Source organism: Passer domesticus, unplaced genomic scaffold (genome assembly GCF_036417665.1).
Source record: "Passer domesticus isolate bPasDom1 unplaced genomic scaffold, bPasDom1.hap1 HAP1_SCAFFOLD_89, whole genome shotgun sequence".
NCBI lineage: Eukaryota > Metazoa > Chordata > Aves > Passeriformes > Passeridae > Passer > Passer domesticus.
Window position 1 is genome coordinate 11,785 of NW_026990186.1, and position 70,070 is coordinate 81,854.

The 70,070-nt window shown below is 49.5% G+C and overlaps 1 protein-coding gene across 2 annotated transcripts; it reads right to left on the minus strand.

Moving 5' to 3' along the window:
- Positions 1-6,984: 6,984 nt before the first annotated feature.
- On the minus strand, positions 6,985-17,694 carry LOC135293228 (RNA polymerase II elongation factor ELL2-like). Of its 2 annotated transcripts, XM_064407228.1 has the most exons (7): positions 16,037-17,694; positions 15,034-15,287; positions 14,353-14,477; positions 13,850-13,940; positions 12,199-12,549; positions 10,783-10,982; positions 6,985-7,070 (listed from the first exon to the last, which is right to left on the minus strand). In XM_064407228.1, exons 1-5 carry the CDS (start codon positions 16,269-16,271, stop codon positions 12,484-12,486), a joined length of 771 nt encoding a protein of 256 aa, XP_064263298.1. In that variant the 5' UTR covers positions 16,272-17,694; the 3' UTR covers positions 6,985-7,070; positions 10,783-10,982; positions 12,199-12,483. The 2 variants fall into 2 exon arrangements, with proteins under 2 accessions (XP_064263298.1, XP_064263297.1); XM_064407227.1 differs by lacking the exon at positions 6,985-7,070 and having other exon boundaries at positions 10,676-10,982.
- Between the last annotated feature and the right edge of the window lie 52,376 nt (positions 17,695-70,070).

Genomic DNA, 70,070 nt, shown 5'->3' on the forward strand with positions numbered 1-70,070 from the left:
ATGTGACTGCAGGACTTGGACTGATACCATTATTCCCATTTAAGAAATAGTTTAAGAGTTTAAGAAATAGTAGTAGTAAAAAAAAAAAAAAAGGGATAAGAAGATGAAGAAGAAGTAGTAGTAGTAGATAAGAGGAAGACAAAGGAGCAGGATAAAAATAATAAGTTTAATAAGAAGAATGAGAATAGGAATAAGAAGATGAAGATGAAAAAATAGTAATTAATATAAGAATATTAAAACATAAGAATTATAGTAAGCATAAGAAGTGAATAAGATTCATTAGAATGAGAATAAGAAGAATATTATAAAGAAGATGAAGAAGAAGAAAGAAGAGTAGCATTTAAGAAGAAGGGGAAGAAGAAAGAAGGGAAAGAAGAAGGAATAGTAATAAGAATATGAAATAAAAATATACATCCGCACATCTTCTAGAATCTCAGAAGGCAGGAGAGGACTTCAAAAAGTATCTACTTCCAACTGATCATCTTCTCAGCTCTCGCTCTCCAAGACCTCTTTCCTATTTCTAGCTCCCTAACTCCCATTTCTTGTTCAATAAAATCCATGTCAAATAAAATCTGGTTTTGTTCTCCTATGGTCTCATTTGTGCCTTCACTGGGGGACAGACACCTCTCCCTCATGGCATCTTAACCCTGGATAGAACCACGGGCAGGGTCCCTTCCAGCCACAAGCCTTCCAGAATTCAGGGACTCCCTTCCCTTCTTCCCTCTGCTTCCAGCTGGAGAATGTGCAGCAAAGCCACCTTTCCTTTGCTGTCTGCTCTGGGAGCCCCCTGCTGCTGGAGCTTGACTCTGCCAAAATGCACAGACCCACCTGGGGATGCTGCTGTCAGCCCCTATGCTCTGCAGAACCTCTTCTACCCATTTCAGGCTTCAGTATTAAACACTAAGCAAAAGCAAATGTGTCAGATACTGCAAAGGCCATCTCTTGCAATTTCTCCTTGGCTGACGTTTGTGCAGATGCTTCATCCTGGTGGAGGGGAGGCTGTTGCTGAGTATTCTTCCTCCTGAGCCCCTCAAGTGACAGGAATTTCAGTCGGGTTCACAGCTGTTCACAGCTACCAAATCGGCTGTCACAGATCTGACAAAGTATTGGGGCAGGACACAGCAAGTTTCACACAAAAGACATTACAATCTCACAACATAAGAAACCACATATGGACAAAAAAAAAAAAAATCAAATTTAAACACTGTAATGAGCTTTAAAATAACAAAGTTGCAACAGCTGCTCATTTAATGAAAGAGCAGCAATCTTGCACATTTTCAAGTGTCTATTTAATCATAACACAGGTTCATCCTCACCACCATCCACTAGATTTCCACAGACATATTGCAGCTTCCTGCAAACGTCATCTAATCACTTCCTCCTCAATTCCAATTAATTTGCCATAGCCAAGCACGAGGAAGCTGTGGCTGCTGCTTTGTTTGCTGAAGTTCAAGTGTATCCAACTCTGCCCATGGTTACAGGTGTTGTTTGTCACTGAATTACAGAACCAGGGACTGGGTTAGGGGGACCTTAAAGCCCATCCCGTGCCACCCCTGTCATGGAAGGGACACCTTCCACTGTCCCAGGTTGCTCCAAGCCCCATCCAAACTGGCCTTGGACACTGCCAGGGATCCAGGGGTAGCCACAGCTTCTCTGGACAAAGCATAAGGAAAGTGGTTGTGCTTCTCCACAGATGTAAGTCAACCACAGTGGCAATAAAACCCTGGGCATAAGGATGTACTTAAAAACATCAGAGATGGTCCTTGTGCTTTTATAGGTAAAAGAAATCAAATGTTATATGAAAACAGTTGAAGGAGTGTAGGGGGATGCCCCCAATGAGAGAGGGACAAACTAGCCTTTGTCCCCCAAAAAAGGAAGGAAGCCCAGAAGTTTCTCCCAACGATCAGGTGAAAAGACACCTTATAGGACCCCAGAGACTTCACTAAAACCTTGGGGTCACCTAATTGGATGGAAGCCAAAAGGTCCTGCCTGGGCCATAAGGTAGAAAAGGAGAGGACAAAGAAACCACGAGGCTTTTGTGAAGGTGTTTTTACCAGGGGCAAACCACTGTACCTGGATTGGGTTTTCTGTTTATTGTTTTTCCTTTTATTAAACCTTTTTGTTTCTAACACTGCAGCAGAAGCCATCCTGCTCATTATTTGCCTCCAAAGGTAATAGCTAAGCTATCCTTGGGTGTATTAAGTTCCCTTTTAAGGGCTCATAAAACCCTGGCCCGATAAAACAGAACTTAATAAACAGTCAGGACTTTAATGCGTTCAGAAAGGCCTTTCATGAATGTTAGGCAAGAGGACAGGAATTAGAAAATACCTTCAGCCAAGTAAAACTGGCTCCATTCACTGAAACGATAGTAACCATTGGCTTTTTGTTGCCTCTGTGCTCTTACAATACTGTCCAGAATGACCATGTTCAGAGAAAGTGAACACAGAGCGGGGGGGGGAAAAAAGAATTATTGACAGCAGTTCTACAACCCTCCTTTTACTTTGATGCTCTATTTAAATATTCTGACTGTTTCAAGGGCTTGGTAAAACTGGCTTTTGTAGACTGAACACAAAAAACAAACAGGAGAAAAATGCAGCATTTTCCCTCCTCAGCCAGAATACAGTCAAAGCACAGTGGTTAAGCAAAAGCAGAGTAAGCTAATTACCAAGTATACAGCTGCTGCTACCTGGCAGAAAGCAAAGGAAAAAAAAAATCCTATCAGTCATCAAATGCAGTTCCTAAATCTGGAAAAGCCTTACAAAAATAAACTTCCACGAAGAAGGGACCAGCTTCAGAGGAAAAAAGAATGATGCAGATAATAAAGATCATTATTTCCGAACAAAAAACTATTTCCAGTTTGAAAGGAAAAACAATTGTTGGCAAGGCAACTACTAAATATGTCATCTAGTTAAAAACAGCTTCTCTTCTTGTGGTTTGTTGGGGCAGAATGAGCAAAGAGATCTTCTACCAGATTCTTTTTTGATATCAAACACTGAAAGGGGGTGGGAAGGAGTCATTTCTAACCCCAATTTAGAACAACTTTATTCCTCTGCATGATCATCAGCACTTCTTATATCCACTGTCAACACATACAGAGGTCCAGATATTGACTAAGAACTCAGGGTAAGTTTTATGTCCTGCTTGAAACAGGCATGATAATCCTGACTCCCCAGTTTTGCAGACACACAGGGATATAAATACACAACTGTTGATGCTTTGGCAGAACTTCCATTTTGCAAAGCCCTTACTTGTGTAGTTTCTCATATATTTTAGAAAACAGCAAATGAGTCTCTAAATTACTAGTAGCAAAACAAGAGAATTTGTAGTAAGCATTGCTTGAAATTTTTATTTTTCAGTTTTGTGGCTAACTTTAAAGTTTCCCTGAGTTCTTTTGGGAGTTCTTTCTTGCACTCATGCATGGCTACTGCTGAAATTTTATTACATTGGCCAATACATTTCAAGATATTTAATTTTAAAATTAAATTTAAAAAGAGAGGAGCTGTAAACTTCAAATCAGTGAGCTGTTGGGGGAGAAGGGTGTTGTGAGCTTTCTGTGTGTTGGGTGCCAGAGGAAGCAAGTTCTGACCCACCTGTACTCACACGCTAAATGAGCACTGATTGACACAAGAGACACTGCTGCCCACACATTCCCCCACCAAACTCAGGAAGCCAAAACTGCATTTCCTTCAGTTCTCCAAATAGATTTTTTGATTCAAAATTCAAACAGCTTAATTAAAATTATTTTTGAGAAATGCATCAGCTTCACAATCTGATCCCATGAGCTGTTCCATTAGAAGCTGCAAAATATCCTGATCTCAGAAGTCTTTTTCAGCCTAAATTGTTGAGATCGGAAGAAGAAATGCGGCACTCAATATGAGTGATCAGCAAATCTTGGAACTTTATTGATAGGCACACACATTTATATTGGTGTAAATGAGGCTAATACATATTGCAAAAGACAAGCTCAATATTGGTTAGTTACTTATCAGCTAACTACGCCTACCTTAGCATTCTTGTGGCTACTATGTTGCAGCTGTTCTCATCTTTTCTTCATATTTCTAACTAACGATCCTCTCCCCCATCCTGATGTTGCACCAAGGGCACAGTGCCCTTGCCTGACTTAGACACTGACTGCTGGCTCCTATACCTGTCTCCTTCTTGCTTAACTAACGCTATTATGTCAGTGTGACCTTTGTCAGCTAGCTAACTGTCCACAAAATCCTCCACACTTCCCCTGTTTTTCTGTTGCACAAGCATGGTCTGATTAGATGTAGCAAATATCATCCTGAACATGGATGCCAGGGAGAAGAAAGAAGAAGGACCGGGCATGCCCAAATCCTTCCATCTTGGAACCCCTGACCCCCACATACAGAATTCCAAACCCCCTGTACAAGAATCAAAACCCCCCTGTACACTGCTCCAAAATTTTTCCCTTCACCCTGTGATTGCTACTTAAATTTTGTGACCTGTAATTCTTCATATAAGGTTGGCAATTTGCTCCATCAATTAAGACTGAATTTCCACGGGTCTTTGCATTCCTGCCAGGGTCTCTGAGCTCCTGTAAGGGCTTTGAGACATCCAGGGCATCCAGAGAGATGTCCTGGGTTCCGACAGCACGGGAGGCTGGCTCTGTCCAAGGGCCCATTCCACATTTCCTGCACTGCAGAACCACAAGGACTCCTGCCGCTGCCTCTCCTCTGGCTCTGAGAGGAGCTAGAGCTTGCAAATCGTTCCATGCAGAACCAAGTGCAAAGCTTTCTCTCCAAGTGGCGGCATTCATCCTGCCCCCTTTCTCGATTGTCTGGTGCCCAATAATGTCACTTGATGTTTCCCCTCCTTTGGCCTGCTGAGCTGGTCTCTCACCTCAACACTCCTTCCCTGAAACTTGGAGAAACGGGATGTTTCTCAGGGCAGCTGATGGGGACACACACACTGGGGCAGCCCACCAGCATTGCTGTAGTCAACACGTCATGCAGAATTTCTAGGTCTCTCTTTCTGCTGCCTTGAAGAAGGGAGAATGTTCATCTCTACTACTCTGGCATTCCTCTAAGGAAGGAACACCAAGAGAATTTCTTTTCCACACTAATGGCCTTCAGCTTGGTTTCAATACTTAGGTGCCAGATATGGCAAAACCCAGCCACTTGTACTGCTTTCCTGCCTAAGGTTTAAGCAAAAGCAAATCTTGCTTCCTTCCCAGCCTGCATGTTACACCCACGCCAGCCACCTGCTGGGAAAACATCTGGAACGAGGCCCACTGCAAGGCAGATACTTTGTAGGCTCCAGATCCCACCTGCACTGGCTCCAGCAGGCAAGGGCAAGCTTTGGTCACTTCCCAGAAGCAGCCTGGCCATTCCCCCCTGCCTCGCCCCCTCGCCATCCTCCACAGGCCCTGCTGCCAAAGCCTTGCTAGGCAGTGCCATTTGCTGGGCTCGGTAAAAGAGTGACTTGGATTCTTCTTTGGTGCAAATACCAAAGCTGTGAGAAGTGAGAGGATCAGGTTCACAGCTGCTCTGCTTTAGCTAAGGACATTACTGGAGGCTCAGAGCCTGGTCCTTTAAAGCGAAACTGAATCTGAACTCCTGGTGTCTTTGTGGTGCATGTGGATATTTCTTTTCTAGAATCAGAGAGGTTAGAAAAGTCCTCCAGGGTGCTCAAGTCCATCTGTCCCCCAAAATGAAACAAAGTTATGTTGCTGGGCAACAAAAAGGCCTCAACCCACTACTTTTATCCCAGCAAGTACAGTGAGACAAGAGCACTCCTTTAGATCCAATGCATTGAATTCAGCAAAGCCTCCCCAGCCACTCCCAGCTGAGATGTTCAGGAATCAAAGGAGGAAGCTCCACCATGATTTCATTGGCAGTAATGGGGACACGCCTCTGGAAGTGCTGCCAGCTGAGCCAGGGGCTGGGCCTGGGGGGGACTCCTGTGCCCCCATTGCTCTCTCAGGGCAAATGCCGTGCATGCAACACCAAGGAAATGTAACGAGCACTGCCTCAGGGATTTCATACAGACAAAAAGGCAAAATGGAACAAACTTTGGTTTAATGATACAGACAGATCATATCTCAACAAAGACAAAATGAGAAAAGATGGAGCATAGTGAACATGTAACCTCTTACATGTCATGATAAATAACACACTATTAATCTACTAGTAATCTAACATAACTAATCATCTCATACTACTAATACATCTTGAATATTACTAATGTATCTTAACTAATAAATTGAGAAATTCCTATCACGTAAACTTAATGGACAAATAAAGAATCCTAAAAATCTTAAAAAGCTATCTTATTTCTATCTAATCATCTTGAGGCCTAACTCTTGCTAGTCCTGGACAATTGCAGGGCTAATTTGGCCTTTTCTTCTTGGGGAGAGGCTGTGCATCCTTGCGTGGGCGATGTCTTCTCCTGTGCTTGTTCCTCTCCTTGATGGTTTCAAACTCTCTGGAAGACAGGAAACAAACCATGCATTGTTAACTTCATACACACCATTAAGCCAAGTGCCAAGATCTCCCTTTTTTGATGAATTTTTGTCTTTTCAGGCTGACACATTTGTAAACTGGAGAGCACCGTGAGTCTGATCTTGCTGGTTTCAATTCTTTAAAATGTCTTCCTCCTTTTGCTTCATCCTAGGTTTAATTGGTTCAGCAGCATGAAAGCAAGCTTTGATGCATGTGTTCCTGCTTGTATGAACTGTGTCTTGTTGGGGCATGGCAAGGTTTCACTGGGAATGCTGGGTTTGAAGGAAGCTGTTTGGGTGTCAAGTGGGCTGTAAGCTTGAGCAGGGCTGCCAGGGGCGATCCTGCAAGTGGCCTCAGCTTGCCCTGTGGTGCCTTTGGAAAGGGTCAGCGTGCTTTAGGCCAAAGGGGCAGCTGGGAGCAGAAGGAGGAGGAGCTTGTGCACCGTTGGCACTGCCCGCACGGAAAGGGGCCTCCCGCCGGCTGGGGCGGCTGGCGCGGTTGGCAGCAGGGACACTCCGCGCTGCCAGCCCGCTTGCGGCTTCTCTTCCCGGTCTCCCCAGTCTCCTTCCTGGGAGGCCTGTTGCTCCTCTTCCGTTTGCCCGCAGTCTGGAAAATGAAAGAATGCTTATCAGCGCTTCTTTCCTCTCAGAAAGCTGGAATTCACAGCGTCCACCCCAAAAATCTATTGGCCTAAGCAATTTCTTCCAAACGCCGAAGAGCTGAGAAAAGGGCTGGATATGGCAGGGGGCTGCGGCAGGCTGCCAACCCAGCACTTGCAGGAAAATACTCCTCTTTACCACAGCTCTAATAGATGGGATAAATACGTGGCTATCTCTAGTTCTACATGTCTGATTTCTACCTCTCTGCCTAACATCTGTTTATCTCTGGTTTTCCTCCCCACATGTCTAGGGCATGGGTTTAACATTCAGTCACACTAGTGAAGACACATGATTACCCATTTTCTGCTACCCAAAATAATCTCTCTCTTTTTTTATCTTCCACTTGGAATTTTTGAAGCATTGCTTTTTCTTTCCCCTTGATCAGTGCTAAAATGAAAGTTTCTCTTCCTAGCTTCAGTTTCTTCAGTGATCCTGTCAAGAATTTTCTCAGAAGCTTTTTTCATGCAATTGAGTGTTAATTTCAGCAATTTTGGTGATTTTCTGTGTGATTTCTGCAAGTCTCCTGTTTATTAGGGCACCGCTTGGGAAGGCAGAAAGAGAAAAAGGATGTTTCTGTATGTCAGTTCACTAGTGGAATATTCTTGGATAGAGAGAGTGATTAGCTGCATTTTACATGTATAGCTAACCTGAAAGTGCAACAGGTAACTTGGGGAGAAATCAAAGCCAGATCTCTCCTTCTACCAGCCTGTATTCAAATGTAAAGTAAATAGAGCAGGGTGAGAATGTTAGTGCTCCATTAGTGCATCCATAGATTCCTGCTATGCCTGGGAACCTGATGCTCGGAGTCTTCCATGTTAAGGGGAACTGCATTTCAGCGAACTGCATTTCAGCAAAGAGAGTCCCTGTGCACAGGCACCAAAGGGAAGAGGGTCCCACGGAGAGTCGGCCAAGGAACGACACTCACAGCCCATGTGGCTACATGCTGCTCTCCTTTGTTAAGCAACTTTGGCACATTTATCCTTCTCTAGACACTGTCTCACGCCACTAATGCTTAATGCTCCTTGGTTCAGTAGCTGCATTCACACATGCATGTTAATTACTGATTGGCTGTCACACCATAAGCATCTTTAGCTAAGGTGTGCCAAATTAGCAGCTCCCACTTGTGTGTGCTTGGCATTTGGTTTCATCTGGGCACAATGCTCCTTCTTCCTTGATGTATCTGTTGAAGGACAGTACATGGTCTGTCTTGTTCTGGGGACAGTACATGGTCTTCAGAGTAACTGTAAACTGCAGACCAGATTTTCCAATTCTCACAGGAGAATATCATGGCCTTGTTCAGTCAGGAATCCTTCTACAGTTTGTGGACCCACTTTCTGTATGGCCAGAGGCTTTTTCTTGTCACAAAAAAAAAAAAAAAAACAACAGAAAAACAACAACAACAACAAGAAAAACCCACAAACTTTCAAATAGGAAACCAAACCAAAACAAAGCAAAAACAAACAAACAAACAAACAAAGACCCAAAACAAAACAAAACAAAACCACCACCCAAAATCAACAATAGCAACAATAGCAAAAAACCCAAACAAACAAACAAACAAACAAACAAAAACCCAAAAAAAATCAAAACCAAACCAAAAAAGTAAAAAAAAAAATCAAAAAACCAAAAAACAAACCAACTCAAAGAATTACCTCAAGTAATAATAAAAGAAAAACTACTAAGATTAAGATTCATTGATTCCTTTTGGAATGTCATCCATAGAGATTCTCATTTCAGAGCTGAAACTGTACAAAAGTTATGTAAAACACTGCCAGTTAAATGGGACCTACTCAGCCCATGGAGGTCATTTCCAGCAGCAAGGCTGAGAGAACAAATCAGAGTCTAAAACCAGAAATGAATAAAAGTGGCCAGGAAAACTCACTGAAGTGGCCACCAATGTTTCCTCTTGCTCTCTTGAGGTTCAGAATTCCAGTGGCTTCTAAAGAAAAAAGTGAGCCCATAGGAAATGCTCTATGGAAGGCACTGTAAAGTTCCAATGCTTTCTAGAGAAAATCATATGATAGGAAATGATAATTTCAGTCCATTATCATCTTCTTGGAAAGTGATCTCATCTTTCCACAAGCCTCTGCTGTGACCAACCCTGGTGACTTTGGATACTCAGATACATCCTCATCAACCTGGGGACTGTGTCTTATGTCAGAAAGCAGAGCAACAAGCCACCTAAAGAAAAGTGGCAAGGGCCATTTGAAGTGTTCCTAAGCACTCGTGCAGCAATAAAAGGGGATGGGATCAGTACATTGATACACCTGCCCCCAAGGGAAGACAGCCCCAACACATAACGGACTGGAGGGGAAAATATAAATGAGAATTTGAAGCCTCAATTTGTTAAAGCATGGAAATAAAACTTTCTAATGCAGTGTAGAGTGAGTTAGAAGAAATCCCATCAAGGGAAAGATATGTCATGAAGGGCTAACCATGAAAAATCCTCAGTCACAGCCCACCCTGGCCAGCAGCACTCTGGCACGCTCTGTCAAGCAGCAGCAGCCAGCAGGCCCAGGGGAGGCAGCCCAGCACAATTCACCCCATGCCCCCCACGGCAGCATCCCTGGGGCTGCTGCACTGCAGAGCTGGAGGAGCACCCCCTGAGCCAGGCAAAAATGGACCCAAGTCTCAGGGTTTAGGAGGTGACATTTTCTTCAACTTGGCTTGAAGGAGAGCAGAAGGGCAACAACGTCTCAGGTGTTCAATCACAAAACACCCCAAGGGCTCTCAGGTACAGGGACTCAACATCGTTGGCTTGGAGACAATGGAGGAATTTGTAGAATGCTCTGCAAGGAAGAAAGGGGCATTCCCAGCCACCTTTGAGTGTTCCCAAATATTATCCTCCCTCAGACAATTTCATATCCTTTCCCAAGAGATGATTATGGTCTTGTTGCTAACATGTCCTCTTTTTCAGCTGAATAAATAAATGGCAAGAAATTTAGGAAAAGAACTAGACATCAAAGTCCCCATTGGTCTGTGCAGGAATCAAGATCTGTGTCTCTCTAGAAAGACAGGTTGTGACTGACTAGTTTGGAGAAATCTACAAAACTGGTAGCGATCCTGAAGGGACACTGGAACGGAATTTCTCTTTTTAAACCTATTGTAGTACCTTGCCTCCAACACTTCTCCATGTCTTTTACAAAATCCTTACAGAGATCTGGATCTTCCCTGGCTCATGACAAGGTGAGGCCATGATCTCCAAGCAGTCCTGAGAGCTGCTTCAGCTGACAGCTTAGAGCAGCCCATGTGCACTTCTCTGCAACCCTCCACAACAAGGTCATTTGGGGTGGAAGTTGTCCTCTATGCCTTCCACCCCTTAAGGCAAAGATCTTAAATTAACAAGAAAATCAGAAAACAGGCTTATTCTTATCATAAAGAAATCCCATTTGCTACAATATTTTCTTAATAGGTGCACAATATCATAATAGAAGTACTGGGCTCCCATTCTCTACTGATAAGTTTCATTCAGTGGACAGAGCTAAGTCTTGAAGAGAAGAATTGACCAGAAGAAAGACTCTCCAAAGATGATAAAACTGACAATAAGAGGAGTTAACAATAATGCAACTTCTTTATTGCTAAAGATCAAGACTAAATTCTCTAATCTTAGACTAACTAATCCTACATTTTTAACAAATAATCATCTCCTTATTACTAACTTGAAGAAACCTAAAAAGCTAATCTTCTTTCAAAATAAAACAGCTGGAGCTCATAGATGTTCCTTTGCTGAAGCAGAAGACTGGTGCCAGGACTCCAGGACTTGCTGCTTGCCAAATTCAGATATTCATTGCTGAATGTGGGACAGCTTTTTGTGGAGCTGCTGGCACCTGCTCTTCATCTCAGAGTAGCTGGGGCTATCCTATGAAGGAGAAATCAAAAGAAAATTAGTGCATGCCAACATTTCTGCGGAGTTTAGAATTTTATGACCTTTCCTACAAAACAGCCTTGAGGCACACTCAGCTAGTCCAGTCTGGCTTTATTCATGTAGAACAGTAAAAATACACTCAGTTTATCTTTTGAGCTATTTTTCTCTGTGAGCCACCACCCTTGAGGGAACTTGGCAAACTGAGGCTGTTATAATGCAGACCGAAAAATAAACTCTAGACAAGTCAGAAACGACAACAACAAAAACCCAAAGCACATCAGCTCCTCAGGAGGCCAAAACTCATTAATGCTCAAAGCCACCGATGGGAGTCAAACCTTCTCCATTCCCTTCTCCCTCAAATCAGCACGTGTGAGGTTTATCAAGCTCATGATCAAATCCAAGATGAAGTGGCAATGAGAATAATAGATGCCACTTCCCAGCACTCTCACAGCAATGCTTCTGCTCCTATGGGTCTTAAGGTCTGGTTTTTATTGGATGACAAATCTCCCTCCACATGGAAATGAACATTTCAAATCACCCTGAAATGAATATTTACAAGCCACACATCTTTAACAAGTAGAAATTCAGTAGCAGGACAGACAACAACTTGTGCATCCCAGGCCAGCTACACCTGACTGGTGTGTTGGACAGGTTTGAAAAGAAAACTACAGATGCCTTTCCACATTTTGAGAGGCACCAGAGAAGCAGTAGCCTGCACTACTGGCTTCTGCCCAGTGACATTTGCTGGCAAGAACCCTGGCACGGGCCTCACTGCACTGCTGCCCTGCAGGGCCAGACCTGCCCTCAGCCTGGCACGGAGCACCCCTGGCTGTATCCAGTGTGAGCGGGGGCCCTGCCGCGCCTGCTCCAAAGGCCGCAGCTGCCCCAGAGCCCCAGAGCTGCAGGAGGCCTGGCTGCCCCTGCCAACATCACTGCCCTGACACAAGCTGCCAGCAATTTCCAGGGCTTTAGACCACACACACACTTCTCCCTCCTCTCCTGGAAATGCCATGAGGGGATGCAGCAGCACTGCTGCAGCTGAGCCTGTGCAGCTGCACTGCAGGAAGGGAGGGCCCCAAATAACATCTGTAGTATTAACTCTGAAATATGGTCTTGCTTGCACCAAAATTTGGGCAGAGGCTTCTCTTAATAATCAAATTTTACTCCATCATTGTCCACACTGGAGTTAGGAAAAGCAGCACATTAATACCTTCATTGAAATCCAAGGGACACTACTGCTTCAGCCTCCCCAGCTCTCTTCACATCTTTTTGGATATGGCAGTCCTCCACACAAGTGTTGGCATTCTAGAACTCCAGTATTTGTCTTTTTTTTAACCTAAAGGGTGCAGGGAAATGGAGCCCAGACTTGGAGGCAGGGTGCTGGTTTTGACATCCCATTCCATGGGGATGGCTCTGACATCCCTGTAGAATAGGATGTTAAAGCCAGCACCCAGGAAGAAGAGCGGCCACCAGCTGCTGCCTGGAGGTAACTGGGCTACTGCTCAGTTCTCTGCTTCTTGCTCCTCACAGGACTGATAAAGCCAGAAGCCCGAGGCCGTTTCTGCAACAAAAACAAAATAATTCATTCTTCTATGATCACAATCAGGTTTTGCTCTCCATTCTAAAAAAGAAGCATCTGTGAATTGGCAAAGTTTTAAAATGCACCATTTGAAATTAAAAATAACTGTCAAACCTGGAAGACCTGCAGGTAAATATCTGCTCTGCTGCATTCCTACTTTCTCGTCTTAGCACTTAGCAAGTCCTTCTCCAAGTCTACTGCTAAAAGGCTTTGGGAAGTAGACACTCCCTTCAGCAGCTCCAGCAAAGCCTCCCCAGAATGGGGATGCCAGGTAAGTTTTGACTAGGTCCCAATTACTGCTTGCACACACCAGGAAAAGACTCAGCTTTTGCTATCAAACACCCACATAATTTATTACAGAGGAACCTGGCTGTTTTAGAGTTTTATGCATTAAAAACAAGATTAATGCTTCACTATTACAACCCCTGAGTACAGGATGTTATGGTTGGTTGTGAATTCTCATCAGGATGAACACGGACACCAGTCACATGTCCAGAAACTCTTGTGCATTTAGCTACAGCTGTCTTAAATCCAGCAGGCTTACCCACTCCGCAGACTCAAAAGCTGTTGGCTAACAAGTCTTTAAACTTGTACAAGAGAGTTTCACAAGTGGTTACCAACGAGCCCTTGCTGTTGCTCAGGGCCCTTCAGTCATCTCTCAGCTCCTCCCAAGGAGCTTCTCAAAGGTGCTGCCTCACGAGCCACAACAGACGGCCACAAGCTCCCCACAGGCACAGCAAACCTCAGGGCCAGGGATGGAGTAGAACAGGACAGCCGTGCTGTGCCCAGGCAGAGGGAGGGAGGAGAGAAATTAAGGCAGAGGAGAGAGTGAGGGAATAGCACCATTCCGTAGGTGCTGTGTTTTGTCCAGCCATGTGGATAGTGCAGAGCTGGGGTCAACAATGAGAGTGACAGAGAGACAGAGGGAGAAGAGAGCAAGAGGGCCCCATCTGCCCCAGCCTGGTGCAGCCTCTTATGCACAGGAGATTTTTCATGCAATTCTGTCACACAAGCAGAGCCAGAACTTTGAGCCCTTGTCCAGGGAATGAGTTGAGGGTGGGGACTGAGCTCAAGTCTCCAGGCAGAGTAGAAAGTTGGATCAGGACAATGCTGCTCCACCCCTGCTGGATCCTCTCTTCTTATCACAAGCTTGAGGTCACAGCAGTGTGTGGCAAAACATGCCCAGGCCTGGTCCTGCACATTCCCATCACAGCTTTTACATCACCAGCAAGTCTGCTAAAATGTAATACACAGTGCAGAATGTTAAAAATGCACAAAATACCTGAGCAGGTCTTGCTGGAGCATCTGTCTCAGAAGGCCTTGGAGATGTTGCTTGGCTGCTGCTGGTGGGGTTCTGAGATGGAGCTGATTTTCTGTATGGATGGTCCAAGAGTTCATGTTAAAAAGCCTAAATATCAACTGTCATAGTTCTTTCCTTGCAGGGAAAACAGACCTTCAGTGTCAGGACTCAAGGGAAAAACATGAAGCAGAGTTGAGGGAGCTTTAGACAGGACATCAGGAAAACATTCATGGCCCAGAGGGTGCTTGAGCACTGCAACAGGCTCCCCAGGCCAGTGGTCACTGCAGCAAAGGCTCAAGAACAGTTTGGACAACTCTCTTGGGCACAGGGTGTGATTCTCGTGGTGTCTGTGCAGGGCCAGGAGTTGGATTCCATGACCCTGATGGGCCTCTGCTGGTGCAGCATATTCTAAGAATCTAGGCTTCATTTCCCAGGGCTTTTTTTTCTGAAAAGGCTCTTTTCCTTCCCCAAGAGACTGAACTTACCTAGAAAGTATTAACTTCAAACTCTTTCTTTCGATTTTACTGTAGCCAGGCCAATCAGTCTGAAGGGTTTGAAATAGATGTTCCTTCAGACTGAAGGAATTCTCCTTTGCATTCAGGTTGGCTACCTACAGGCAAACGTTTTGGAAAACAAATCTTCATTACACCTACATGCAAACTACAGAAATCTAAAGGAGCTACTTCAGCTGGGATGGCAGAACATGGTTCTCATTATGTTGTGATTGTCTGCAGGGTGAAAAAGCCCTGCCACTGCCCTGGGCAAACACAGCAACAAACTTTGCAGGTTCAGGGAATGAGTTCCTAGAAGTCACCCTGCGATCAACTAAAACTGTATCCACGTTGAATTTGAGTCCTTTGCCTAGGCTCCAAAACTCTTTTTCTTAGCTAAAGAGGAAATAATCCTATTTAATATAATAATGCTTGCATAATTCAGCAACAGCACCATTCAGGTGCATGGGGAATATTTAAAAAGGAAAGAAGGAGCTACGGCATCTTTCCATGGGTGTGCCTCTGACGAAAGCCTATCAGAAAGAAATACCAGTGGAACTTATCTTGAAGGAGTATTGGAAAAGTCTCTAATCTGAACAGGTGAGGAAGTAGTAAAATTATGAACAGCAGAACAGCATGATGGAAGAATTGCTGGCACAAGCTCCATGATCTCACCTGCTGAAGGATCTTTCCAAGGGAATCCTTGTCCTTTGGCCTGACTCCATCTCTCTGCAGCCGAGCAAGTAACTCTGGCTCCTTGTAATCCCTCAGAGCAAGCAGATGAATCACCCTGTCCCTGTAGGGTCGGCCGTAAACAGCAGCGCAGCCGCTCCAGTCGATGTCTGCAAGTCTCATAGGCACCATCCTCTTCTTCTCAGGCACAGGACCTGGATTGTTCTGTTGGGCTCCTCTGACCTCTGCTTCTTCTCCTAAAGTGAGGGAAAACCAGAAACAGAGAGTTCAAATTGCAGGTTTGCAGAAGGCAAGGTAGTTGATTCCAAAGGATGCACCAAGAATGTTGAACCTCTATTGGTTGGGCATTTACAAATCTAAAAGAATCCAAATAGTAAAGCATTAAAAAGAAACAGTTAGTAAAATGCCTGGTAAAGGAGTGATACTGGATGGGAGGTTTTCATGAAAAATTCTTTTTATGCATGGTGCTTTTATATGATTTCCCCAGTTTGTAAGCTCAAGCATTGGCTTTGTCAAGAATGGCATGGACAGTGGGAATATGTGCACTCTCAGCAAGTTTGCCAGCACCAGAGGCATGGGATGCCATCCACAGGGACTGGGACAAGCTTGGGAACTGGGGCCCTGGGAACCTCATGGGATTCAACAAGGCCAAGTGCCAAGTGCTGCATCTCTGGGGTTGGGACATGCCCGAGGCAATATGCACCGAGGCATACCTGGGGATGAAGGTGGGGAGGACTTGGAGGTGCTGGTGGATGAAAGGCTGGATATGAGCAAGAAACCATATAGATATCCAGTAAAAAAATGAAATGGAAGCATATCTGAAAGGGGTACATCAGTTTAATACCCTTTGAACTTGGATTGTGTGACTCCTTTTCTGCCTGGGTCCTGAGCTCTCTGCTCTTCTCTTTGGCTTTGATCATGGCAAGCATTTCACAAAAATCCAAAGGATGGGATTTTTTTACCCTGTCTTGTTCTGTTTACTCACCCTTGGACTTGAGAGTCTTCCCCTGCACCCTGGCAGACAATGGCAATCCAGAATGTGTCTGAACCTTATTTTTCTGTTGTTCTTCAGGGGTGGAAGTGGAAATGGATCTGACATTTGTAGACATGTTCAAAATTGAACAGGATGTGGAAGGCAGGTCCAAGAAAGAAGGAGAGTGGCCACCAGCTGCTGGCTGGACATCACTGGGCTCTTGGTCAATCCTCTGCTTCTTGCCCATCACAGGATTGAGAAAGTCAGAAGCCAGAGGCCGTTTCTGCAAAGATGATCCCGATTAGTTTTGCTCCCATTCTGGAAAAGCAGCATTTCTGAACTGGCAATGGTTCTGTAAAAGAACTGCGTGCCTTTTTGGGAATGACTGGTTTGTGTTGATTATGGAGCCCCAGTTAGGGACTGTTGGAAAAGCCTTTGTATGAACCATGAAAGGAATCCATGGAGGTTGTTACACTGGACTCTGGAATGTCCAACAGCCTTTCCATATCTTTTAAAGGTTATTGATGACAACCCCTACTCTGGAGATACCAGATTTGATGGAACCCTTTGCACTGTTCATCCATGAGTGCCTTTGCCCTGCACAGTAGCCCCATATTTAGCTCAAAGAATGGGAACGAAGGAAGGAACCCTGTGGTATTTTGAGTGTATTTCTCAAAAAATAACTAAAAAATGTACTCGAGGCATGGTCAATGCACCTCAGGGCAGGAACCACCATGGTCCTGATTGATAGAATATACTTGAAAATAAATGGGAAAGAAAAGTGTCAGTTTACGTGCCCAACATGGTTATGTCTGGTTCAGCACAAAAAGGAGGTCACTGGTTATCCCTGAACAGAACCTGAAAGTAACAGGTGGTGCTCCTGGAACAAAAGACGTGGTGCTAAAGGCAGCTACTGCCTTGAACCCTGAGTAAAGGTTACAAGTTGCTGGATTTGTTACAAGAATGCTGATTGATTTGATATCCAGCAATCTGGCATATCATCAATCAGAAAAAGGAATGTAAGAATGGGAGAAGACTAGAAGTCCCCACTCTAGGTGGGACTGGCTTTCCTCATGGCTACCAGACCTTTAAAGGCTTACAGAACTATTTCTAACCAGTGCTGGAATTGTTGCTGTTTGCATTTTTTTGTGTGTGATAATTCATTGTATGTCAGCTTTCATGAGATGTTTTGTAAATATTTATAATAACAAATATTATTGTCCTAGAAAAGAAAATTAGTTTTAGAAGTGAGACTTCCAAGACAAATCTCAAAAGGATCTGTGTGAGGGATTGTTGCAAATAGCTTAGCAGGAAGGAGTGGGTAGTGGAACTCTGAAAGTTCTGAAACCCTCTATGTCCCAAGCCAAGCCAGAGCAAGACAGTTTCCTCAAGAACACATTCTGCAGCTCAGATAACCAAGATGAAAATGACTACTATATGGAAGACCACAATGAAAGGTCAACAAAAGTCCAAAAGCTCAGTGAACACCCAGGGTCTCTAAAGATCCCCAGCAGACCCTCAGAAACTAACTCTGCAGACTCGAGCAATTTATACATATTTAATGATTTCTGAGAAATAGAATGCCTGTGTACTGCATACTCCAGTAAAGCACAGCAAGCTCACCCCAAAGTGTGCGTGTCCCCGCGGTGCCTGTGCCCCAGCAGCAGGTGCCACTTGGGGTCTGCCCGGTGTCTGCGTCTCTCTGCTCCCCCAGGGTCTCCCTGGCTCAGGAGATCCCCCGTTCTCCACGCTTGACTGCTCCACTCTGGGCTGTGCCTCTCAGAAACAGGGCTCCTATTGCATGAGTGAATGCCTTGAGAGCCAGCCCCTCAAACACTTTCTTTGTCCTTGCTGCACATGTGCCTAGAGCGACATGCGGGTCACCTTCCTGCCACTTCAGGATGTGCAGAACTGTACTTAAGTGCTACTTCTGTTCAAAGATTTCTGGAGGCAAAAAGGGAGCTGGGGCAGGGGCAGAGGGGCTGATGTCAGTAAGTGAGAGGTTGTCCTCAAGTCCCTTTTGCCGGGGCAGATGCCGTGGGGGTCTGTCACCCAGAGCAAGAGCCAGGACCCGCAGGAAGGATCCTGTGTCCTGGATCCAGCCAGGAGGGTGATCTTTGCAGCAGCTCGGAGGAGCACGGCCAGGACCTTGGGGTAACTGGATACTACCTGCCACGTGGCAGGGGCAAATGGAAGGGTTTGTTCTTCCTCCACCTGTGTGCTGTAAGTCACGGGCTGTGCCAAGTTCTGTGTGGAGAACGATCACGTGTGACTCGTTCGCCTCTGGTACACTCTCCTTTTAGTGTTGTTATTACCGTCTGTGTTCTTTTTCCATTGCTGTTTCCAGTAAGTTGTTCTTATCTCAACCCGTGATCTTTACCCATTTGTGCCCTTCTCTCTATCCTGCCACAGGGAATGTGGTGGGGAAGTCAGTGAGGGGCACGTGCTCTGAGGGGTATCAGCGTGAGCACTCAACTAGGGAATACCATTCCTACACTGAAACAATGTGGAAAACTCAGTTTCCTAAGGTACTTTCCTTGGCTAGTCCTACAGGAAAATCAGCCTGCTGAAAAGCAACTGCTGTCATTGAACAGAAAGCCTGCTAGGTGACACCTGTTTTAAAGCACAGATTTAATAAAGTTACACAGGAAGCAAAAATTAAATACTGCCAAATCGTCTTTATAATAATATTTTAAATTATTTTGAAATCCAAGATGGGAGAAACTCCTGTGAATTTTTCCAATGCCACAGTGGCAAATAATACAAAGAATGTAAAGCAAATTACAACTGAATATTTTCAGCCCCTAAAAAAAAGTTAAGCAAAATAGCAGAAAGAGCTACATTTCAGCTGCATTTCCAAAGCAGATGGTTGACTTTAATGCTTAAGGCTACAGAAGGGGAAATGAGAGAATCTGTGTGTTGAAAAAAAAACCAAACAAACCATAATGGAACTGTGTAAATGCATTCTGCTCCTCCCTGAAACGGAAATTGTCATATTCAAAATATCACTGAAAGTTGAGGCCAAAATTTCAAGCGACTTGATGTCAATCAGCTGTGTTAAATCTTTGAAGAGAGCATTGCTGGTCTGGCTTCACAGGCGCCTGAATGAATGATGAACAGAAAATCTGTACATTCCAAATTATACTGTCTTGGATAAGTCAGATTTTCCAAAGATTCAGAAAACAGGTTTGGGTTTGGTTTATTTTCTCCCTCTAAAAAGACCTAAAAGAGTTCATGCACTCGCTTAGTCAGGTCAAGGTTCTGAAGGGTCACTCGGCCAGTATTGAGGTCACAGACAGCAGATTCCAGAAAGATGTCCTTGATTTTCAGACTTTTCACTTGAAAGAGATCAAGAGATTTTCACTTTCCACCTGAAAGAGATCAAAACAACGCTCCAGATGAAACTCATTCTGCCAAGATGTGTCGGTAGCCTTGCTTCTCATCCTCACCACTGAAAACCCCAAGCTCCTCTGTCCCAGCTCTTCTCCATTAGGTGTCATTTGCTGTGTTTTTCTCTTGGAATGTCTGAGGCAGGTCCCTCTAGCAGTCTGCAGCTTCCTGAAGAAGGAAAGCTGAAGGGCAGGCACTAGAGTGCCTTGAGTCTTGGGGTCAGTGAGAAGAGCCAAGAGAATGGCATGGAAGATGCACTACTGCAGGCTTGGGTTGGATGGAAGGAAAAGGTTCTTCAGCCAGAGGGGGCTTGGGCACTGGAACTGCCTCCCCAGGGAAGGGCTCCCAGCACCAAGGCTGAGAGAGCTCCAAAAGTCTTTGGACACTGCTCTTGGGCACAGGCTGGGATTCTTAAGGCTGTCCTGAGCAGGCCCAGGTGCTGGGCTCCACGATCTTTGGGAGTCCCTTCCAGCCCAGAAAATGCTGTGATACTGTGATTGTGTTCCTGAGAAGCACCACTCAAGAGGGCATCTCACAGCTGCCTCTGACCGTGAGGCAGAGCCAGCCCTACACACATTGAACAACACAGACAAATCTAGAGCAATATCTCTCTGGAAAAGAGATGTAAGGCAGGTGGAAAAAAATCAAAAAAGCTATGAAAATAGAATATTGTTCCAGTGTCTGGAAGTGATGTAAGTATGTGAGTACAAAAGAATTGCTGCAACCAGATCATTTTGGAGGATGAAAGCCAGTATTGCAGGACAAGCCCAGCAAACTCCTTGCATGCTCTGATGGGCAGGCATCCCAGAGGAGAAGTCCCATCCTTCTGGTTTTTGAAGCTTTGCAGCAGGTGTGACCAGAGTGAGGGCGTAACAGGATTTGTGGACACTGAACCCCTGAATTCCTTCGGAATGACCAGTTGGTTTTGGGGTCACCACAACGTAGTTTTAGGACTTAAATGGGTGCCAAGAACTTCTAATCAGGCGATCAGTAAAGGAGAATCTACAAGTGCACCGTGACAGCTCCCTACGTCCTCTATGGAAAGGTCTGTATTTCCCCTGGAGGCAGCATTATTCCTGGAGAAGTTGCAGCCTGCTTTCATGTGCAACCTCGTCTGGGGAAAGTGACCATACGCCGTGTCTGTGGTGGTTGGTGGCAGAGCCAGCTGGAGCCTCCTGCCGTTCTGTGAGTGCTTTGGGGGCCCACGGGAATTTTCTTACCTTGCACAGTGCCAAAGTGCTGTGGGGATGCCTGGCGGCAGACGAGGAGATGAGGATGTGGCTGCAGAAGCCAGCTGTGGTGCTGAGTGCAGAAGGTGGCTGCTGAGGGACAGCCCAGGAGCAGATGCTGCAGCTGCTGCTCCAGCTGCTCCACCAGTGTTCCACCAACGGCCGCAGGAGCAGCAGACAAGGGCAGTTGCTATGGGCACAGCCCAACATTCCATGCAGAACCCCAGGGGAACCATGGGACAGAAACAGGGACAGGCCACCTTTGCCCCTTCTACTTCTTCTGCTGCAAGTTTGCTCTGAGGAGCTCCCCATTGGGGCTTTTCCCCTCAGTCCTCTGGACATGGAAAAGCAGAGCCAGGACAGCTCTGGCTCTCCTCTGTGCTTCTCTGTAAGGTGCCTGCAGCTGAACAGGCACAGGAGCTGGCTCTGTCCAAGGGTCCATTCCACATTTCCTGCACTGCAGAACCAGGAGGACTCCTGCCGCTGCCTCTCCTCTGGCTCTGAGAGGAGCTAGAGCTTGCAAATTGTTCCGTGCAGAACCAAGTGCAAAGCTTTCTCTCCAAGTGGCGGCATTCATCCTGCCCCCTTTCTCAATTGTCTGGTGCCCAATAATGTCACTTGATGTTTTCCCTCCTTTGGCCAGCTGAGCTGGTCTCTCACCTCAACACTCCTTCCCTGAAACTTGGAGAAACGGGATGTTTCTCAGGGGAGCTGATGGGGACACACACACTGGGGCAGCCCACCAGCATTGCTGTAGTCAACAGGTCATGCAGAATTTCTAGGTCTCTCTTCCAGCTCCCTTGAAGAAGGGGGAATGTTCATCTCTACTACTCTGGCATTCCTCTAAGGAAGGAACACCAAGAGAATTTCTTTTCCACACTAATGGCCTTCACCTTTGTTTGAATACTTAGGTGCCAGATATGGCAAAACCCAGCCACTTGTACTGCTTTCCTGCCTAAGGTTTAAGCAAAATCAAATCTTGCTTCCTTCCCAGCCTGCATGTTACACCCACGCCAGCCACCTGCTGGGAAAACATCTGGAACAAGGCCCACTGCAAGGCAGATACTTTGTAGGCTCCAGATCCCACCTGCACTGGCTCCAGCATGCAAGGGCAAGCTTTGGTCGGCTTCCCAGAAGCAGCCTGGCCATTCCCCCCTGCCTCGCCCCCTCGCCATCCTCCACAGCCCCTGCTGCCAAAGCCTTGCTAGGCAGAGCCATTTGCTGGGCTCGGTAAAAGAGTGACTTGGATTCTTCTTTGGCGCAAATACCAAAGCTGTGAGAAGTGAGAGGATCAGGTTCACAGCTGCTCTGCTTTAGCTAAGGACATTACTGGAGGCTCAGAGCCTGGTCCTTTAAAGAGAAACTGAATCTGAACTCCTGGTGTCTTTGTGGTGCATGTGGATATTTCTTTTCTAGAATCAGAGAGGTTAGAAAAGTCCTCCAAGGTGCTCAAGTCCATCTGTCCCCCAAAATGAAACAAAGTTATGTTGCTGGGCAACAAAAAGGCCTCAACCCACTACTTTTATCCCAGCAAGTACAGTGAGACAAGAGCACTCCTTTAGATCCTGTGCACTGAATTCAGCAAAGCCTCCCCAGCCACTCCCAGCTGAGATGTTCAGGAATCAAAGCAGGTAGCTCCACCATGATTTCATTGGCAGTAATGGGGACACGCCTCTGGAAGTGCTGCCAGCTGAGCCAGGGGCTGGGCCTGGGGGGGACTCATGTGCCCCCATTGCTCTCTCAGGGCAAATGCCGTGTGTGCAACACCAAGGAAATGTAATGAACACTGCCTCAGGGATTTCATACAGACAAGAAGGCAAAATGGAACAAACTTTGGTTTAATGATATAGACAGATCATGCCTCAACAAAGACAAAAAGGGGAAAGTTGAAGCATAACAAACACCTAACCTTTTACATTTATTGCTAAATCTAACACTACTAATACATCTTTAAAATACTAATGTATCTTAACTAATAAACAGAGAGATTCCTAACAGGTAAACTAAAAGAAGAATAAAGAATCCTAAAAACTTGAAAAACAATCTTATTTCTATCTAGTCCCCTTGACGCCTAACTCTTGCTAGCCTGGGGCAAATGCAGGGCTAATTTGGCCTTTTCTTCTTGGGGAGAGGCTGTGCATCCTTGCGTGGGCGATGTCTTCTCCTGTGCTTGTTCCTTTCCTTGATGGTTTCAAACTCCCTGGAAGACAGGAAACAAACCATGCATTGTTAACTTCATACACACCATTAAGCCAAGCGCCGAGATCTCCCTTTTTGGATGAATTTCCATCTTTTCAGGCTGTTACGTATTTATTAAATTGATCAGCACCATGAGTCTGATCTTTCTGGTTTCAATTCTTTGAAATGTCTTCCTCCTTTTGCTTGATCCTAGGTTTAATTGGATCAGCAGCATCAAAGCAAGCTTTGATGCATGTGTTCCTGCTTGTACGAACTGTGTCTTGTTGGGGCATGGCAAGGTTTCACTGGGAATGCTGGGTTTGAAGGAAGCTGTTTGGGTGTCAAGTGGGCTGTAAGCTTGAGCAGGGCTGCCAGGGGCGATCCTGCAAGTGGCCTCAGCTTGCCCTGTGGTGCCTTTGGAAAGGGTCAGCGTGCTTTAGGCCAAAGGGGCAGCTGGGAGCAGAAGGAGGAGGAGCTCGCGCACCGTTGGCACTGCCCGCACGGAAAGGGGCCTCCCGCCGGCTGGGGCGGCTGGCGCGGTTGGCAGCAGGGACACTCCGCGCTGCCAGCCCGCTTGCGGCTTCTCTTCCCGGTCTCCCCTGTCTCCTTCCTGGGAGGGCTTTTCCTCCTCTTCCGTTTGCCCGCAGTCTGGAAATCAAAGAATCCTTATCAGTGCTTCCTTCCTCTCAGAAAGCTGAGACGCTCACAGCGTCCACCCCAAAAATCTATCGGCCTAAGCAATTTCTTCCAAACCCCGAAGAGCTGAGAAAAGGGCTGGATATGGCAGTGGGCTGCGGCAGGCTGCCAACCCAGCACTTGGAGGAAAATACTCCCCTTTCCTACAGCTCTAAGGGGGTGGGATAAATACGTGGCTATCTCTAGTTCTGCATGTCTTATTTCTACCTCTCTGCCTAACATCTATTTATCTCTGGTTTTCCACCCCACATGTCTAGGGCATGGATTTTACATTCAATCACACTAGTGAAGACACATGATTACCCATTTTCTGCTAGCCAAAATAATCTCTCTCTCTCCCTCTCTCTGTCTCTCTCTGTGAAGCAAATTGCTGTTTGCTGGTAAGGAAAGTATTAAAGGTGCCATAGCACCAGCAGCTCCTTCTTGAGGATATGCTGGGGTGCTACAAAAGATCTCTAAAATTTGGCAGCATCTCCATGAAGGCGGCCCATATGGCTGATGTTAGCAAGCAGTGGGGAATGAAGGGTCTGATAGGAATCTGAGGGTGCCAGCCCTTGAGAAATCGATTTGTAGAGAGTCAAAGCCCATTTTGGTGGCGGTGCTGCTTCGTTTGGTCAAGGTTATGCTCCACAATTCTGTATTTCAGGGCAGCAGCACGAGAAAGCCCCGGGCAGCACCTGCTGCGCCTCTCCTGCTGCGTGGGACCAAGGGAGCCAGGCAAAGCGGTGTCTGGCATGGCTTGCAGCAGGGTTTGTGCCCTTCTGCCAGTTTCTTGACCCTGCTGGCATGTCTGGATTTTCTTCCCACTCACCTGAGCAAGAGTGCTGCTGGCAAGTTTCTGCTCTTTTTTCCAGCAGTAGTAGTACTCCACACACTGTGCCACGGTCTTACTCGGGATCTGTTGTGAAAAGCAAAAGAAGGAATCTGAGATGGCCATCCTGTAGGGTGCATTGGAGAACAATGAGAATACAGAGTAAAGTAGGAATTAAAGTCATGGAGAAAATTGAGGAGGGTGTAAAATGAAATCAATATGCAGGAGTCAGAGAGGCATTATGCAATGTAATAAACCGAGTCTTGTGCTACGTGGTAACACATGTAATGCACAGATCAACACCAAGTCCCTCTAGCAGAGTTCTTCTTTGCCCTGTTCACTGCAGTTATCCCAGCACAAGGTGTTGTGGAAGCAACAGCACACCTGGGAGACAAGTCTGACAGAACAGAGCTTTGTCTTCCAAAACAGCCTGGAGAGAAGGGCTGCAGAGGCAGGATCATCATTTTCACGCAGGCCTTCCATGTCCTGTTCTGTGACTACTTTAACAGTTTTGGTACTTGAGAAGAGAGGGACATAGGTGCAGTATTTGGTACCAGCAATAATTAACATGTCCCTTCTGATGATCTGCCAAGGTGAGGAATGTCATGTGGCTTTACCTGCTTCTGGACGAGATGGAAATCCTTGCCGTAGGTGTGGAAAGCCTTTTGGAAGGCCTCCTTCTCCTCAGCTGTCCATCTATCAGAGCCTGGCAAGAAAAAGCAGCAGCTGAATTGATCCCTCTAGCCACTTGAAGCAGATCCCACTGGCTGCTGAAAGCAAGCTGGCACCAGCCGTCATTCACGTGTGTGCATGTCTGCTCCCTCAGAAGGTGATGAAGACGAGAGCAGGCATTCCCCAGGGAAAAAAGCATGGAAAACGAGTCAAGCTGAAGGAGTAGATGCTGGTGCTTTCCCCATCCCCAGAGAAGGCGAGATCTTGTGCTAGTTTAAAGCACAACTAATTGAAGCAGAAATGCTTGACACGGCCATTAAGGGCACGGCAGCATGTGTCAGTGAAGTAAGAAGCTGGGCTTTGGTTACCTGCGTAATGATAATCAGCCAAGGGATGGCCTTGAGCTGTTGGAGGCCCCCCCGAGAGCAACATCTCCAGAGCCTCCTGCAAGATGCAAGGGAAAAAGGCTTGAGCTGCCCCACAACACAAAAAAGGAGCCAAACCCCACCCATGCTGCCCTTCAGCCGCTTTGCCTCTTCAGCTGAGGATTCAGGCCACTGGCTCTCATATGGGTCAAAGACTGTGCTTTGCTCCCAGTCCCTCGTTTTTGCTGCCCAGCCCTTGGCTCCTGCTCCCCAAGGGTAGCATTTTCCTCTCCAACTCCATGATTTTGCTCCTCCTGCACCCCAAATTGCCTCAGCTGACTGCGGCTTCTGGGAATTGCCCCTCAAAATGTCTTCGAGAACACAGATCTCCAGGAGGTTTTCAAGGCAGCAGGCTGCAGGACCCTGCGGCGCTGCCTCCAGGAGAGATCTTGTCCCTGCTGGAGCCATTTGGGCTCAGCCCTGCCGCAGCTGGACGAGACACAGCAGGCAGCGAGTGCTCTGCTGCTTGTGAACTCCCTTCTTCAAGGAGCAGGCAGGAAAGGCTGTCCCGCTGCCCGGGCCTTATCAATTCCCTGCCCACTCTTGCCCGCGCCCAAACAGCCGCTTCCTACCGGAACGCTGCCGCCAGCCTGGTGCAGGCAGTGCAGGGCGAGCTCCAGCTGAGCTGCTGCCCCGGGAAGGCCACGGGAGCTGGCCATGTCCAACAGTTCTCTGACTGCAAGCACAACAAAAACCCACCCAAAGTCAGCCTTGAGCCAACAAAGGGGAAGGCTTTCCATACAAGGCAGAAGGAAAGCACAAGAGCTAAAGCCTGCAGCTTGGAGAGCACGAAAGGGAGAGCAAAGCAAGGGGCAGCTGAAGCAAGGGCCCACCTAGTGCTGCCTCTCCCTTCCAAGCAGCTTTTGTCATAAGGAGTGGGGGCCAATCTCCCCTCTTCCAGTGGCACATGCCTCTGACCCATTTGGAGAGCAGCACAGCTGCTCTTTTTCCTGCTCTGCTGCAGAAGCAGAGCATTGTCCTTACGCCTACCACTTCCACAAGGGAAGATGGGCATGACAAGGAGAGAAGCAGAGCCTGCCAAAAGCTGCCTTTTTACCCAAAAACCAGCATTTTACATGCCTGACTATCTCAGGAGTGGAAGGAAAGCTAGACAGCTACCTCTGTCCGGTTTTTCCATGTCAGGGTCGTCTTCCTCCAAGGGCTTCCAGACCAGGGTTGCAGGCTCTTCATCCTCACTTGGCGGCCCGGTCTGCAGCTCGGGGAGCTCGGCCTGAAAGTCACTGCCAACATTGATGTGTCTAGAGGAAGAAGGAGATGGACGTAAGAAAGGCAAGTGGTCAAGAGACACCTGGTGTGCAGCCACAGCCTTGGACCAATCCCACCCTGACTCTGAAAGAGCAGTTGTCCTGCTCGCCATTCCTCAAGTTTGCTGTCCTTTAACCCTAGGCCAAAACTCACGGCTTAGTGAGGACTCTTGCTTTCCTTTTCATTGTGCCTCTCCTTTCCACCTGAAAGAGATCAAAACAACGCTCCAGATGAAACTCATTCTGCCAAGATGTGTCGGTAGCCTTGCTTCTCATCCTCACCACTGAAAACCCCAAGCTCCTCTGTCCCAGCTCTTCTCCATTAGGTGTCATTGCTGTGTTTTTCTCTTGGAATGTCTGAGGCAGGTCCCTCTAGCAGTCTGCAGCTTCCTGAAGAAGGAAAGCTGAAGGGCAGGCACTAGAGTGCCTTGAGTCTTGGGGTCAGTGAGAAGAGCCAAGAGAATGGCATGGAAGATGCACTACTGCAGGCTTGGGTTGGATGGAAGGAAAAGGTTCTTCAGCCAGAGGGGGCTTGGGCACTGGAACTGCCTCCCCAGGGAAGGGCTCCCAGCACCAAGGCTGAGAGAGCTCCAAAAGTCTTTGGACACTGCTCTTGGGCACAGGCTGGGATTCTTAAGGCTGTCCTGAGCAGGCCCAGGTGCTGGGCTCCATGATCTTTGGGAGTCCCTTCCAGCCCAGAAAATGCTGTGATACTGTGATTGTGTTCCTGAGAAGCACCACTCAAGAGGGCATCTCACAGCTGCCTCTGACCGTGAGGCAGAGCCAGCCCTACACACATTGAACAACACAGACAAATCTAGAGCAATATCTCTCTGGAAAAGAGATGTAAGGCAGGTGGAAAAAAATCAAAAAAGCTATGAAAATAGAATATTGTTCCAGTGTCTGGAAGTGATGTAAGTATGTGAGTACAAAAGAATTGCTGCAACCAGATCATTTTGGAGGATGAAAGCCAGTATTGCAGGACAAGCCCAGCAAACTCCTTGCATGCTCTGATGGGCAGGCATCCCAGAGGAGAAGTCCCATCCTTCTGGTTTTTGAAGCTTTGCAGCAGGTGTGACCAGAGTGAGGGCGTAACAGGATTTGTGGACACTGAACCCCTGAATTCCTTCGGAATGACCAGTTGGTTTTGGGGTCACCACAACGTAGTTTTAGGACTTAAATGGGTGCCAAGAACTTCTAATCAGGCGATCAGTAAAGGAGAATCTACAAGTGCACCGTGACAGCTCCCTACGTCCTCTATGGAAAGGTCTGTATTTCCCCTGGAGGCAGCATTATTCCTGGAGAAGTTGCAGCCTGCTTTCATGTGCAACCTCGTCTGGGGAAAGTGAACACACGCCGTGTCTGTGGTGGTTGGTGGCAGAGCCAGCTGGAGCCTCCTGCCGTTCTGTGAGTGCTTTGGGGGCCCACAGGGATTTTCTTACCTTGCACAGTGCCAAAGTGCTGTGGGGATGCCTGGCGGCAGACGAGGAGATGAGGATGTGGCTGCAGAAGCCAGCTGTGGCGCTGAGTGCAGAAGGTGGCTGCTGAGGGACAGCCCAGGAGCAGATGCTGCAGCTGCTGCTCCAGCGCTGCTCCACCAGTGTTCCACCAACGGCCGCAGGAGCAGCAGACAAGGGCAGTTGCTATGGGCACAGCCCAACATTCCATGCAGAACCCCAGGGGAACCATGGGACAGAAACAGGGACAGGCCACCTTTGCCCCTTCTACTTCTTCTGCTGCAAGTTTGCTCTGAGGAGCTCCCCATTGGGGCTTTTCCCCTCAGTCCTCTGGACATGGAAAAGCAGAGCCAGGACAGCTCTGGCTCTCCTCTGTGCTTCTCTGTAAGGTGCCTGCAGCTGAACAGGCACAGGAGCTGGCTCTGTCCAAGAGTCCATTCCACATTTCCTGCACTACAGAACCAGGAGGACTCCTGCCGCTGCCTCTCCTCTGGCTCTGAGAGGAGCTAGAGCTTGCAAATTGTTCCGTGCAGAACCAAGTGCAAAGCTTTCTCTCCAAGTGGCGGCATTCATCCTGCCCCCTTTCTCAATTGTCTGGTGCCCAATAATGTCACTTGATGTTTTCCCTCCTTTGGCCAGCTGAGCTGGTCTCTCACCTCAACACTCCTTCCCTGAAACTTGGAGAAACGGGATGTTTCTCAGGGGAGCTGATGGGGACACACACACTGGGGCAGTGCACCAGCATTGCTGTAGTCAACAGGTCATGCAGAATTTCTAGGTCTCTCTTCCAGCTCCCTTGAAGAAGGGGGAATGTTCATCTCTACTACTCTGGCATTCCTCTAAGGAAGGAACACCAAGAGAATTTCTTTTCCACACTAATGGCCTTCACCTTTGTTTGAATACTTAGGTGCCAGATATGGCAAAACCCAGCCACTTGTACTGCTTTCCTGCCTAAGGTTTAAGCAAAAGCAAATCTTGCTTCCTTCCCAGCCTGCATGTTACACCCACGCCAGCCACCTGCTGGGAAAACATCTGGAACAAGGCCCACTGCAAGGCAGATACTTTGTAGGCTCCAGATCCCACCTGCACTGGCTCCAGCATGCAAGGGCAAGCTTTGGTCGGCTTCCCAGAAGCAGCCTGGCCATTCCCCCCTGCCTCGCCCCCTCGCCATCCTCCACAGCCCCTGCTGCCAAAGCCTTGCTAGGCAGAGCCATTTGCTGGGCTCGGTAAAAGAGTGACTTGGATTCTTCTTTGGCGCAAATACCAAAGCTGTGAGAAGTGAGAGGATCAGGTTCACAGCCGCTCTGCTTTATCTAAGGACATTACTGGAGGCTCTGAGCCTGGTCCTTTAAAGAGAAATTGAATCTGAACTCCTGGTGTCTTTGTGGTGCATGTGGATATTTCTTTTCTAGAATCAGAGAGGTTAGAAAAGTCCTCCAAGGTGCTCAAGTCCATCTGTCCCCCAAAATGAAACAAAGTTATGTTGCTGGGCAACAAAAAGGCCTCAACCCACTACTTTTATCCCAGCAAGTACAGTGAGACAAGGGCACTCCTTTAGATCCTGTGCACTGAATTCAGCAAAGCCTCCCCAGCCACTCCCAGCTGAGATGTTCAGGACTCAAAGCAGGAAGCTCCACCATGATTTCATTGGCAGTAATGGGGACACGCCTCTGGAAGTGCTGCCAGCTGAGCCAGGGGCTGGGCCTGGGGGGGACTCATGTGCCCCCATTGCTCTCTCAGGGCAAATGCCGTGTGTGCAACACCAAGGAAATGTAATGAACACTGCCTCAGGGATTTCATACAGACAAGAAGGCAAAATGGAACAAACTTTGGTTTAATGATATAGACAGATCATGCCTCAACAAAGACAAAAAGGGGAAAGTTGAAGCATAACAAACACCAAACCTTTTACATTTATTGCTAAATCTAACACTACTAATACATCTTTAAAATACTAATGTATCTTAACTAATAAACAGAGAGATTCCTAACAGGTAAACTAAAAGAAGAATAAAGAATCCTAAAAACTTGAAAAACAATCTTATTTCTATCTAGTCCCCTTGACGCCTAACTCTTGCTAGCCTGGGGCAAATGCAGGGCTAATTTGGCCTTTTCTTCTTGGGGAGAGGCTGTGCATCCTTGCGTGGGCGATGTCTTCTCCTGTGCTTGTTCCTCTCCTTGATGGTTTCAAACTCCCTGGAAGACAGGAAACAAACCATCCATTGTTAACTTCATACACACCATTAAGCCAAGCGCCGAGATCTCCCTTTTTGGATGAATTTCCATCTTTTCAGGCTGTTACGTATTTATTAAATTGATCAGCACCATGAGTCTGATCTTGCTGGTTACAATTCTTTGAAATGTCTTCCTCCTTTTGCTTCATCCTAGGTTTAATTGGATCAGCAGCAGCAAAGCAAGCTTTGATGCATGTGTTCCTGCTTGTATGAACTGTGTCTTGTTGGGGCATGGCAAGGTTTCACTGGGAATGCTGGGTTTGAACGAAGCTGTTTGGGTTTCAAGTGGGCTGTAAGCTTGAGCACGGCTGCCAGGGGCGATCCTGCAAGTGGCCTCAGCTTGCCCTGTGGTGCCTTTGGAAAGGGTCAGCGTGCTTTAGGCCAAAGGGGCAGCTGGGAGCAGAAGGAGGAGGAGGAGCTTGCGCACCGTTGGCACTGCCCGCACGGAAAGGGGCCTCCCGCCGGCTGGGGCGGCTGGCGCGGTTGGCAGCAGGGACACTCCGCGCTGCCAGCCCGCTTGCGGCTTCTCTTCCCGGTCTCCCCTGTCTCCTTCCTGGGAGGGCTTTTCCTCCTCTTCCGTTTGCCCGCAGTCTGGAAATCAAAGAATCCTTATCAGTGCTTCCTTCCTCTCAGAAAGCTGGAATTCACAGCATCCACCCCAAAAATCTATTGGCCTAAGCAAATTCTTCCAAACCCCGAAGAGCTGAGAAAAGGGCTGGATATGGCAGTGGGCTGCGGCAGGCTGCCAACCCAGCACTTGGAGGAAAAGTGTAGAACTATGGATAGCCACGTATTTATCCCACTCCCCTTTCCTACAGCTCTAAGGGGGTGGGATAAATACGTGGCTATCCATAGTTCTACATGTCTGATTTCTACCTCTCTGCCTAACATCTATTTATCTCTGGTTTTCCTCCCCACATGTCTAGGGCATGGATTTTACATTCAATCACACTAGTGAAGACACATGATTACCCATTTTCTGCTACCCAAAATAATCTCTCTCTCTCCCTCTCTCTGTCTCTCTCTGTGAAGCAAATTGCTGTTTGCTGGTAAGGAAAGTATTAAAGGTGCCATAGCACCAGCAGCTCCTTCTTGAGGATACGCTGGGGTGCTACAAAAGATCTCTAAAATTTGGCAGCATCTCCATGAAGGCAGCCCATATGGCTGATGTTAGCAAGCAGTGGGGAATGAAGGGTCTGATTGGAATCTGAGGGTGCCAGCCCTTGAGAAACCGATTTGTAGAGAGTCAAAGCCCATTTTGGTGGCGGTGCTGCTTCGTTTGGTCAAGGTTATGCTCCACAATTCTGTATTTCAGGGCAGCAGCACAAGAAAGCCCCGGGCAGCACCTGCTGCGCCTCTCCTGCTGCGTGGGACCAAGGGAGCCAGGCAAAGCGGTGTCTGGCATGGCTTGCAGCAGGGTTTGTGCCCTTCTGCCAGTTTCTTGACCCTGCTGGCATGTCTGGATTTTCTTCCCACTCACCTGAGCAAGAGTGCTGCTGGCAAGTTTCTGCTCTTTTTTCCAGCAGTAGTAGTACTCCACACACTGTGCCACGGTCTTACTCGGGATCTGTTGTGAAAAGCAAAAGAAGGAATCTGAAATGGCCATCCTGTAGGGTGCATTGGAGAACAATGAGAATACAGAGTAAAGTAGGAATTAAAGTCATGGAGAAAATTGAGGAGGGTGTAAAATGAAATCAATATGCAGGAGTCAGAGAGGCATTATGCAATGTAATAAACTGAGTCTTATGCTACCTGGTAACACATATAATGCACAGATCAACACCAAGTCCCCCTAGCAGAGTTCTTCTTTGCCCTGTTCACTGCAGTTATCCCAGCACAAGGTGTTGTGGAAGCAACAGCACACCTGGGAGACAAGTCTGACAGAACAGAGCTTTGTCTTCCAAAACAGCCTGGAGAGAAGGGCTGCAGAGGCAGGATCATCATTTTCACGCAGGCCTTCCATGTCCTGTTCTGTGACTACTTTAACAGTTTTGGTACTTGAGAAGAGAGGGACATAGGTGCAGTATTTGGTACCAGCAATAATTAACATGTCCCTTCTGATGATCTGCCAAGGTGAGGAATGTCATGTGGCTTTACCTGCTTCTGGACGAGATGGAAATCCTTGCCGTAGGTGTGGAAAGCCTTTTGGAAGGCCTCCTTCTCCTCAGCTGTCCATCTATCAGAGCCTGGCAAGAAAAAGCAGCAGCTGAATTGATCCCTCTAGCCACTTGAAGCAGATCCCACTGGCTGCTGAAAGCAAGCTGGCACCAGCCATCATTCACGTGTGTGCATGTCTGCTCCCTCAGAAGGTGATGAAGACGAGAGCAGGCATTCCCCAGGGAAAAAAGCATGGAAAACGAGTCAAGCTGAAGGAGTAGATGCTGGTGCTTTCCCCATCCCCAGAGAAGGCGAGATCTTGTGCTAGTTTAAAGCACAACTAATTGAAGCAGAAATGCTTGACACGGCCATTAAGGGCACGGCAGCATGTGTCAGTGAAGTAAGAAGCTGGGCTTTGGTTACCTGCGTAATGATAATCAGCCAAGGGATGGCCTTGAGCTGTTGGAGGCCCCCCCGAGAGCAACATCTCCAGAGCCTCCTGCAAGATGCAAGGGAAAAAGGCTTGAGCTGCCCCACAACACAAAAAAGGAGCCAAACCCCACCCATGCTGCCCTTCAGCCGCTTTGCCTCTTCAGCTGAGGATTCAGGCCACTGGCTCTCATATGGGTCAAAGACTGTGCTTTGCTCCCAGTCCCTCGTTTTTGCTGCCCAGCCCTTGGCTCCTGCTCCCCAAGGGTAGCATTTTCCTCTCCAACTCCATGATTTTGCTCCTCCTGCACCCCAAATTGCCTCAGCTGACTGCGGCTTCTGGGAATTGCCCCTCAAAATGTCTTCGAGAACACAGATCTCCAGGAGGTTTTCAAGGCAGCAGGCTGCAGGACCCTGCGCCGCTGCCTCCAGGAGAGATCTTGTCCCTGCTGGAGCCATTTGGGCTCAGCCCTGCCGCAGCTGGACGAGACACAGCAGGCAGCGAGTGCTCTGCTGCTTGTGAACTCCCTTCTTCAAGGAGCAGGCAGGAAAGGCTGTCCCGCTGCCCGGGCCTTATCAATTCCCTGCCCACTCTTGCCCGCGCCCAAACAGCCGCTTCCTACCGGAACGCTGCCGCCAGCCTGGTGCAGGCAGTGCAGGGCGAGCTCCAGCTGAGCTGCTGCCCCGGGAAGGCCACGGGAGCTGGCCATGTCCAACAGTTCTCTGACTGCAAGCACAACAAAAACCCACCCAAAGTCAGCCTTGAGCCAACAAAGGGGAAGGCTTTCCATACAAGGCAGAAGGAAAGCACAAGAGCTAAAGCCTGCAGCTTGGAGAGCACGAAAGGGAGAGCAAAGCAAGGGGCAGCTGAAGCAAGGGCCCACCTAGTGCTGCCTCTCCCTTCCAAGCAGCTTTTGTCATAAGGAGTGGGGGCCAATCTCCCCTCTTCCAGTGGCACATGCCTCTGACCCATTTGGAGAGCAGCACAGCTGCTCTTTTTCCTGCTCTGCTGCAGAAGCAGAGCATTGTCCTTACGCCTACCACTTCCACAAGGGAAGATGGGCATGACAAGGAGAGAAGCAGAGCCTGCCAAAAGCTGCCTTTTTACCCAAAAACCAGCATTTTACATGCCTGACTATCTCAGGAGTGGAAGGAAAGCTAGACAGCTACCTCTGTCCGGTTTTTCCATGTCAGGGTCGTCTTCCTCCAAGGGCTTCCAGACCAGGGTTGCAGGCTCTTCATCCTCACTTGGCGGCCCGGTCTGCAGCTCGGGGAGCTCGGCCTGAAAGTCACTGCCAACATTGATGTGTCTAGAGGAAGAAGGAGATGGACGTAAGAAAGGCAAGTGGTCAAGAGACACCTGGTGTGCAGCCACAGCCTTGGACCAATCCCACCCTGACTCTGAAAGAGCAGTTGTCCTGCTCGCCATTCCTCAAGTTTGCTGTCCTTTAACCCTAGGCCAAAACTCACGGCTTAGTGAGGACTCTTGCTTTCCTTTTCATTGTGCCTCTCCTTTCCACCTGAAAGAGATCAAAACAACGCTCCAGATGAAACTCATTCTGCCAAGATGTGTCGGTAGCCTTGCTTCTCATCCTCACCACTGAAAACCCCAAGCTCCTCTGTCCCAGCTCTTCTCCATTAGGTGTCATTGCTGTGTTTTTCTCTTGGAATGTCTGAGGCAGGTCCCTCTAGCAGTCTGCAGCTTCCTGAAGAAGGAAAGCTGAAGGGCAGGCACTAGAGTGCCTTGAGTCTTGGGGTCAGTGAGAAGAGCCAAGAGAATGGCATGGAAGATGCACTACTGCAGGCTTGGGTTGGATGGAAGGAAAAGGTTCTTCAGCCAGAGGGGGCTTGGGCACTGGAACTGCCTCCCCAGGGAAGGGCTCCCAGCACCAAGGCTGAGAGAGCTCCAAAAGTCTTTGGACACTGCTCTTGGGCACAGGCTGGGATTCTTAAGGCTGTCCTGAGCAGGCCCAGGTGCTGGGCTCCATGATCTTTGGGAGTCCCTTCCAGCCCAGAAAATGCTGTGATACTGTGATTGTGTTCCTGAGAAGCACCACTCAAGAGGGCATCTCACAGCTGCCTCTGACCGTGAGGCAGAGCCAGCCCTACACACATTGAACAACACAGACAAATCTAGAGCAATATCTCTCTGGAAAAGAGATGTAAGGCAGGTGGAAAAAAATCAAAAAAGCTATGAAAATAGAATATTGTTCCAGTGTCTGGAAGTGATGTAAGTATGTGAGTACAAAAGAATTGCTGCAACCAGATCATTTTGGAGGATGAAAGCCAGTATTGCAGGACAAGCCCAGCAAACTCCTTGCATGCTCTGATGGGCAGGCATCCCAGAGGAGAAGTCCCATCCTTCTGGTTTTTGAAGCTTTGCAGCAGGTGTGACCAGAGTGAGGGCGTAACAGGATTTGTGGACACTGAACCCCTGAATTCCTTCGGAATGACCAGTTGGTTTTGGGGTCACCACAACGTAGTTTTAGGACTTAAATGGGTGCCAAGAACTTCTAATCAGGCGATCAGTAAACGAGAATCTACAAGTGCACCGTGACAGCTCCCTACGTCCTCTATGGAAAGGTCTGTATTTCCCCTGGAGGCAGCATTATTCCTGGAGAAGTTGCAGCCTGCTTTCATGTGCAACCTCGTCTGGGGAAAGTGACCACACGCCGTGTCTGTGGTGGTTGGTGGCAGAGCCAGCTGGAGCCTCCTGCCGTTCTGTGAGTGCTTTGGGGGCCCACAGGGATTTTCTTACCTTGCACAGTGCCAAAGTGCTGTGGGGATGCCTGGCGGCAGACGAGGAGATGAGGATGTGGCTGCAGAAGCCAGCTGTGGCGCTGAGTGCAGAAGGTGGCTGCTGAGGGACAGCCCAGGAGCAGATGCTGCAGCTGCTGCTCCAGCTGCTCCACCAGTGTTCCACCAACGGCCGCAGGAGCAGCAGACAAGGGCAGTTGCTATGGGCACAGCCCAACATTCCATGCAGAACCCCAGGGGAACCATGGGACAGAAACAGGGACAGGCCACCTTTGCCCCTTCTACTTCTTCTGCTGCAAGTTTGCTCTGAGGAGCTCCCCATTGGGGCTTTTCCCCTCAGTCCTCTGGACATGGAAAAGCAGAGCCAGGACAGCTCTGGCTCTCCTCTGTGCTTCTCTGTAAGGTGCCTGCAGCTGAACAGGCACAGGAGCTGGCTCTGTCCAAGGGTCCATTCCACATTTCCTGCACTGCAGAACCAGGAGGACTCCTGCCGCTGCCTCTCCTCTGGCTCTGAGAGGAGCTAGAGCTTGCAAATTGTTCCGTGCAGAACCAAGTGCAAAGCTTTCTCTCCAAGTGGCGGCATTCATCCTGCCCCCTTTCTCAATTGTCTGGTGCCCAATAATGTCACTTGATGTTTTCCCTCCTTTGGCCAGCTGAGCTGGTCTCTCACCTCAACACTCCTTCCCTGAAACTTGGAGAAACGGGATGTTTCTCAGGGCAGCTGATGGGGACACACACACTGGGGCAGTGCACCAGCATTGCTGTAGTCAACAGGTCATGCAGAATTTCTAGGTCTCTCTTCCAGCTCCCTTGAAGAAGGGGGAATGTTCATCTCTACTACTCTGGCATTCCTCTAAGGAAGGAACACCAAGAGAATTTCTTTTCCACACTAATGGCCTTCACCTTTGTTTGAATACTTAGGTGCCAGATATGGCAAAACCCAGCCACTTGTACTGCTTTCCTGCCTAAGGTTTAAGCAAAAGCAAATCTTGCTTCCTTCCCAGCCTGCATGTTACACCCACGCCAGCCACCTGCTGGGAAAACATCTGGAACAAGGCCCACTGCAAGGCAGATACTTTGTAGGCTCCAGATCCCACCTGCACTGGCTCCAGCATGCAAGGGCAAGCTTTGGTCGCTTCCCAGAAGCAGCCTGGTCATTCCCCCCTGCCTCGCCCCCTCGCCATCCTCCACAGCCCCTGCTGCCAAAGCCTTGCTAGGCAGAGCCATTTGCTGGGCTCGGTAAAAGAGTGACTTGGATTCTTCTTTGGCGCAAATACCAAAGCTGTGAGAAGTGAGAGGATCAGGTTCACAGCCGCTCTGCTTTAGCTAAGGACATTACTGGAGGCTCAGAGCCTGGTCCTTTAAAGAGAAACTGAATCTGAACTCCTGGTGTCTTTGTAGTGCATGTGGATATTTCTTTTCTAGAATCAGAGAGGTTAGAAAAGTCCTCCAAGGTGCTCAAGTCAATCTTGTCCCCCAAAATGAAACAAAGTTATGTTGCTGGGCAACAAAAAGGCCTCAACCCACTACTTTTATCCCAGCAAGTACAGTGAGACAAGGGCACTCCTTTAGATCCTGTGCACTGAATTCAGCAAAGCCTCCCCAGCCACTCCCAGCTGAGATGTTCAGGACTCAAAGCAGGAAGCTCCACCATGATTTCATTGGCAGTAATGGGGACACGCCTCTGGAAGTGCTGCCAGCTGAGCCAGGGGCTGGGCCTGGGGGGGACTCATGTGCCCCCATTGCTCTCTCAGGGCAAATGCCGTGTGTGCAACACCAAGGAAATGTAATGAACACTGCCTCAGGGATTTCATACAGACAAGAAGGCAAAATGGAACAAACTTTGGTTTAATGATATAGACAGATCATGCCTCAACAAAGACAAAAAGGGGAAAGTTGAAGCATAACAAACAACAAACCTTTTACATTTATTGCTAAATCTAACACTACTAATACATCTTTAAAATACTAATGTATCTTAACTAATAAACAGAGAGATTCCTAACAGGTAAACTAAAAGAAGAATAAAGAATCCTAAAAACTTGAAAAACAATCTTATTTCTATCTAGTCCCCTTGACGCCTAACTCTTGCTAGCCTGGGGCAAATGCAGGGCTAATTTGGCCTTTTCTTCTTGGGGAGAGGCTGTGCATCCTTGCGTGGGCGATGTCTTCTCCTGTGCGTATTCCTCTCCTTGATGGTTTCAAACTCCCTGGAAGACAGGAAACAAACCATGCATTGTTAACTTCATACACACCATTAAGCCAAGCGCCGAGATCTCCATTTTTGAATTAATTTCTGTCTTTTCAGGCTGTGATACATTTATAAATTGATCAGCACCATGACTCTGATCTTGCTGGTTACAATTCTTTGAAATGTCTTCCTCCTTTTGCTTCATCCTAGGTTTAATTGGATCAGCAGCAGCAAAGCAAGCTTTGATGCATGTGTTCCTGCTTGTATGAACTGTGTCTTGTTGGGGCATGGCAAGGTTTCACTGGGAATGCTGGGTTTGAACGAAGCTGTTTGGGTTTCAAGTGGGCTGTAAGCTTGAGCACGGCTGCCAGGGGCGATCCTGCAAGTGGCCTCAGCTTGCCCTGTGGTGCCTTTGGAAAGGGTCAGCGTGCTTTAGGCCAAAGGGGCAGCTGGGAGCAGAAGGAGGAGGAGGAGCTTGCGCACCGTTGGCACTGCCCGCACGGAAAGGGGCCTCCCGCCGGCTGGGGCGGCTGGCGCGGTTGGCAGCAGGGACACTCCGCGCTGCCAGCCCGCTTGCGGCTTCTCTTCCCTGTCTCCCCAGTCTCCTTCCTGGGAGGGCTTTTCCTCCTCTTCCGTTTGCCCGCAGTCTGGAAATCAAAGAATCCTTATCAGTGCTTCCTTCCTCTCAGAAAGCTGGAATTCACAGCATCCACCCCAAAAATCTATTGGCCTAAGCAATTTCTTCCAAACCCCGAAGAGCTGAGAAAAGGGCTGGATATGGCAGTGGGCTGCGGCAGGCTGCCAACCCAGCACTTGGAGGAAAAGTGTAGAACTATGGATAGCCACGTATTTATCCCACTCCCCTTTCCTACAGCTCTAAGGGGGTGGGATAAATACGTGGCTATCCATAGTTCTACATGTCTGATTTCTACCTCTCTGCCTAACATCTATTTATCTCTGGTTTTCCTCCCCACATGTCTAGGGCATGGATTTTACATTCAATCACACTAGTGAAGACACATGATTACCCATTTTCTGCTACCCAAAATAATCTCTCTCTCTCCCTCTCTCTGTCTCTCTCTGTGAAGCAAATTGCTGTTTGCTGGTAAGGAAAGTATTAAAGGTGCCATAGCACCAGCAGCTCCTTCTTGAGGATACGCTGGGGTGCTACAAAAGATCTCTAAAATTTGGCAGCATCTCCATGAAGGCAGCCCAGATGGCTGATGTTAGCAAGCAGTGGGGAATGAAGGGTCTGATTGGAATCTGAGGGTGCCAGCCCTTGAGAAACCGATTTGTAGAGAGTCAAAGCCCATTTTGGTGGCGGTGCTGCTTCGTTTGGTCAAGGTTATGCTCCACAATTCTGTATTTCAGGGCAGCAGCACAAGAAAGCCCCGGGCAGCACCTGCTGCGCCTCTCCTGCTGCGTGGGACCAAGGGAGCCAGGCAAAGCGGTGTCTGGCATGGCTTGCAGCAGGGTTTGTGCCCTTCTGCCAGTTTCTTGACCCTGCTGGCATGTCTGGATTTTCTTCCCACTCACCTGAGCAAGAGTGCTGCTGGCAAGTTTCTGCTCTTTTTTCCAGCAGTAGTAGTACTCCACACACTGTGCCACGGTCTTACTTGGGATCTGTTGTGAAAAGCAAAAGAAGGAATCTGAAATGGCCATCCTGTAGGGTGCATTGGAGAACAATGAGAATACAGAGTAAAGTAGGAATTAAAGTCATGGAGAAAATTGAGGAGGGTGTAAAATGAAATCAATATGCAGGAGTCAGAGAGGCATTATGCAATGTAATAAACTGAGTCTTATGCTACCTGGTAACACATATAATGCACAGATCAACACCAAGTCCCCCTAGCAGAGTTCTTCTTTGCCCTGTTCACTGCAGTTATCCCAGCACAAGGTGTTGTGGAAGCAACAGCACACCTGGGAGACAAGTCTGACAGAACAGAGCTTTGTCTTCCAAAACAGCCTGGAGAGAAGGGCTGCAGAGGCAGGATCATCATTTTCACGCAGGCCTTCCATGTCCTGTTCTGTGACTACTTTAACAGTTTTGGTACTTGAGAAGAGAGGGACATAGGTGCAGTATTTGGTACCAGCAATAATTAACATGTCCCTTCTGATGATCTGCCAAGGTGAGGAATGTCATGTGGCTTTACCTGCTTCTGGACGAGATGGAAATCCTTGCCGTAGGTGTGGAAAGCCTTTTGGAAGGCCTCCTTCTCCTCAGCTGTCCATCTATCAGAGCCTGGCAAGAAAAAGCAGCAGCTGAATTGATCCCTCTAGCCACTTGAAGCAGATCCCACTGGCTGCCGAAAGCAAGCTGGCACCAGCCATCATTCACGTGTGTGCATGTCTGCTCCCTCAGAAGGTGATGAAGACGAGAGCAGGCATTCCCCAGGGAAAAAAGCATGGAAAACGAGTCAAGCTGAAGGAGTAGATGCTGGTGCTTTCCCCATCCCCAGAGAAGGCGAGATCTTGTGCTAGTTTAAAGCACAACTAATTGAAGCAGAAATGCTTGACACGGCCATTAAGGGCACGGCAGCATGTGTCAGTGAAGTAAGAAGCTGGGCTTTGGTTACCTGCGTAATGATAATCAGCCAAGGGATGGCCTTGAGCTGTTGGAGGCCCCCCCGAGAGCAACATCTCCAGAGCCTCCTGCAAGATGCAAGGGAAAAAGGCTTGAGCTGCCCCACAACACAAAAAAGGAGCCAAACCCCACCCATGCTGCCCTTCAGCCGCTTTGCCTCTTCAGCTGAGGATTCAGGCCACTGGCTCTCATATGGGTCAAAGACTGTGCTTTGCTCCCAGTCCCTCGTTTTTGCTGCCCAGCCCTTGGCTCCTGCTCCCCAAGGGTAGCATTTTCCTCTCCAACTCCATGATTTTGCTCCTCCTGCACCCCAAATTGCCTCAGCTGACTGCGGCTTCTGGGAATTGCCCCTCAAAATGTCTTCGAGAACACAGATCTCCAGGAGGTTTTCAAGGCAGCAGGCTGCAGGACCCTGCGCCGCTGCCTCCAGGAGAGATCTTGTCCCTGCTGGAGCCATTTGGGCTCAGCCCTGCCGCAGCTGGATGAGACACAGCAGGCAGCGAGTGCTCTGCTGCTTGTGAACTCCCTTCTTCAAGGAGCAGGCAGGAAAGGCTGTCCCGCTGCCCGGGCCTTATCAATTCCCTGCCCACTCTTGCCCGCGCCCAAACAGCCGCTTCCTACCGGAACGCTGCCGCCAGCCTGGTGCAGGCAGTGCAGGGCGAGCTCCAGCTGAGCTGCTGCCCCGGGAAGGCCACGGGAGCTGGCCATGTCCAACAGTTCTCTGACTGCAAGCACAACAAAAACCCACCCAAAGTCAGCCTTGAGCCAGCAAAGTGGAAGGCTTTCCATACAAGGCAGAAGGAAAGCACAAGAGCTAAAGCCTGCAGCTTGGAGAGCACGAAAGGGAGAGCAAAGCAAGGGGCAGCTGAAGCAAGGGCCCACCTAGTGCTGCCTCTCCCTTCCAAGCAGCTTTTGTCATAAGGAGTGGGGGCCAATCTCCCCTCTTCCAGTGGCACATGCCTCTGACCCATTTGGAGAGCAGCACAGCTGCTCTTTTTCCTGCTCGGCTGCAGAAGCAGAGCATTGTCCTTACGCCTACCACTTCCACAAGGGAAGATGGGCATGACAAGGAGAGAAGCAGAGCCTGCCAAAAGCTGCCTTTTTACCCAAAAACCAGCATTTTACATGCCTGACTATCTCAGGAGTGGAAGGAAAGCTAGACAGCTACCTCTGTCCGGTTTTTCCAGGTCAGGGTCGTCTTCCTCCAAGGGCTTCCAGACCAGGGTTGCAGGCTCTTCATCCTCACTTGGCGGCCCGGTCTGCAGCTCAGGGAGCTCAGCCTGAAAGTCACTGCCAACATTGATGTGTCTAGAGGAAGAAGGAGGTGGACGTAAGAAAGGCAAGTGGTCAAGAGACACCTGGTGTGCAGCCACAGCCTTGGACCAATCCCACCGTGACTCTGAAAGAGCAGTTGTCCTGCTCGCCATTCCTCAAGTTTGCTGTCCTTTAACCCTAGGCCAAAACTCACGGCTTAGTGAGGACTCTTGCTTTCCTTTTCATTGTGCCTCTCCTTTCCACCTGAAAGAGATCAAAACAACGCTCCAGATGAAACTCATTCTGCCAAGATGTGTCGGTAGCCTTGCTTCTCATCCTCACCACTGAAAACCCCAAGCTCCTCTGTCCCAGCTCTTCTCCATTAGGTGTCATTGCTGTGTTTTTCACTTGGAATGTCTGAGGCAGGTCCCTCTAGCAGTCTGCAGCTTCCTGAAGAAGGAAAGCTGAAGGGCAGGCACTAGAGTGCCGTGAGTCTTGGGGTCAGTGAGAAGAGCCAAGAGGATGCATGGAAGATGCACTACTGCAGGCTGGGGTTGGATGGAAGGAAAAGGTTCTTCAGCCAGAGGCGGCTTGGGCACTGGAACTGCCTCCCCAGGGAAGGGCTCCCAGCACCAAGGCTGAGAGAGCTCCAAAAGTCTTTGGACACTGCTCTTGGGCACAGGCTGGGATTCTTAAGGCTGTCCTGAGCAGGCCCAGGTGCTGGGCTCCATGATCTCTGGGAGTCCCTTCCAGCCCAGAAAATGCTGTGATACTGTGATTGTGTTCCTGAGAAGCACCACTCAAGAGGGCATCTCACAGCTGCCTCTGACCGCGAGGCAGAGCCAGCCCTACACACATTGAACAACACAGACAAATCTATAGCAATATCTCTCTGGGAAAGAGATGCAAGGCAGGTGGAAAAAAATCAAAAAAGTTATGAAAATAGAATATTGTTCCAGTGTCTGGAAGTGATGTAAGTATGTGAGTACAAAAGAATTGCTGCAACCAGATCATTTTGGAGGATGAAAGCCAGTATTGCAGGACAAGCCCAGCAAACTCCTTGCATGCTCTGATGGGCAGGCATCCCAGAGGAGAAGTCCCATCCTTCTGGTTTTTGAAGCTTTGCAGCAGGTGTGACCAGAGTGAGGGCGTAACAGGATTTGTGGACACTGAACCCCTGACCTCCTCCGGAATGACCAGTTGGTTTTGGGGTCACCACAACGTAGTTTTAGGACTTAAATGGGTGCCACGAACTTCTAATCAGGCGATCAGTAAAGGAGAATCTACAAGTGCACCGTGACAGCTCCCTACGTCCTCTATGGAAAGGTCTGTATTTCCCCTGGAGGCAGCATTATTCCTGGAGAAGTTGCAGCCTGCTTTCATGTGCAACCTCTTCTGGGGAAAGTGACCACGCACCGTGTCTGTGGTGGTTGGTGGCAGAGCCAGCTGGAGCCTCCTGCTGTTCTGTGAGTGCTTTGGGGGCCCACGGGGATTTTCTTACCTTGCTCAGTGCCAAAGTGCTGCGGGGATGCCTGGCGGCAGACGAGGAGATGAGAATGTCGCTGCAGAGGCCAGCTGTGGCGCTGAGTGCAGAAGGTGGCTGCTGAGGGACAGCCCAGGAGCAGATGCTGCAGCTGCTGCTCCAGCGCTGCTCCACCAGTGTTCCACCAACGGCCGCAGGAGCAGCAGACAAGGGCAGTTGCTATGGGCACAGCCCAACATTCCATGCAGAACCCCGGGGGAACCATGGGACAGAAACAGGGACAGGCCACCTTTGCCCCTTCTACTTCTTCTGCTGCAAGTTTGCTCTGAGGAGCTCCCCATTGGGGCTTTTCTCCTCAGTCCTCTGGACATGGAAAAGCAGAGCCGGGACAGCTCTGGCTCTCCTCTGTGCTTCTCTGTAAGGTGCCTGCAGCTGAACAGGCAGAGGAGGCTGGCTCTGTCCAAGGGCCCATTCCACATTTCCTGCACTGCAGAACCAGGAGGACTCCTGCCGCTGCCTTTCCTCTGGCTCTGAGAGGAGCTAGAGCTTGCAAATTGTTCCGTGCAGAACCAAGTGCAAAGCTTTCTCTCCAAGTGGCGGCATTCATCCTGCCCCCTTTCTCAATTGTCTGGTGCCCAATAATGTCACTTGATGTTTTCCCTCCTTTGGCCAGCTGAGCTGGTCTCTCACCTCAACACTCCTTCCCTGAAACTTGGAGAAACGGGATGTTTCTCAGGGCAGCTGATGGGGACACACACACTGGGGCAGTGCACCAGCATTGCTGTAGTCAACACGCCATGCAGAATTTCTAGGTCTCTCTTCCAGCTCCCTTGAAGAAGGGGGAATGTTCATCTCTACTACTCTGGCATTCCTCTAAGGAAGGAACACCAAGAGAATTTCTTTTCCACACTAATGGCCTTCACCTTTGTTTGAATACTTAGGTGCCAGATATGGCAAAACCCAGCCACTTGTACTGCTTTCCTGCCTAAGGTTTAAGCAAAAGCAAATCTTGCTTCCTTCCCAGCCTGCATGTTACACCCACACCAGCCACCTGCTGGGAAAACATCTGGAATGAGGCCCACTGCAATGCAGATACTTTGTAGGCTCCAGATCCCACCTGCACTGGCTCCAGCAGGCAAGGGCAAGCTTTGGTCGGCTTCCCAGAAGCAGCCTGGCCATTCCCCCCTGCCTCGCCCCCTCGCCATCCTCCACAGGCCCTGCTGCCAAAGCCTTGCTAGGCAGAGCCATTTGCTGGGCTCGGTAAAAGAGTGACTTGGATTCTTCTTTGGCGCAAATACCAAAGCTGTGAGAAGTGAGAGGATCAGGTTCACAGCCGCTCTGCTTTAGCTAAGGACATTACTGGAGGCTCAGAGCCTGGTCCTTTAAAGAGAAACTGAATCTGAACTCCTGGTGTCTTTGTAGTGCATGTGGATATTTCTTTTCTAGAATCAGAGAGGTTAGAAAAGTCCTCCAAGGTGCTCAAGTCAATCTTGTCCCCCAAAATGAAACAAAGTTATGTTGCTGGGCAACAAAAAGGCCTCAACCCACTACTTTTATCCCAGCAAGTACAGTGAGACAAGGGCACTCCTTTAGATCCTGTGCACTGAATTCAGCAAAGCCTCCCCAGCCACTCCCAGCTGAGATGTTCAGGACTCAAAGCAGGAAGCTCCACCATGATTTCATTGGCAGTAATGGGGACACGCCTCTGGAAGTGCTGCCAGCTGAGCCAGGGGCTGGGCCTGGGGGGGACTCATGTGCCCCCATTGCTCTCTCAGGGCAAATGCCGTGTTTCCAACACCAAGGAAATGTAAGGAATACTGCCTCCAGGAATTTAATACAGACAAGAAGGCAAAATGGAACAAACTTTGGTTTAATGATATAGACAGATCATGCCTCAACAAAGACAAAAAGGGGAAAGTTGAAGCATAACAAACAACAAACCTTTTACATTTATTGCTAAATCTAACACTACTAATACATCTTTAAAATACTAATGTATCTTAACTAATAAACAGAGAGATTCCTAACAGGTAAACTAAAAGAAGAATAAAGAATCCTAAAAACTTGAAAAACAATCTTATTTCTATCTAGTCCCCTTGACGCCTAACTCTTGCTAGCCTGGGGCAAATGCAGGGCTAATTTGGCCTTTTCTTCTTGGGGAGAGGCTGTGCATCCTTGCGTGGGCGATGTCTTCTCCTGTGCTTGTTCCTTTCCTTGATGGTTTCAAACTCCCTGGAAGACAGGAAACAAACCATGCATTGTTAACTTCATACACACCATTAAGCCAAGCGCCGAGATCTCCCTTTTTGGATGAACTTCCATCTTTTCAGGCTGTTACGTATTTATTAAATTGATCAGCACCATGAGTCTGATCTTTCTGGTTTCAATTCTTTGAAATGTCTTCCTCCTTTTGCTTGATCCTAGGTTTAATTGGATCAGCAGCAGCAAAGCAAGCTTTGATGCATGTGTTCCTGCTTGTACGAACTGTGTCTTGTTGGGGCATGGCAAGGTTTCACTGGGAATGCTGGGTTTGAAGGAAGCTGTTTGGGTGTCAAGTGGGCTGTAAGCTTGAGCAGGGCTGCCAGGGGCGATCCTGCAAGTGGCCTCAGCTTGCCCTGTGGTGCCTTTGGAAAGGGTCAGCGTGCTTTAGGCCAAAGGGGCAGCTGGGAGCAGAAGGAGGAGGAGCTTGCGCACCGTTGGCACTGCCCGCACGGAAAGGGGCCTCCCGCCGGCTGGGGCGGCTGGCGCGGTTGGCAGCAGGGACACTCCGCGCTGCCAGCCCGCTTGCGGCTTCTCTTCCCGGTCTCCCCTGTCTCCTTCCTGGGAGGGCTTTTCCTCCTCTTCCGTTTGCCCGCAGTCTGGAAATCAAAGAATCCTTATCAGTGCTTCCTTCCTCTCAGAAAGCTGAGACGCTCACAGCGTCCACCCCAAAAATCTATCGGCCTAAGCAATTTCTTCCAAACCCCGAAGAGCTGAGAAAAGGGCTGGATATGGCAGTGGGCTGCGGCAGGCTGCCAACCCAGCACTTGGAGGAAAATACTCCCCTTTCCTACAGCTCTAAGCGGGTGGGATAAATACGTGGCTATCTCTAGTTCTGCATGTCTTATTTCTACCTCTCTGCCTAACATCTATTTATCTCTGGTTTCCCACCCCACATGTCTAGGGCATGGATTTTACATTCAATCACACTAGTGAAGACACATGATTACCCATTTTCTGCTACCCAAAATAATCTCTCTCTCTCCCTCTCTCTGTCTCTCTCTGTGAAGCAAATTGCTGTTTGCTGGTAAGGAAAGTATTAAAGGTGCCATAGCACCAGCAGCTCCTTCTTGAGGATACGCTGGGGTGCTACAAAAGATCTCTAAAATTTGGCAGCATCTCCATGAAGGCGGCCCAGATGGCTGATGTTAGCAAGCAGTGGGGAATGAAGGGTCTGATAGGAATCTGAGGGTGCCAGCCCTTGAGAAATCGATTTGTAGAGAGTCGAAGCCCATTTTGGTGGCGGTGCTGCTTCGTTTGGTCAAGGTTATGCTCCACAATTCTGTATTTCAGGGCAGCAGCACGAGAAAGCCCCGGGCAGCACCTGCTGCGCCTCTCCTGCTGCGTGGGACCAAGGGAGCCAGGCAAAGCGGTGTCTGGCATGGCTTGCAGCAGGGTTTGTGCCCTTCTGCCAGTTTCTTGACCCTGCTGGCATGTCTGGATTTTCTTCCCACTCACCTGAGCAAGAGTGCTGCTGGCAAGTTTCTGCTCTTTTTTCCAGCAGTAGTAGTACTCCACACACTGTGCCACGGTCTTACTCGGGATCTGTTGTGAAAAGCAAAAGAAGGAATCTGAGATGGCCATCCTGTAGGGTGCATTGGAGAACAATGAGATTACAGAGTAAAGTAGGAATTAAAGTCATGGAGAAAATTGAGGAGGGTGTAAAATGAAATCAATATGCAGGAGTCAGAGAGGCATTATGCAATGTAATAAACCGAGTCTTATGCTACGTGGTAACACATGTAATGCACAGATCAACACCAAGTCCCTCTAGCAGAGTTCTTCTTTGCCCTGTTCACTGCAGTTATCCCAGCACAAGGTGTTGTGGAAGCAACAGCACACCTGGGAGACAAGTCTGACAGAACAGAGCTTTGTCTTCCAAAACAGCCTGGAGAGAAGGGCTGCAGAGGCAGGATCACCATTTTCACGCAGGCCTTCCATGTCCTGTTCTGTGACTACTTTAACAGTTTTGGTACTTGAGAAGAGAGGGACATAGGTGCAGTATTTGGTACCAGCAATAATTAACATGTCCCTTCTGATGATCTGCCAAGGTGAGGTATGTCCTGTGGCTTTACCTGCTTCTGGATGAGATGGAAATCCTTGCCGTAGGTGTGGAAAGCCTTTTGGAAGGCCTCCTTCTCCTCAGCTGTCCATCTATCAGAGCCTGGCAAGAAAAAGCAGCAGCTGAATTGATCCCTCTAGCCACTTGAAGCAGATCCCACTGGCTGCCGAAAGCAAGCTGGCACCAGCCATCATTCACGTGTGTGCATGTCTGCTCCCTCAGAAGGTGATGAAGACGAGAGCAGGCATTCCCCAGGGAAAAAGGCATGGAAAACGAGTCAAGCTGAAGGAGTAGATGCTGGTGCTTTCCCCATCCCCAGAGAAGGCGAGATCTTGTGCTAGTTTAAAGCACAACTAATTGAAGCAGAAATGCTTGACACGGCCATTAAGGGCACGGCAGCACGTGTCAGTGAAGGAAGAAGCTGGGCTTAGGTTACCTGCATAATGATAATCAGCCAAGGGATGGTCTTGAGCTGTTGGAGGCCCCCCCGAGAGCAACATCTCCAGAGCCTCCTGCAAGATGCAAGGGAAAAAGGCTTGAGCTGCCCTACAACACAAAAAAGGAGCCAAACCCCACCCATGCTGCTTTCAGCCGCTTTGCCTCTTCAGCTGAGGATTCAGGCCACTGCCTCTCATATGGGTCAAAGATTGTGCTTTGCTCCCAGTCCCTTGTTTCTGCTGCCCAGCCCTTGGCTCCTGCTCCCCAAGGGTAGCATTTTCCTCTCCAACTCCATGATTTTGCTCCTCCTGCACCCTGAATTGCCTCAGCTGACTGCGGCTTCTGGGAATTGTCCCTCAAAATGTCTTCGAGAACACAGATCTCCAGGAGGTTTTCAAGGCAGCAGGCTGCAGGACCCTGCGGCGCTGCCTCCAGGAGAGATCTTGTCCCTGCTGGAGCCATTTGGGCTCAGCCCTGCCGCAGCTGGACGAGACACAGCAGGCAGCGAGTGCTCTGCTGCTTGTGAACTCCCTTCTACAAGGAGCAGCCAGGAAAGGCTGTCCCGCTGCCCGGGCCTTATCAATTCCCTGCCCACTCTTGCCCGCGCCCAAACAGCCGCTTCCTACCGGAACGCTGCCGCCAGCCTGGTGCAGGCAGTGCAGGGCGAGCTCCAGCTGAGCTGCTGCCCCGGGAAGGCCACGGGAGCTGGCCATGTCCAACAGTTCTCTGACTGCAAGCACAACAAAAACCCACCCAAAGTCAGTCTTGAGCCAGCAAAGTGGAAGGCTTTCCATACAAGGCAGAAGGAAAGCACAAGAGCTAAAGCCTGCAGCTTGGAGAGCACGAAAGGGAGAGCAAAGCAAGGGGCAGCTGAAGCAAGGGCCCACCTAGTGCTGCCTCTCCCTTCCAAGCAGCTTTTGTCATAAGGAGTGGGGGCCAATCTCCCCTCTTCCAGTGGCACATGCCTCTGACCCATTTGGAGAGCAGCACAGCTGCTCTTTTTCCTGCTCTGCTGCAGAAGCAGAGCATTGTCCTTACGCCTACCACTTCCACAAGGGAAGATGGGCATGACAAGGAGAGAAGCAGAGCCTGCCAAAAGCTGCCTTTTTACCCAAAAACCAGCATTTTACATGCCTGACTATCTCAGGAGTGGAAGGAAAGCTAGACAGCTACCTCTGTCCGGTTTTTCCAGGTCAGGGTCGTCTTCCTCCAAGGGCTTCCAGACCAGGGTTGCAGGCTCTTCATCCTCACTTGGCGGCCCGGTCTGCAGCTCAGGGAGCTCAGCCTGAAAGTCACTGCCAACATTGATGTGTCTAGAGGAAGAAGGAGGTGGACGTAAGAAAGGCAAGTGGTCAAGAGACACCTGGTGTGCAGCCACAGCCTTGGACCAATCCCACCGTGACTCTGAAAGAGCAGTTGTCCTGCTCGCCATTCCTCAAGTTTGCTGTCCTTTAACCCTAGGCCAAAACTCACGGCTTAGTGAGGACTCTTGCTTTCCTTTTCATTGTGCCTCTCCTTTCCACCTGAAAGAGATCAAAACAACGCTCCAGATGAAACTCATTCTGCCAAGATGTGTCGGTAGCCTTGCTTCTCATCCTCACCACTGAAAACCCCAAGCTCCTCTGTCCCAGCTCTTCTCCATTAGGTGTCATTGCTGTGTTTTTCACTTGGAATGTCTGAGGCAGGTCCCTCTAGCAGTCTGCAGCTTCCTGAAGAAGGAAAGCTGAAGGGCAGGCACTAGAGTGCCGTGAGTCTTGGGGTCAGTGAGAAGAGCCAAGAGGATGCATGGAAGATGCACTACTGCAGGCTGGGGTTGGATGGAAGGAAAAGGTTCTTCAGCCAGAGGCGGCTTGGGCACTGGAACTGCCTCCCCAGGGAAGGGCTCCCAGCACCAAGGCTGAGAGAGCTCCAAAAGTCTTTGGACACTGCTCTTGGGCACAGGCTGGGATTCTTAAGGCTGTCCTGAGCAGGCCCAGGTGCTGGGCTCCATGATCTCTGGGAGTCCCTTCCAGCCCAGAAAATGCTGTGATACTGTGATTGTGTTCCTGAGAAGCACCACTCAAGAGGGCATCTCACAGCTGCCTCTGACCGCGAGGCAGAGCCAGCCCTACACACATTGAACAACACAGACAAATCTATAGCAATATCTCTCTGGGAAAGAGATGCAAGGCAGGTGTAAAAAAATCAAAAAAGTTATGAAAATAGAATATTGTTCCAGTGTCTGGAAGTGATGTAAGTATGTGAGTACAAAAGAATTGCTGCAACCAGATCATTTTGGAGGATGAAAGCCAGTATTGCAGGACAAGCCCAGCAAACTCCTTGCATGCTCTGATGGGCAGGCATCCCAGAGGAGAAGTCCCATCCTTCTGGTTTTTGAAGCTTTGCAGCAGGTGTGACCAGAGTGAGGGCGTAACAGGATTTGTGGACACTGAACCCCTGACCTCCTCCGGAATGACCAGTTGGTTTTGGGGTCACCACAACGTAGTTTTAGGACTTAAATGGGTGCCACGAACTTCTAATCAGGCGATCAGTAAAGGAGAATCTACAAGTGCACCGTGACAGCTCCCTACGTCCTCTATGGAAAGGTCTGTATTTCCCCTGGAGGCAGCATTATTCCTGGAGAAGTTGCAGCCTGCTTTCATGTGCAACCTCTTCTGGGGAAAGTGACCACGCACCGTGTCTGTGGTGGTTGGTGGCAGAGCCAGCTGGAGCCTCCTGCTGTTCTGTGAGTGCTTTGGGGGCCCACGGGGATTTTCTTACCTTGCTCAGTGCCAAAGTGCTGCGGGGATGCCTGGCGGCAGACGAGGAGATGAGAATGTCGCTGCAGAGGCCAGCTGTGGCGCTGAGTGCAGAAGGTGGCTGCTGAGGGACAGCCCAGGAGCAGATGCTGCAGCTGCTGCTCCAGCGCTGCTCCACCAGTGTTCCACCAACGGCCGCAGGAGCAGCAGACAAGGGCAGTTGCTATGGGCACAGCCCAACATTCCATGCAGAACCCCGGGGGAACCATGGGACAGAAACAGGGACAGGCCACCTTTGCCCCTTCTACTTCTTCTGCTGCAAGTTTGCTCTGAGGAGCTCCCCATTGGGGCTTTTCTCCTCAGTCCTCTGGACATGGAAAAGCAGAGCCGGGACAGCTCTGGCTCTCCTCTGTGCTTCTCTGTAAGGTGCCTGCAGCTGAACAGGCAGAGGAGGCTGGCTCTGTCCAAGGGCCCATTCCACATTTCCTGCACTGCAGAACCAGGAGGACTCCTGCCGCTGCCTTTCCTCTGGCTCTGAGAGGAGCTAGAGCTTGCAAATTGTTCCGTGCAGAACCAAGTGCAAAGCTTTCTCTCCAAGTGGCGGCATTCATCCTGCCCCCTTTCTCAATTGTCTGGTGCCCAATAATGTCACTTGATGTTTTCCCTCCTTTGGCCAGCTGAGCTGGTCTCTCACCTCAACACTCCTTCCCTGAAACTTGGAGAAACGGGATGTTTCTCAGGGCAGCTGATGGGGACACACACACTGGGGCAGTGCACCAGCATTGCTGTAGTCAACACGCCATGCAGAATTTCTAGGTCTCTCTTCCAGCTCCCTTGAAGAAGGGGGAATGTTCATCTCTACTACTCTGGCATTCCTCTAAGGAAGGAACACCAAGAGAATTTCTTTTCCACACTAATGGCCTTCACCTTTGTTTGAATACTTAGGTGCCAGATATGGCAAAACCCAGCCACTTGTACTGCTTTCCTGCCTAAGGTTTAAGCAAAAGCAAATCTTGCTTCCTTCCCAGCCTGCATGTTACACCCACACCAGCCACCTGCTGGGAAAACATCTGGAATGAGGCCCACTGCAATGCAGATACTTTGTAGGCTCCAGATCCCACCTGCACTGGCTCCAGCAGGCAAGGGCAAGCTTTGGTCACTTCCCAGAAGCAGCCTGGCCATTCCCCCCTGCCTCGCCCCCTCGCCATCCTCCACAGCCCCTGCTGCCAAAGCCTTGCTAGGCAGAGCCATTTGCTGGGCTCGGTAAAAGAGTGACTTGGATTCTTCTTTGGCGCAAATACCAAAGCTGTGAGAAGTGAGAGGATCAGGTTCACAGCCGCTCTGCTTTAGCTAAGGACATTACTGGAGGCTCAGAGCCTGGTCCTTTAAAGAGAAACTGAATCTGAACTCCTGGTGTCTTTGTAGTGCATGTGGATATTTCTTTTCTAGAATCAGAGAGGTTAGAAAAGTCCTCCAAGGTGCTCAAGTCAATCTTGTCCCCCAAAATGAAACAAAGTTATGTTGCTGGGCAACAAAAAGGCCTCAACCCACTACTTTTATCCCAGCAAGTACAGTGAGACAAGGGCACTCCTTTAGATCCTGTGCACTGAATTCAGCAAAGCCTCCCCAGCCACTCCCAGCTGAGATGTTCAGGACTCAAAGCAGGAAGCTCCACCATGATTTCATTGGCAGTAATGGGGACACGCCTCTGGAAGTGCTGCCAGCTGAGCCAGGGGCTGGGCCTGGGGGGGACTCATGTGCCCCCATTGCTCTCTCAGGGCAAATGCCGTGTTTCCAACACCAAGGAAATGTAAGGAATACTGCCTCCAGGAATTTAATACAGACAAGAAGGCAAAATGGAACAAACTTTGGTTTAATGATATAGACAGATCATGCCTCAACAAAGACAAAAAGGGGAAAGTTGAAGCATAACAAACAACAAACCTTTTACATTTATTGCTAAATCTAACACTACTAATACATCTTTAAAATACTAATGTATCTTAACTAATAAACAGAGAGATTCCTAACAGGTAAACTAAAAGAAGAATAAAGAATCCTAAAAACTTGAAAAACAATCTTATTTCTATCTAGTCCCCTTGACGCCTAACTCTTGCTAGCCTGGGGCAAATGCAGGGCTAATTTGGCCTTTTCTTCTTGGGGAGAGGCTGTGCATCCTTGCGTGGGCGATGTCTTCTCCTGTGCTTGTTCCTTTCCTTGATGGTTTCAAACTCCCTGGAAGACAGGAAACAAACCATGCATTGTTAACTTCATACACACCATTAAGCCAAGCGCCGAGATCTCCCTTTTTGGATGAACTTCCATCTTTTCAGGCTGTTACGTATTTATTAAATTGATCAGCACCATGAGTCTGATCTTTCTGGTTTCAATTCTTTGAAATGTCTTCCTCCTTTTGCTTGATCCTAGGTTTAATTGGATCAGCAGCAGCAAAGCAAGCTTTGATGCATGTGTTCCTGCTTGTACGAACTGTGTCTTGTTGGGGCATGGCAAGGTTTCACTGGGAATGCTGGGTTTGAAGGAAGCTGTTTGGGTGTCAAGTGGGCTGTAAGCTTGAGCAGGGCTGCCAGGGGCGATCCTGCAAGTGGCCTCAGCTTGCCCTGTGGTGCCTTTGGAAAGGGTCAGCGTGCTTTAGGCCAAAGGGGCAGCTGGGAGCAGAAGGAGGAGGAGCTTGCGCACCGTTGGCACTGCCCGCATGGAAAGGGGCCTCCCGCCGGCTGGGGCGGCTGGCGCGGTTGGCAGCAGGGACACTCCGCACTGCCAGCCCGCTTGCGGCTTCTCTTCCCGGTCTCCCCTGTCTCCTTCCTGGGAGGGCTTTTCCTCCTCTTCCGTTTGCCCGCAGTCTGGAAATCAAAGAATCCTTATCAGTGCTTCCTTCCTCTCAGAAAGCTGAGACGCTCACAGCGTCCACCCCAAAAATCTATCGGCCTAAGCAATTTCTTCCAAACCCCGAAGAGCTGAGAAAAGGGCTGGATATGGCAGTGGGCTGCGGCAGGCTGCCAACCCAGCACTTGGAGGAAAATACTCCCCTTTCCTACAGCTCTAAGGGGGTGGGATAAATACGTGGCTATCTCTAGTTCTGCATGTCTTATTTCTACCTCTCTGCCTAACATCTATTTATCTCTGGTTTTCCACCCCACATGTCTAGGGCGTGGATTTTACATTCAATCACACTAGTGAAGACACATGATTACCCATTTTCTGCTAGCCAAAATAATCTCTCTCTCTCCCTCTCTCTGTCTCTCTCTGTGAAGCAAATTGCTGTTTGCTGGTAAGGAAAGTATTAAAGGTGCCATAGCACCAGCAGCTCCTTCTTGAGGATACGCTGGGGTGCTACAAAAGATCTCTAAAATTTGGCAGCATCTCCATGAAGGCGGCCCAGATGGCTGATGTTAGCAAGCAGTGGGGAATGAAGGGTCTGATAGGAATCTGAGGGTGCCAGCCCTTGAGAAATCGATTTGTAGAGAGTCGAAGCCCATTTTGGTGGCGGTGCTGCTTCGTTTGGTCAAGGTTATGCTCCACAATTCTGTATTTCAGGGCAGCAGCACGAGAAAGCCCCGGGCAGCACCTGCTGCGCCTCTCCTGCTGCGTGGGACCAAGGGAGCCAGGCAAAGCGGTGTCTGGCATGGCTTGCAGCAGGGTTTGTGCCCTTCTGCCAGTTTCTTGACCCTGCTGGCATGTCTGGATTTTCTTCCCACTCACCTGAGCAAGAGTGCTGCTGGCAAGTTTCTGCTCTTTTTTCCAGCAGTAGTAGTACTCCACACACTGTGCCACGGTCTTACTCGGGATCTGTTGTGAAAAGCAAAAGAAGGAATCTGAGATGGCCATCCTGTAGGGTGCATTGGAGAACAATGAGATTACAGAGTAAAGTAGGAATTAAAGTCATGGAGAAAATTGAGGAGGGTGTAAAATGAAATCAATATGCAGGAGTCAGAGAGGCATTATGCAATGTAATAAACCGGGTCTTGTGCTACGTGGTAACACATGTAATGCACAGATCAACACCAAGTCCCTCTAGCAGAGTTCTTCTTTGCCCTGTTCACTGCAGTTATCCCAGCACAAGGTGTTGTGGAAGCAACAGCACACCTGGGAGACAAGTCTGACAGAACAGAGCTTTGTCTTCCAAAACAGCCTGGAGAGAAGGGCTGCAGAGGCAGGATCACCATTTTCACGCAGGCCTTCCATGTCCTGTTCTGTGACTACTTTAACAGTTTTGGTACTTGAGAAGAGAGGGACATAGGTGCAGTATTTGGTACCAGCAATAATTAACATGTCCCTTCTGATGATCTGCCAAGGTGAGGTATGTCCTGTGGCTTTACCTGCTTCTGGATGAGATGGAAATCCTTGCTGTAGGTGTGGAAAGCCTTTTGGAAGGCCTCCTTCTCCTCAGCTGTCCATCTATCAGAGCCTGGCAAGAAAAAGCAGCAGCTGAATTGATCCCTCTAGCCACTTGAAGCAGATCCCACTGGCTGCCGAAAGCAAGCTGGCACCAGCCATCATTCACGTGTGTGCATGTCTGCTCCCTCAGAAGGTGATGAAGACGAGAGCAGGCATTCCCCAGGGAAAAAGGCATGGAAAACGAGTCAAGCTGAAGGAGTAGATGCTGGTGCTTTCCCCATCCCCAGAGAAGGCGAGATCTTGTGCTAGTTTAAAGCACAACTAATTGAAGCAGAAATGCTTGACACGGCCATTAAGGGCACGGCAGCACGTGTCAGTGAAGGAAGAAGCTGGGCTTAGGTTACCTGCATAATGATAATCAGCCAAGGGATGGTCTTGAGCTGTTGGAGGCCCCCCCGAGAGCAACATCTCCAGAGCCTCCTGCAAGATGCAAGGGAAAAAGGCTTGAGCTGCCCTACAACACAAAAAAGGAGCCAAACCCCACCCATGCTGCTTTCAGCCGCTTTGCCTCTTCAGCTGAGGATTCAGGCCACTGCCTCTCATATGGGTCAAAGATTGTGCTTTGCTCCCAGTCCCTTGTTTCTGCTGCCCAGCCCTTGGCTCCTGCTCCCCAAGGGTAGCATTTTCCTCTCCAACTCCATGATTTTGCTCCTCCTGCACCCTGAATTGCCTCAGCTGACTGCGGCTTCTGGGAATTGTCCCTCAAAATGTCTTCGAGAACACAGATCTCCAGGAGGTTTTCAAGGCAGCAGGCTGCAGGACCCTGCGGCGCTGCCTCCAGGAGAGATCTTGTCCCTGCTGGAGCCATTTGGGCTCAGCCCTGCCGCAGCTGGACGAGACACAGCAGGCAGCGAGTGCTCTGCTGCTTGTGAACTCCCTTCTACAAGGAGCAGCCAGGAAAGGCTGTCCCGCTGCCCGGGCCTTATCAATTCCCTGCCCACTCTTGCCCGCGCCCAAACAGCCGCTTCCTACCGGAACGCTGCCGCCAGCCTGGTGCAGGCAGTGCAGGGCGAGCTCCAGCTGAGCTGCTGCCCCGGGAAGGCCACGGGAGCTGGCCATGTCCAACAGTTCTCTGACTGCAAGCACAACAAAAACCCACCCAAAGTCAGTCTTGAGCCAGCAAAGTGGAAGGCTTTCCATACAAGGCAGAAGGAAAGCACAAGAGCTAAAGCCTGCAGCTTGGAGAGCACGAAAGGGAGAGCAAAGCAAGGGGCAGCTGAAGCAAGGGCCCACCTAGTGCTGCCTCTCCCTTCCAAGCAGCTTTTGTCATAAGGAGTGGGGGCCAATCTCCCCTCTTCCAGTGGCACATGCCTCTGACCCATTTGGAGAGCAGCACAGCTGCTCTTTTTCCTGCTCTGCTGCAGAAGCAGAGCATTGTCCTTACGCCTACCACTTCCACAAGGGAAGATGGGCATGACAAGGAGAGAAGCAGAGCCTGCCAAAAGCTGCCTTTTTACCCAAAAACCAGCATTTTACATGCCTGACTATCTCAGGAGTGGAAGGAAAGCTAGACAGCTACCTCTGTCCGGTTTTTCCAGGTCAGGGTCGTCTTCCTCCAAGGGCTTCCAGACCAGGGTTGCAGGCTCTTCATCCTCACTTGGCGGCCCGGTCTGCACCTCAGGGAGCTCAGCCTGAAAGTCACTGCCAACATTGATGTGTCTAGAGGAAGAAGGAGGTGGACGTAAGAAAGGCAAGTGGTCAAGAGACACCTGGTGTGCAGCCACAGCCTTGGACCAATCCCACCGTGACTCTGAAAGAGCAGTTGTCCTGCTCGCCATTCCTCAAGTTTGCTGTCCTTTAACCCTAGGCCAAAACTCACGGCTTAGTGAGGACTCTTGCTTTCCTTTTCATTGTGCCTCTCCTTTCCACCTGAAAGAGATCAAAACAACGCTCCAGATGAAACTCATTCTGCCAAGATGTGTCGGTAGCCTTGCTTCTCATCCTCACCACTGAAAACCCCAAGCTCCTCTGTCCCAGCTCTTCTCCATTAGGTGTCATTGCTGTGTTTTTCACTTGGAATGTCTGAGGCAGGTCCCTCTAGCAGTCTGCAGCTTCCTGAAGAAGGAAAGCTGAAGGGCAGGCACTAGAGTGCCGTGAGTCTTGGGGTCAGTGAGAAGAGCCAAGAGGATGCATGGAAGATGCACTACTGCAGGCTGGGGTTGGATGGAAGGAAAAGGTTCTTCAGCCAGAGGCGGCTTGGGCACTGGAACTGCCTCCCCAGGGAAGGGCTCCCAGCACCAAGGCTGAGAGAGCTCCAAAAGTCTTTGGACACTGCTCTTGGGCACAGGCTGGGATTCTTAAGGCTGTCCTGAGCAGGCCCAGGTGCTGGGCTCCATGATCTCTGGGAGTCCCTTCCAGCCCAGAAAATGCTGTGATACTGTGATTGTGTTCCTGAGAAGCACCACTCAAGAGGGCATCTCACAGCTGCCTCTGACCGCGAGGCAGAGCCAGCCCTACACACATTGAACAACACAGACAAATCTATAGCAATATCTCTCTGGGAAAGAGATGCAAGGCAGGTGTAAAAAAATCAAAAAAGTTATGAAAATAGAATATTGTTCCAGTGTCTGGAAGTGATGTAAGTATGTGAGTACAAAAGAATTGCTGCAACCAGATCATTTTGGAGGATGAAAGCCAGTATTGCAGGACAAGCCCAGCAAACTCCTTGCATGCTCTGATGGGCAGGCATCCCAGAGGAGAAGTCCCATCCTTCTGGTTTTTGAAGCTTTGCAGCAGGTGTGACCAGAGTGAGGGCGTAACAGGATTTGTGGACACTGAACCCCTGACCTCCTCCGGAATGACCAGTTGGTTTTGGGGTCACCACAACGTAGTTTTAGGACTTAAATGGGTGCCACGAACTTCTAATCAGGCGATCAGTAAAGGAGAATCTACAAGTGCACCGTGACAGCTCCCTACGTCCTCTATGGAAAGGTCTGTATTTCCCCTGGAGGCAGCATTATTCCTGGAGAAGTTGCAGCCTGCTTTCATGTGCAACCTCTTCTGGGGAAAGTGACCACGCACCGTGTCTGTGGTGGTTGGTGGCAGAGCCAGCTGGAGCCTCCTGCCGTTCTGTGAGTGCTTTGGGGGCCCACGGGGATTTTCTTACCTTGCTCAGTGCCAAAGTGCTGCGGGGATGCCTGGCGGCAGACGAGGAGATGAGAATGTCGCTGCAGAGGCCAGCTGTGGCGCTGAGTGCAGAAGGTGGCTGCTGAGGGACAGCCCAGGAGCAGATGCTGCAGCTGCTGCTCCAGCGCTGCTCCACCAGTGTTCCACCAACGGCCGCAGGAGCAGCAGACAAGGGCAGTTGCTATGGGCACAGCCCAACATTCCATGCAGAACCCCGGGGGAACCATGGGACAGAAACAGGGACAGGCCAACTTTGCCCCTTCTACTTCTTCTGCTGCAAGTTTGCTCTGAGGAGCTCCCCATTGGGGCTTTTCTCCTCAGTCCTCTGGACATGGAAAAGCAGAGCCGGGACAGCTCTGGCTCTCCTCTGTGCTTCTCTGTAAGGTGCCTGCAGCTGAACAGGCAGAGGAGGCTGGCTCTGTCCAAGGGCCCATTCCACATTTCCTGCACTGCAGAACCAGGAGGACTCCTGCCGCTGCCTTTCCTCTGGCTCTGAGAGGAGCTAGAGCTTGCAAATTGTTCCGTGCAGAACCAAGTGCAAAGCTTTCTCTCCAAGTGGCGGCATTCATCCTGCCCCCTTTCTCAATTGTCTGGTGCCCAATAATGTCACTTGATGTTTTCCCTCCTTTGGCCAGCTGAGCTGGTCTCTCACCTCAACACTCCTTCCCTGAAACTTGGAGAAACGGGATGTTTCTCAGGGCAGCTGATGGGGACACACACACTGGGGCAGTGCACCAGCATTGCTGTAGTCAACACGCCATGCAGAATTTCTAGGTCTCTCTTCCAGCTCCCTTGAAGAAGGGGGAATGTTCATCTCTACTACTCTGGCATTCCTCTAAGGAAGGAACACCAAGAGAATTTCTTTTCCACACTAATGGCCTTCACCTTTGTTTGAATACTTAGGTGCCAGATATGGCAAAACCCAGCCACTTGTACTGCTTTCCTGCCTAAGGTTTAAGCAAAAGCAAATCTTGCTTCCTTCCCAGCCTGCATGTTACACCCACACCAGCCACCTGCTGGGAAAACATCTGGAATGAGGCCCACTGCAATGCAGATACTTTGTAGGCTCCAGATCCCACCTGCACTGGCTCCAGCAGGCAAGGGCAAGCTTTGGTCGGCTTCCCAGAAGCAGCCTGGCCATTCCCCCCTGCCTCGCCCCCTCGCCATCCTCCACAGGCCCTGCTGCCAAAGCCTTGCTAGGCAGAGCCATTTGCTGGGCTCGGTAAAAGAGTGACTTGGATTCTTCTTTGGCGCAAATACCAAAGCTGTGAGAAGTGAGAGGATCAGGTTCACAGCCGCTCTGCTTTAGCTAAGGACATTACTGGAGGCTCAGAGCCTGGTCCTTTAAAGAGAAACTGAATCTGAACTCCTGGTGTCTTTGTAGTGCATGTGGATATTTCTTTTCTAGAATCAGAGAGGTTAGAAAAGTCCTCCAAGGTGCTCAAGTCAATCTTGTCCCCCAAAATGAAACAAAGTTATGTTGCTGGGCAACAAAAAGGCCTCAACCCACTACTTTTATCCCAGCAAGTACAGTGAGACAAGGGCACTCCTTTAGATCCAATGCATTGAATTCAGCAAAGCCTCCCCAGCCACTCCCAGCTGAGATGTTCAGGACTCAAAGCAGGAAGCTCCACCATGATTTCATTGGCAGTAATGGGGACACGCCTCTGGAAGTGCTGCCAGCTGAGCCAGGGGCTGGGCCTGGGGGGGACTCATGTGCCCCCATTGCTCTCTCAGGGCAAATGCCGTGTGTGCAACACCAAGGAAATGTAATGAACACTGCCTCAGGGATTTCATACAGACAAGAAGGCAAAATGGAACAAACTTTGGTTTAATGATATAGACAGATCATGCCTCAACAAAGACAAAAAGGGGAAAGTTGAAGCATAACAAACACCAAACCTTTTACATTTATTGCTAAATCTAACACTACTAATACATCTTTAAAATACTAATGTATCTTAACTAATAAACAGAGAGATTCCTAACAGGTAAACTAAAAGAAGAATAAAGAATCCTAAAAACTTGAAAAACAATCTTATTTCTATCTAGTCCCCTTGACGCCTAACTCTTGCTAGCCTGGGGCAAATGCAGGGCTAATTTGGCCTTTTCTTCTTGGGGAGAGGCTGTGCATCCTTGCGTGGGCGATGTCTTCTCCTGTGCTTGTTCCTTTCCTTGATGGTTTCAAACTCCCTGGAAGACAGGAAACAAACCATGCATTGTTAACTTCATACACACCATTAAGCCAAGCGCCGAGATCTCCCTTTTTGGATGAACTTCCATCTTTTCAGGCTGTTACGTATTTATTAAATTGATCAGCACCATGAGTCTGATCTTTCTGGTTTCAATTCTTTGAAATGTCTTCCTCCTTTTGCTTGATCCTAGGTTTAATTGGATCAGCAGCAGCAAAGCAAGCTTTGATGCATGTGTTCCTGCTTGTACGAACTGTGTCTTGTTGGGGCATGGCAAGGTTTCACTGGGAATGCTGGGTTTGAAGGAAGCTGTTTGGGTGTCAAGTGGGCTGTAAGCTTGAGCAGGGCTGCCAGGGGCGATCCTGCAAGTGGCCTCAGCTTGCCCTGTGGTGCCTTTGGAAAGGGTCAGCGTGCTTTAGGCCAAAGGGGCAGCTGGGAGCAGAAGGAGGAGGAGCTTGCGCACCGTTGGCACTGCCCGCATGGAAAGGGGCCTCCCGCCGGCTGGGGCGGCTGGCGCGGTTGGCAGCAGGGACACTCCGCACTGCCAGCCCGCTTGCGGCTTCTCTTCCCGGTCTCCCCTGTCTCCTTCCTGGGAGGGCTTTTCCTCCTCTTCCGTTTGCCCGCAGTCTGGAAATCAAAGAATCCTTATCAGTGCTTCCTTCCTCTCAGAAAGCTGAGACGCTCACAGCGTCCACCCCAAAAATCTATCGGCCTAAGCAATTTCTTCCAAACCCCGAAGAGCTGAGAAAAGGGCTGGATATGGCAGTGGGCTGCGGCAGGCTGCCAACCCAGCACTTGGAGGAAAATACTCCCCTTTCCTACAGCTCTAAGGGGGTGGGATAAATACGTGGCTATCTCTAGTTCTGCATGTCTTATTTCTACCTCTCTGCCTAACATCTATTTATCTCTGGTTTTCCACCCCACATGTCTAGGGCGTGGATTTTACATTCAATCACACTAGTGAAGACACATGATTACCCATTTTCTGCTAGCCAAAATAATCTCTCTCTCTCCCTCTCTCTGTCTCTCTCTGTGAAGCAAATTGCTGTTTGCTGGTAAGGAAAGTATTAAAGGTGCCATAGCACCAGCAGCTCCTTCTTGAGGATACGCTGGGGTGCTACAAAAGATCTCTAAAATTTGGCAGCATCTCCATGAAGGCGGCCCAGATGGCTGATGTTAGCAAGCAGTGGGGAATGAAGGGTCTGATAGGAATCTGAGGGTGCCAGCCCTTGAGAAATCGATTTGTAGAGAGTCGAAGCCCATTTTGGTGGCGGTGCTGCTTTGTTTGGTCAAGGTTATGCTCCACAATTCTGTATTTCAGGGCAGCAGCACGAGAAAGCCCCGGGCAGCACCTGCTGCGCCTCTCCTGCTGCGTGGGACCAAGGGAGCCAGGCAAAGCGGTGTCTGGCATGGCTTGCAGCAGGGTTTGTGCCCTTCTGCCAGTTTCTTGACCCTGCTGGCATGTCTGGATTTTCTTCCCACTCACCTGAGCAAGAGTGCTGCTGGCAAGTTTCTGCTCTTTTTTCCAGCAGTAGTAGTACTCCACACACTGTGCCACGGTCTTACTCGGGATCTGTTGTGAAAAGCAAAAGAAGGAATCTGAGATGGCCATCCTGTAGGGTGCATTGGAGAACAATGAGATTACAGAGTAAAGTAGGAATTAAAGTCATGGAGAAAATTGAGGAGGGTGTAAAATGAAATCAATATGCAGGAGTCAGAGAGGCATTATGCAATGTAATAAACCGGGTCTTGTGCTACGTGGTAACACATGTAATGCACAGATCAACACCAAGTCCCTCTAGCAGAGTTCTTCTTTGCCCTGTTCACTGCAGTTATCCCAGCACAAGGTGTTGTGGAAGCAACAGCACACCTGGGAGACAAGTCTGACAGAACAGAGCTTTGTCTTCCAAAACAGCCTGGAGAGAAGGGCTGCAGAGGCAGGATCACCATTTTCACGCAGGCCTTCCATGTCCTGTTCTGTGACTACTTTAACAGTTTTGGTACTTGAGAAGAGAGGGACATAGGTGCAGTATTTGGTACCAGCAATAATTAACATGTCCCTTCTGATGATCTGCCAAGGTGAGGTATGTCCTGTGGCTTTACCTGCTTCTGGATGAGATGGAAATCCTTGCTGTAGGTGTGGAAAGCCTTTTGGAAGGCCTCCTTCTCCTCAGCTGTCCATCTATCAGAGCCTGGCAAGAAAAAGCAGCAGCTGAATTGATCCCTCTAGCCACTTGAAGCAGATCCCACTGGCTGCCGAAAGCAAGCTGGCACCAGCCATCATTCACGTGTGTGCATGTCTGCTCCCTCAGAAGGTGATGAAGACGAGAGCAGGCATTCCCCAGGGAAAAAGGCATGGAAAACGAGTCAAGCTGAAGGAGTAGATGCTGGTGCTTTCCCCATCCCCAGAGAAGGCGAGATCTTGTGCTAGTTTAAAGCACAACTAATTGAAGCAGAAATGCTTGACACGGCCATTAAGGGCACGGCAGCACGTGTCAGTGAAGGAAGAAGCTGGGCTTAGGTTACCTGCATAATGATAATCAGCCAAGGGATGGTCTTGAGCTGTTGGAGGCCCCCCCGAGAGCAACATCTCCAGAGCCTCCTGCAAGATGCAAGGGAAAAAGGCTTGAGCTGCCCTACAACACAAAAAAGGAGCCAAACCCCACCCATGCTGCTTTCAGCCGCTTTGCCTCTTCAGCTGAGGATTCAGGCCACTGCCTCTCATATGGGTCAAAGATTGTGCTTTGCTCCCAGTCCCTTGTTTCTGCTGCCCAGCCCTTGGCTCCTGCTCCCCAAGGGTAGCATTTTCCTCTCCAACTCCATGATTTTGCTCCTCCTGCACCCTGAATTGCCTCAGCTGACTGCGGCTTCTGGGAATTGTCCCTCAAAATGTCTTCGAGAACACAGATCTCCAGGAGGTTTTCAAGGCAGCAGGCTGCAGGACCCTGCGGCGCTGCCTCCAGGAGAGATCTTGTCCCTGCTGGAGCCATTTGGGCTCAGCCCTGCCGCAGCTGGACGAGACACAGCAGGCAGCGAGTGCTCTGCTGCTTGTGAACTCCCTTCTACAAGGAGCAGCCAGGAAAGGCTGTCCCGCTGCCCGGGCCTTATCAATTCCCTGCCCACTCTTGCCCGCGCCCAAACAGCCGCTTCCTACCGGAACGCTGCCGCCAGCCTGGTGCAGGCAGTGCAGGGCGAGCTCCAGCTGAGCTGCTGCCCCGGGAAGGCCACGGGAGCTGGCCATGTCCAACAGTTCTCTGACTGCAAGCACAACAAAAACCCACCCAAAGTCAGTCTTGAGCCAGCAAAGTGGAAGGCTTTCCATACAAGGCAGAAGGAAAGCACAAGAGCTAAAGCCTGCAGCTTGGAGAGCACGAAAGGGAGAGCAAAGCAAGGGGCAGCTGAAGCAAGGGCCCACCTAGTGCTGCCTCTCCCTTCCAAGCAGCTTTTGTCATAAGGAGTGGGGGCCAATCTCCCCTCTTCCAGTGGCACATGCCTCTGACCCATTTGGAGAGCAGCACAGCTGCTCTTTTTCCTGCTCTGCTGCAGAAGCAGAGCATTGTCCTTACGCCTACCACTTCCACAAGGGAAGATGGGCATGACAAGGAGAGAAGCAGAGCCTGCCAAAAGCTGCCTTTTTACCCAAAAACCAGCATTTTACATGCCTGACTATCTCAGGAGTGGAAGGAAAGCTAGACAGCTACCTCTGTCCGGTTTTTCCAGGTCAGGGTCGTCTTCCTCCAAGGGCTTCCAGACCAGGGTTGCAGGCTCTTCATCCTCACTTGGCGGCCCGGTCTGCACCTCAGGGAGCTCAGCCTGAAAGTCACTGCCAACATTGATGTGTCTAGAGGAAGAAGGAGGTGGACGTAAGAAAGGCAAGTGGTCAAGAGACACCTGGTGTGCAGCCACAGCCTTGGACCAATCCCACCGTGACTCTGAAAGAGCAGTTGTCCTGCTCGCCATTCCTCAAGTTTGCTGTCCTTTAACCCTAGGCCAAAACTCACGGCTTAGTGAGGACTCTTGCTTTCCTTTTCATTGTGCCTCTCCTTTCCACCTGAAAGAGATCAAAACAACGCTCCAGATGAAACTCATTCTGCCAAGATGTGTCGGTAGCCTTGCTTCTCATCCTCACCACTGAAAACCCCAAGCTCCTCTGTCCCAGCTCTTCTCCATTAGGTGTCATTGCTGTGTTTTTCACTTGGAATGTCTGAGGCAGGTCCCTCTAGCAGTCTGCAGCTTCCTGAAGAAGGAAAGCTGAAGGGCAGGCACTAGAGTGCCGTGAGTCTTGGGGTCAGTGAGAAGAGCCAAGAGGATGCATGGAAGATGCACTACTGCAGGCTGGGGTTGGATGGAAGGAAAAGGTTCTTCAGCCAGAGGCGGCTTGGGCACTGGAACTGCCTCCCCAGGGAAGGGCTCCCAGCACCAAGGCTGAGAGAGCTCCAAAAGTCTTTGGACACTGCTCTTGGGCACAGGCTGGGATTCTTAAGGCTGTCCTGAGCAGGCCCAGGTGCTGGGCTCCATGATCTCTGGGAGTCCCTTCCAGCCCAGAAAATGCTGTGATACTGTGATTGTGTTCCTGAGAAGCACCACTCAAGAGGGCATCTCACAGCTGCCTCTGACCGCGAGGCAGAGCCAGCCCTACACACATTGAACAACACAGACAAATCTATAGCAATATCTCTCTGGGAAAGAGATGCAAGGCAGGTGTAAAAAAATCAAAAAAGTTATGAAAATAGAATATTGTTCCAGTGTCTGGAAGTGATGTAAGTATGTGAGTACAAAAGAATTGCTGCAACCAGATCATTTTGGAGGATGAAAGCCAGTATTGCAGGACAAGCCCAGCAAACTCCTTGCATGCTCTGATGGGCAGGCATCCCAGAGGAGAAGTCCCATCCTTCTGGTTTTTGAAGCTTTGCAGCAGGTGTGACCAGAGTGAGGGCGTAACAGGATTTGTGGACACTGAACCCCTGACCTCCTCCGGAATGACCAGTTGGTTTTGGGGTCACCACAACGTAGTTTTAGGACTTAAATGGGTGCCACGAACTTCTAATCAGGCGATCAGTAAAGGAGAATCTACAAGTGCACCGTGACAGCTCCCTACGTCCTCTATGGAAAGGTCTGTATTTCCCCTGGAGGCAGCATTATTCCTGGAGAAGTTGCAGCCTGCTTTCATGTGCAACCTCTTCTGGGGAAAGTGACCACGCACCGTGTCTGTGGTGGTTGGTGGCAGAGCCAGCTGGAGCCTCCTGCCGTTCTGTGAGTGCTTTGGGGGCCCACGGGGATTTTCTTACCTTGCTCAGTGCCAAAGTGCTGCGGGGATGCCTGGCGGCAGACGAGGAGATGAGAATGTCGCTGCAGAGGCCAGCTGTGGCGCTGAGTGCAGAAGGTGGCTGCTGAGGGACAGCCCAGGAGCAGATGCTGCAGCTGCTGCTCCAGCGCTGCTCCACCAGTGTTCCACCAACGGCCGCAGGAGCAGCAGACAAGGGCAGTTGCTATGGGCACAGCCCAACATTCCATGCAGAACCCCGGGGGAACCATGGGACAGAAACAGGGACAGGCCAACTTTGCCCCTTCTACTTCTTCTGCTGCAAGTTTGCTCTGAGGAGCTCCCCATTGGGGCTTTTCTCCTCAGTCCTCTGGACATGGAAAAGCAGAGCCGGGACAGCTCTGGCTCTCCTCTGTGCTTCTCTGTAAGGTGCCTGCAGCTGAACAGGCAGAGGAGGCTGGCTCTGTCCAAGGGCCCATTCCACATTTCCTGCACTGCAGAACCAGGAGGACTCCTGCCGCTGCCTTTCCTCTGGCTCTGAGAGGAGCTAGAGCTTGCAAATTGTTCCGTGCAGAACCAAGTGCAAAGCTTTCTCTCCAAGTGGCGGCATTCATCCTGCCCCCTTTCTCAATTGTCTGGTGCCCAATAATGTCACTTGATGTTTTCCCTCCTTTGGCCAGCTGAGCTGGTCTCTCACCTCAACACTCCTTCCCTGAAACTTGGAGAAACGGGATGTTTCTCAGGGCAGCTGATGGGGACACACACACTGGGGCAGTGCACCAGCATTGCTGTAGTCAACACGCCATGCAGAATTTCTAGGTCTCTCTTCCAGCTCCCTTGAAGAAGGGGGAATGTTCATCTCTACTACTCTGGCATTCCTCTAAGGAAGGAACACCAAGAGAATTTCTTTTCCACACTAATGGCCTTCACCTTTGTTTGAATACTTAGGTGCCAGATATGGCAAAACCCAGCCACTTGTACTGCTTTCCTGCCTAAGGTTTAAGCAAAAGCAAATCTTGCTTCCTTCCCAGCCTGCATGTTACACCCACACCAGCCACCTGCTGGGAAAACATCTGGAATGAGGCCCACTGCAATGCAGATACTTTGTAGGCTCCAGATCCCACCTGCACTGGCTCCAGCAGGCAAGGGCAAGCTTTGGTCGGCTTCCCAGAAGCAGCCTGGCCATTCCCCCCTGCCTCGCCCCCTCGCCATCCTCCACAGGCCCTGCTGCCAAAGCCTTGCTAGGCAGAGCCATTTGCTGGGCTCGGTAAAAGAGTGACTTGGATTCTTCTTTGGCGCAAATACCAAAGCTGTGAGAAGTGAGAGGATCAGGTTCACAGCCGCTCTGCTTTAGCTAAGGACATTACTGGAGGCTCAGAGCCTGGTCCTTTAAAGAGAAACTGAATCTGAACTCCTGGTGTCTTTGTAGTGCATGTGGATATTTCTTTTCTAGAATCAGAGAGGTTAGAAAAGTCCTCCAAGGTGCTCAAGTCAATCTTGTCCCCCAAAATGAAACAAAGTTATGTTGCTGGGCAACAAAAAGGCCTCAACCCACTACTTTTATCCCAGCAAGTACAGTAAGACAAGGGCACTCCTTTAGATCCTGTGCACTGAATTCAGCAAAGCCTCCCCAGCCACTCCCAGCTGAGATGTTCAGGACTCAAAGCAGGAAGCTCCACCATGATTTCATTGGCAGTAATGGGGACACGCCTCTGGAAGTGCTGCCAGCTGAGCCAGGGGCTGGGCCTGGGGGGGACTCATGTGCCCCCATTGCTCTCTCAGGGCAAATGCCGTGTGTGCAACACCAAGGAAATGTAATGAACACTGCCTCAGGGATTTCATACAGACAAGAAGGCAAAATGGAACAAACTTTGGTTTAATGATATAGACAGATCATGCCTCAACAAAGACAAAAAGGGGAAAGTTGAAGCATAACAAACACCAAACCTTTTACATTTATTGCTAAATCTAACACTACTAATACATCTTTAAAATACTAATGTATCTTAACTAATAAACAGAGAGATTCCTAACAGGTAAACTAAAAGAAGAATAAAGAATCCTAAAAACTTGAAAAACAATCTTATTTCTATCTAGTCCCCTTGACGCCTAACTCTTGCTAGCCTGGGGCAAATGCAGGGCTAATTTGGCCTTTTCTTCTTGGGGAGAGGCTGTGCATCCTTGCGTGGGCGATGTCTTCTCCTGTGCTTGTTCCTTTCCTTGATGGTTTCAAACTCCCTGGAAGACAGGAAACAAACCATGCATTGTTAACTTCATACACACCATTAAGCCAAGCGCCGAGATCTCCCTTTTTGGATGAACTTCCATCTTTTCAGGCTGTTACGTATTTATTAAATTGATCAGCACCATGAGTCTGATCTTTCTGGTTTCAATTCTTTGAAATGTCTTCCTCCTTTTGCTTGATCCTAGGTTTAATTGGATCAGCAGCAGCAAAGCAAGCTTTGATGCATGTGTTCCTGCTTGTACGAACTGTGTCTTGTTGGGGCATGGCAAGGTTTCACTGGGAATGCTGGGTTTGAAGGAAGCTGTTTGGGTGTCAAGTGGGCTGTAAGCTTGAGCAGGGCTGCCAGGGGCGATCCTGCAAGTGGCCTCAGCTTGCCCTGTGGTGCCTTTGGAAAGGGTCAGCGTGCTTTAGGCCAAAGGGGCAGCTGGGAGCAGAAGGAGGAGGAGCTTGCGCACCGTTGGCACTGCCCGCATGGAAAGGGGCCTCCCGCCGGCTGGGGCGGCTGGCGCGGTTGGCAGCAGGGACACTCCGCGCTGCCAGCCCGCTTGCGGCTTCTCTTCCCGGTCTCCCCTGTCTCCTTCCTGGGAGGGCTTTTCCTCCTCTTCCGTTTGCCCGCAGTCTGGAAATCAAAGAATCCTTATCAGTGCTTCCTTCCTCTCAGAAAGCTGAGACGCTCACAGCGTCCACCCCAAAAATCTATCGGCCTAAGCAATTTCTTCCAAACCCCGAAGAGCTGAGAAAAGGGCTGGATATGGCAGTGGGCTGCGGCAGGCTGCCAACCCAGCACTTGGAGGAAAATACTCCCCTTTCCTACAGCTCTAAGCGGGTGGGATAAATACGTGGCTATCTCTAGTTCTGCATGTCTTATTTCTACCTCTCTGCCTAACATCTATTTATCTCTGGTTTCCCACCCCACATGTCTAGGGCATGGATTTTACATTCAATCACACTAGTGAAGACACATGATTACCCATTTTCTGCTACCCAAAATAATCTCTCTCTCTCCCTCTCTCTGTCTCTCTCTGTGAAGCAAATTGCTGTTTGCTGGTAAGGAAAGTATTAAAGGTGCCATAGCACCAGCAGCTCCTTCTTGAGGATACGCTGGGGTGCTACAAAAGATCTCTAAAATTTGGCAGCATCTCCATGAAGGCGGCCCAGATGGCTGATGTTAGCAAGCAGTGGGGAATGAAGGGTCTGATAGGAATCTGAGGGTGCCAGCCCTTGAGAAATCGATTTGTAGAGAGTCGAAGCCCATTTTGGTGGCGGTGCTGCTTTGTTTGGTCAAGGTTATGCTCCACAATTCTGTATTTCAGGGCAGCAGCACGAGAAAGCCCCGGGCAGCACCTGCTGCGCCTCTCCTGCTGCGTGGGACCAAGGGAGCCAGGCAAAGCGGTGTCTGGCATGGCTTGCAGCAGGGTTTGTGCCCTTCTGCCAGTTTCTTGACCCTGCTGGCATGTCTGGATTTTCTTCCCACTCACCTGAGCAAGAGTGCTGCTGGCAAGTTTCTGCTCTTTTTTCCAGCAGTAGTAGTACTCCACACACTGTGCCACGGTCTTACTCGGGATCTGTTGTGAAAAGCAAAAGAAGGAATCTGAGATGGCCATCCTGTAGGGTGCATTGGAGAACAATGAGATTACAGAGTAAAGTAGGAATTAAAGTCATGGAGAAAATTGAGGAGGGTGTAAAATGAAATCAATATGCAGGAGTCAGAGAGGCATTATGCAATGTAATAAACCGGGTCTTGTGCTACGTGGTAACACATGTAATGCACAGATCAACACCAAGTCCCTCTAGCAGAGTTCTTCTTTGCCCTGTTCACTGCAGTTATCCCAGCACAAGGTGTTGTGGAAGCAACAGCACACCTGGGAGACAAGTCTGACAGAACAGAGCTTTGTCTTCCAAAACAGCCTGGAGAGAAGGGCTGCAGAGGCAGGATCACCATTTTCACGCAGGCCTTCCATGTCCTGTTCTGTGACTACTTTAACAGTTTTGGTACTTGAGAAGAGAGGGACATAGGTGCAGTATTTGGTACCAGCAATAATTAACATGTCCCTTCTGATGATCTGCCAAGGTGAGGTATGTCCTGTGGCTTTACCTGCGTCTGGATGAGATGGAAATCCTTGCCGTAGGTGTGGAAAGCCTTTTGGAAGGCCTC

What these genes read in the sequence shown, in the direction of transcription:
- LOC135293228 (XM_064407228.1), bottom strand. Translation starts at nt 16,271, where the DNA reads ATGGGCAAGAAGCAGAGGATTGACCAAGAGCCCAGTGATGTCCAGCCA. An exon ending in GAAGACTCTCAAGTCCAAGG is followed by an intron (nt 15,288 to 16,036) that starts GTGAGTAAACAG and finishes CCCTCACTTTAG; the next exon opens with GAGAAGAAGCAGAGGTCAGA. An exon ending in CTCCAGCAAGACCTGCTCAG is followed by an intron (nt 12,550 to 13,849) that starts GTATTTTGTGCA and finishes TTTTTGTTGCAG; the next exon opens with AAACGGCCTCGGGCTTCTGG.